Source organism: Aegilops tauschii, chromosome 7, assembly GCF_002575655.3.
Source record: "Aegilops tauschii subsp. strangulata cultivar AL8/78 chromosome 7, Aet v6.0, whole genome shotgun sequence".
Classification (NCBI taxonomy): Eukaryota; Viridiplantae; Streptophyta; class Magnoliopsida; order Poales; family Poaceae; genus Aegilops; species Aegilops tauschii.
The window spans coordinates 31268034-31340122 of record NC_053041.3 but is presented as its reverse complement, the minus strand read 5'-3'; the positions used below and the strand labels follow the sequence as shown (position 1 = coordinate 31340122).

General features: G+C 44.7%; 1 pseudogene; it reads left to right on the top strand.

Moving 5' to 3' along the window:
• The first annotated feature begins 31268 nt into the window (after positions 1-31268).
• Positions 31269-62552, top strand: LOC120968179 (large ribosomal subunit protein mL101 (rPPR4)-like; annotated as a pseudogene).
• The last annotated feature ends 9537 nt before the right edge of the window (positions 62553-72089 follow it).

The following is a 72089-nucleotide window of genomic DNA, read 5'->3' as shown; positions in this document are numbered from 1 at the left end:
AACCCTAGCCTGTAAAGTAGTAGTTTTATGCTATTTACTCAGAATGACCATACTGCAATAAGAGCATGAAGGAATTCGTCATACGCTATTGATGAAGGCAGTAGGCTCGAATCGACCGCAATCCAGATTTCTAAGTCAAAGTATGCAATTAAACTCCCTAAATCAGCAGGGTTACCTATTAGACAATCTATGTTTTTCGCGTTGGCCAGATATGCACAGGTTTCTGTTGACCACAACAGAGAATAATGCCGGTCAAATGTATACATTGTGGATGAACAATGGCTTCCCTCCAAGTTAGGTCGATTAATTTCTCATGCGTTCCATACAGTGATTACAGTACAAACTTCTATTTGTACGAAGAATGTCCCATCTTGATGAATTTCTTCATGGGTAGGGCCTCAAGTGACAGTGTAGACATTGATGAATTTCTTTGAGGTTGATTGGTTTCTACCAGACCGCCATGTCAGCTGCCGCCACACCTTGGTCTAGCTTCCTACTATTGCGCCATAGATCATCAGCAGAGCCCAGGTCAACGGCGACCTCCTCTATAGCCCCTGAAACGTCTCTCACGGTTTACCAGCGGCAGGACGCAGTGTCCACAACTGGGGTACTGAAGCATCTCGCCCTCCTCCTGAATGTAGACTCTAGTTTAGAGATGGACATAAAGGTTACAAAATATAATTTTTAGAAAGAATGGGTGTTTGTCTTCCTAGATGTTGACAAACTGATAATATAAACATCGTACGGATAAAGGATTTGGATCCCAAGTACACTTTTTTTCTCGCGTGGCACCGATATTCACGGTTACAGCGGTAACCGCGAAATACCAGAAAAAATTCGGACGAAATTCAAATTTGAATTTTGAATTCAAAATTTTACGTATTCTATAGAAGAGTGATGGACTCAGACTCTTTAGCAACTGTGTTCTGGCGCAGTGGTTGGGTCATACATACGCTTTTTCTTGCCTTGAGGTTTCATGATCGAATCACGCCTGCATCGTTTATTTTTACTGCTTCTTCTATTTTTTCCCCTAAAAAGGGTTAAAAAAAGAACAGATACGATACTCGAACTCGAGACCGCAAGAAGCAAAAATGGAAGCTCGCGTTAACCACTACACCACAGTTACAGACCTAATACATGCAAGTTACTATCGTATCTAACCTAGGTATTGGAGTTTAAATTCAAAAATTACGAAAAATTTCGAATTTTTTTGCTCGGTACATAGGTTTCTCGTGGGGTGGCCAAAACCATGGTACGGATGGATAACTTTGTTTCTAATTCTCTCTTGAAGGAGGACTAACTATCATATTGCCACGCTCTTTAATCACTTGGGAGCAAGCAAACGATGCATTAGATACTTCCCTCCACTCTACACACTTCAATTAATATACTCTCGACGGATATACAAAGTGTTTATCAGTCAGACACACTTTACACACTTTAACTCCGCACAAACTGAGCACTTCTCCGTGGCACAAAATCGGTCCATTTTGCCGGGCTTGCATTCATCTAAATGGGACAGAAAGTCTGTCAGAGAATCAGATCCATGGATGGTGGATCCTGTTAAATTTTCATGATTTCTCAGCGGGCAGACATCCACCAATGCCACTAGCGCCTCCATTGTCTACATTTTATATCAGTTTCTTCTAAAATCTCAACTCATTATCAGCTGAGAACACATAAAAAGTTCAGTAATGATTGTACACTCATAACCTGATGACCAACGAAGGAAACCTAGCATAAAAGCTGCATACGGTTTAGAGATATATAAAGAAACAGATCGAGTGGGCAACACGCAAAACTTCTGTTAGATTAGCAGCGTGATAAGTGTGATGCTCCTGAATGGTGTGTAGGTCACGAGGAGTAGCAATTTTCCATCGTTCACATGCCAATCACATGAATATGTTTGGGGTAAATACTCATTATGTTAGGGATAAACGTAAGTGTTGAACTAATTCGGTTAAGAGGAAGGAACATGTTACAAGAAGTTAGCAGTGAAAATCTAGCAAGAACAAAACAACAGCAATGTAAACTAACTGAAGAAACAATATGACTACTCCTGAAGAAGGGGATAATATTGAAGAAGTCGTCAAAGGACTATATCCCAAGTAGTTGGAGTCGTGAAGATGAACTGGTGATGGGGAACCAAGCATGAAGGCGGCGGAGCGATGGGAACCGTGCACGAGATCTAATCTGCGGCGGGGAGCAATATTAATTTTTTGGTTGGTTGAGGTAGAGAACGGTTTGGGTTGAGCATGTTGGCAATAAGCCATGCCCGAGCGATGGCGACTGGCGTCGGGTGCGCCAGGTGCGGTCTATGCAGGGCGTGGGCGTGTGTGTCCCGGCGTGAGTCCATGCTCACGCTAGTTGAGTGAAGGAGCTACATGCACAAGGGCCGTTGCAATCTGTTGGAGACAGCCGCGTCGTGCGCGCGGCCGGAGCAGTTGGTTGCAAGCTAGATGGATGGACTCGACTGTTGAGGGAGGTTGCGCACGTCATGAGTCTGACCATGCATGTAGCTAGCAGGTTGTTGGTGCATGGCATAGTTAGTTGGCTTAGTGGCCGGGCGATCCATGCGTGTGCGTGCGTGCGTGAGGCCAATGCCTAGTGTGTGTCCGGCTATATAATCCATGTATTGGTGTTGTGCAGAGTGGAGAGTGGCTAGGAGAGATGTAGTCTCCAGTAGTCCTTCGTGTGGGTGTGGCTGCGGTATGTGCCGAGCCAGAGTTCGTGCTCAATGAAAAATTAGGCTGTTCGTGCAGCCGAGGCGCCGTTCGTGCGGCGGGGCGTATGTGCGTCGGAAATATCTGTGTCCCTCTTCTTCCACCTACGTCCGAGTGAGTGTGAGAGCGAGGTAGTTCGGGGATTGTCCCAACAGAGCAGCGGTCCCAATTCTAGAGCTTTTTGATGGACGACCTGACTTCCCTAGACGCAAGTTCAGATGGCTACATGACCATAATTTGTGCTATATTTGATCTTAGATCTTAGATCGTTGATTACTGTGGTAATATGAGGTGTCCATGTAAGAAATGGTCAGACGTTTTGCTTTTTTTGAGATAAGAATAGATAGATGGCAATGGTGGGTAATTTTGTTCTATTAGTCTTTTACCCGTCAAATAGACACATGGATGTTTCTAATTTTTATGGGATTTTCTAGCACCTTCCTCTATTCTTGACCCATATTGTGCTTTTAATATGTAATATATAGATGATGTTCAAAAGAAATATAGAATATATAGATGCCCTTAATATATCTCCGATGTGAGCCGCAACGAATGAATCGGTCAATCACCGGCTTATTCATAAAATAAAGAATTTAGAAATACCAGGCGATTGCGTTCATGGATGGTGTCGAATTGATCTTATAAACATTCTACATATGGATGACTCTGTCATAATATTCTCATCACAATTTTGGAGAAGGGAAGTATTACTCACGCTCTTTAATCACTGAAAACAAGGGAAAAATGAATCAGATACCTACACTCTACACACATTGTATCTCGATGCACAGACTGAATGCTTCTTGATGGGACACATTCGAACAGATAAACTGCACTTCTCTGCAGGCACTTCAAGTCGGACAAATGAAGCACTTGTCCATGGAACAGAACCTAGATTTACAGCGGGACATTTTTCTTTTGAATTTCGTGCCTTCTTGGTGGACCCACCAACCATCGAGACGATCGTCCAAATTCTCTTTCAGTTCTTTCTAAAATCTCAACTCATCAGCAAGAACACAGATCAGAAGTTCAGTAATAGTATACACTCATAACCCGATGACAAGCGGAAGGAACCCAACTGAAAGGGTGCATATGGTTAGGAGATATATAAAGAGGCAGACTGGGCAATGTTAAAAACGTTGGTTACAGCAGCACAGTAAGCATGATGCCGCTGAAAGGCGTGCAGCTCATGAGGAGTAATAGTGTTTCTCTTGTTGGCTAGCTAAGCTATGCACAATCTTTAGTTGCTCATCTGCCGATCACAAGTATATGGTGGGGTAAATAAATATTTTTAGTTCAACCTAATATCTCTGCTCATTTCTGTGAGAGTCATAGTTGCATTTTTTTCTTCTTCCCGAACTCATGATAGATAGGAGGAAACTAGACATGTCTTTGTTCTCTTGCCATATTTACTTACACTCTTTTGCTAAGCAATTTTTTGAAGTCCTTCTTTAGAAGTACTCAGCTAATTCTGACAATATCTTTGTTTGGAGACGGTGAAAGAGGAAACCTACAGGTAGGTTCCAGCTCCCAAATAAACTGTGGTTTGCTTTATAAGTGCAAGACCGATGAATCCAAAAACATATTTGTTCTGGGGTGATAGTTTTGTTAGCGAGGTACTCCTCAACGACCGTGGACTTGCCTGGGGCGGCACGGCCATAGGCGGGCGCGGGCATGGTGTGGGCTACGACCATCAAGACTTGGTGGTGCGGCTCCTCGCGTGGGGGCTAGCTGACGGTTGTGTATGGGGTTCACGGCAGGCCTCGGTGGTTCCCATGGGCATGGACCTTCCCTCGTCGGTGTTGGCCCTTGTGGCTGCTCTTTTTTGGTGCACTGCAGCAAAGACCTCGGTGATGATTCATCTTCGGGTGGGGCAAGGTTCAATCAAAAGTTCGGTAGTGTGTGTACACTCATAACTTGGAAATCAATGGAAGGAACACCGGTAGAAAAGACGTATATGGTTTAGAGCTATATAAAGAGGAGGAGTGGGCAATGCTTAAAACGTCCATTAAAACAGCAGCGCCATAAGGGTGATGCTGTGTGCTGAATGGTGTGTAGCTCACGGGCAATAACAATTAATGTTCCTCACACTGACCGGCTGCGCATGGTTTTCAAACGTTCACATGCTAAGGTAAATAGTCATTTTCAATTCGCTCAAAATTCGCAGCTCATTGCGTTGGGGTTTGTTAGATTAATATATATGCATGCCCTGACATTTGAAATACTACCATGACTGCACAACATTTGACTGTACTACTTTTGCTTGATATATGAGTTTTATAGTGCTCTGTTTCAAATTAGTTGAAGGTTTAGGTCTGTCCTAAGTAATCAAGTCTATTAAAAAGTATACCAATACCTACAATACCAAATTAGTTGCATTGTATAATTAGTGTTATAGATCTTAAAATATTTTTCGTACTATGTATATTTGATGTTATATATCTTAGCATATTTTCGTATAATGGTACACGCTTGATGCTGGATTCTCTAAGATGGCAGAAGTTGCCTGAAGGAGATAGGTAAGTAACACAACTTCCACTCGCAGGCTCATGCCGCCGCTGCCACTGCTGCCTCCGCATGCCAGAATACCGCCACACTGCCGCATGCCACCAAAAGAGGGTTCGCTGCCGCTGTACGGTCGACATGTTATGGCGGCGGCTAGGGTTTTCCGTCCTGACCTGCCAAAGGGAAAGCGACGCGGCGTCTATTTTGTTTTTCAAACTAATGATGGTGGGGAATATCTGTACTTCCTCCAACAAGATACATACAACTATCGCTCTTCGGTTGATGGAACAATGCATACATGCCACTGAGTATCGTACAGTGAGAGTGAGACAAAAGGCAACACTTTTAGCATGCAGGAACTGCATGACCATAATGCAAGCATTGTTCGCTGGCCCTCGTATCACCCCCCGACAGCGGTCACAGACACATGCGAGCTGGTTCAGTATCTACGAGGCATACACGAAGCAGAGGAAAAACAGAGTACTAGTTCAGTTTGGACAGATAACACAAGTGCATTCACATTGCAGTAACAATTGTTTGACTGTAATCAGGTTTAAGCTAACAAGCATTGCATGAAGCATTAAGCCAGCAGCAGCGCTGGTGTCTAGATCAGCCAGTCAGAAATGCAATTGAGTTCCTTAATCAACCAAGATAGTACATGTAGACTGTAGTATATTGAATGTTGCAAATGTTCGTTGTGGGAAATTATTCAGTATACACTATACAGAATAACGTTAAAAAAGTCCTCAGTTCCTTTAAAATTTTCAGCTGATGCAATAGAATAGGTTTGTATTTCAAGAGTAGATACAGTGGTTGTTGTGCAGACAATATACAGATTGATCTCATGTCATGTTCTAACTGAATAGGGGAAAGACGTTATGAAAAGCCAGAGATAAACCCACTGTAAATTTGCATTCGCACAGTTCATGTGCATACTGGAGAATCATCAGCCATCCCCTGCGATCCAGTAGCACTTGACCGCCCCTAGAATCGGTCAACATTATCCGCACTACTGCAAAATTTCCACATCCAGAAACCATGTTGACACTCTAATGACAACCTTGGTACGTTCTGAGATCACCAGGCCACTGCCGACAGACTTGTTCCGGTCTATCGTGCTGCGGAAATGACCCAACAACGGTGGTGGTTCTGAATCTGATGTATACAGTCAACCTTCTCCGAATGCATGCTTTGCTGGCTGGCCTACTGGACATTTGCCATGTATCCATCCAGTTTTTCTCAGAACATCAATGATATTTGTAACGCACTTGTCCTTCTCTAGCAACAGCACACAGCATTCTCTTGCTGAACTCTTCCTTACTAGTATGACAAGGAAACATAATGCAGGCATCCATTTTTTACTGCATCATTTTTTTTGTTTTGAAAAGGAAGTCATCCCCCGGCATCTGCATCGGAGAGATGCATACAACCACTTTATTAAAACAAGTTCAACAAAAACAAATAGTCTGGTCTGCAAAGTACGGCTCACAAAAGGAGCTAAAACGAAAAACAAGATAAACTCAAAGCCACAACCGGCTGGACAAAAAGCTACTAGGGACATATCCTATTATGTGACCGCCATCCAAACCGGTTGGATATATCCCGCGCTACCATCTCCCACCGGTTGCACCCAGTAGCCAGCTGCTCCCTGGAGCCCATAGGAGTGAGTAACGACCACGTACGGATCCATGCCGTAGCCCTGAAGATAACCTGCAAGAAATTAACAATAGGTACTCTGTTAAAAATCAAATCATTCCTGCAGTTCCATATAGCCCAAATAAGTGCGCATATTCCAATCCGAATACTTGACGCAACATGAGGAGGCACTCCATTTAGCCACGTCCCAAACAACGCGTCTATGCTTACCAGAGGCGTAATATTAAATGCTATATGGACAGACCGCGAAAGTAACTTCGCGAGAGGGCAATCAAGAAATAAGTGTTGAACTGTTTCATCATGAACACAAAAGCAACATCGTGAACTCCCTACCCATCGCCGCTTTATCAGGTTATCTTCGGTGAGGATCACTTGCTTGTGAACAAACCACATAAAGATTTTAATACGCAAGGGAACCTTAACTTTCCAGATGTGTAACAATCTTGGGATTGGGCCAGAGTTAATGAGATCTGAGTACATCGATTTAACCGTGAACACTCCATTACTCGTTAATTTCTAGTTAAATGTATCTCCCTGATCAGAGAGTTGAACATCCATCAACCTCCTCACTAGGTGTAACCAGGAAGCCCATCTTTCCCCTACCAGGGACCTCCTGAACTGGATATTCAAGTGTACCGTCTGCAAAATTGTTGCTACGTAATCTTCTTTACGTTGAGCAATATGATACAGGGAAGGGTATTGGAGAGCTAGTGGTGTGTCCCCTAACTAAGTGTCCTCCCAAAACCTTGTTGTTGTTTCGTCCCCAACAATTAATTTCACCCTATGGAAGAAGGTTTCTTTCACTCTCATGAGACCCTTCCAAAATGGTGAATCATTGGGTCTTACCATCACTTGAGCAAGAGTTTTAGAGTGCAAGTATTTATGTCTTAGGATTTGAGCCCACATACCCTCGGGTTCAAGTGCTAACCTATACAACCATTTGCTCAGTAGACATTTGTTTTTAATCTCGAGGTTCTCGATCCCAAGACCCCCCCTGATCTTTTGGTCGACAAATAATATCCCATCTTGCCATACGGTATTTTGTCTTAACCCCGTCGGACTGCCAGAAAAAACGGGATCGATAGTAGTCTAGTCTCTTACGTACCCCTTTAGGCACCTCAAAGAAAGACATAAGGAACATTGGCATACTCGTGAGCACCGAGTTGATCAATACCAGCCTTCCTCCATTTGACATCTAAGCTTACCCTTCCAGCGGCTTAGTTTCTTCTCGAAACGATCCTCGATACATTTCCACTCCTTATTAGTTAGTTTCCTATGATGAATTGGAATGCCCAGATAACTGAACGGTAATGCTCCTAGTTCACAACCGAACAGTTGCTTGTAACTGTCTTGGTCATCTTTGGCTCTACCAAAGCAGAACAACTCACTCTTGTGAAAATTGATCTTAAGACCCGACAGCTGTTCAAATAAACATAAGACCAATTTCATATTCCTCGCCTTTGCAAGGTCATGCTCCATGAAGATGATAGTGTCGTCCGCATATTGTAAGATAGACACGCCCCCATCCACCAGATGGGGAACAAGACCACCTACGAAGCCTCTCTCCTTGGCCCGACCTATGAGAACAACCAACATGTCTGCCACAATGTTGAACATAATCAGAGATATGGGATCTCCTTGTCTCAGGCCTTTGTACGTTTGGAAATAATGACCAATGTCATCATTCACCTTTATGCCCACACTACCTTTCTAGACAAAGGAATCCACCTGATTCCTCCATGCCCCATTAAAAACTTTCATGCGCATGGCCTGTTGCAAAAATGGCCATTTGACCTTGTCATATGCCTTCTCAAAATCTACTTTGAAAATCACCCCATCGAGTTTCTTCGAATGGATTTCGTGTAGAGTTTCGTGTAAGAAAACAACCCCTTCTAGGATATGTCTTCCAGGCATAAAGGCAGTCTGACTTGGTTGCACTAGCGTATGAGCAATCCGTGTCAGCCTATTAGTGGCTACTTTCGTAAATATCTTGAAACTAACATTCAAGAGAAAAATAGGTCGGAATTGCTCGATGCGAATTGCTTCCTCTTTCTTTGGCAGCAACGTTATTGTACCAAAATTCAAGTGGAACAATTGCAGATGCCCAGAAAAGAAGTCATGAAACATAGGCATAAGATCATCTTTCACAATATGCCAACATTTCTTATAGAATTCAGCTGGGAACCCATCCGGTCCCGGAGCTTTATTAGGTTTCATTTGAGCGATCGCCTCAAAAACCTCCTTCTCGGTAAAAGGTGCAGATAAAATGTCATTTTCATCTACCTTAGCTGGGGAATATCCTCGATTACCTGCTCGTCCAGGGTCACTGCGTTATCCACCGGGGGCCCAAAGAGTTTTTTGTAATAGTTGGATATATATAAGGAGATTCTCATGACCCACCACGGTTCCCTCGTCTTGCTCGAGTTGGATGATTTTCTTTCTACTATGTTTGCCATTCGCAATCATATGAAAGAATTGAGTGTTATCATCCCCTTTGACGACTTTAAGTACTTTAGCGCGTAATGCCCATTTCATCTCCTCTTCCCTAAGCAAGACCTGCAGTTTCAACTCAGCTTCGGATTTGACAGCTTGCTCTATCGCATCCAGTACAGTTGTTTCCGCCTTCAAATCCAGCGTCAATATCAACTGGGTAAGTCTATCCTTCTCTTGTTTATAAATCCCACTCTTGTTTCTGGCCCAACCCCTAAAAAATTGTCTGAGATGCCGTATCTTGTTCTGCCTGCGCTCCATACTGGTTCTACCCGCGACGGGCTGCGCCCATTCCCTCGCAATCATTTCTAGAAAATCTGCTCTTTCGAACCAACTTAGTTCGAAAGAGAAGTTATTCTTATTGCCAATATGTGTTGCTTCACCTGAGTTAACTAATAGGGGTGTGTGATCGGATATTCCCCTCTGCAGCGCATGTACCGATACCAGAGCATATTCCTGTTCCCATTCCACACTTGGGAGCACCCTATCAAGCTTCTCATATGTAGGAATCGGAAGAGAATTTGCCCACGTAAACTGTCTACCCATGAGCTCTATCTCCCTGAGATTGAGACTCTCAATGATCATATTGAACATAAAGGACCACCACCCATCAAAGTGATCATTATTCTTTTCTTCTTTCCTCCTTATGATGTTAAAGTCACCTCCCACTAGTATTGGTAACTCCTCATCCCCGCAAATCCTAACCAAATCTGCAAGAAAATCAGGTTTAAACTCGGGTTGGGCAGCTCCATATACCGCCACTAAGGCCCCTCGGAATCCATCCAATTTAGACCTTACCCGAAATTTAACCGTATAATATCCTCTTACGACATTGATAACCTCGAGTGTTTCACACTTCACCCCTAATAGAATCCCACCCGACCGTCCTCTGGGTGGTAGGCAGTGCCAGTCAAAATCAATGCCACCCGTGATCGAACCAAGAAATTGTGAAGTGAAGTTATCTCTACCAGTTTGAAGAAGTGCGATGAAATCTAGTTTATCTTCTATGGCTGATTCAGCCAAGAATCATTTCTTAGCCAAGTCTGCTAGACCTCTGCTATTCCAAAAGATTCCTTTCATACTTCATCGTGAATTTTTTTCTTCTGCTTGACTCGCGCACTTCGGCGGACCGCCGACACTGGCTGGTGATGAGGGGTCCGAGGGACTTGTTGGCCTTTCGCCTCTAGTAGCAGTATTTTTTTACTGCATCATAAATTGAGGAAAAATTATTTCAGCAAGAAAAGGACTTTAGTCTGAAAGCATGATCCATAATAACGTTATAACCTGGGTCTCCCTCTACCAGTTCCACGAAGAGATTCTTCAAGATTTTGTCTGCTACTTCACCTTTTGTTTTGCAGTCTGCAGATGCTCTGTCTTGATCATCTCTGTTGAACTGAAAACTATATATACTTTTTCTCTCAATCATGCATCAGATCGATCACTGCAACTTTATTTTCCGGAGTTCATCGAACCAGAAGAAGAATATTTCTTTTTCTTTTGAAGCCAGGATGAAGAAAAGTTGCACTCTGAGGTGAATATCTTCAGATATATACCAGCCACAGATGCCATCACTGCTGGCCATGCAGCTGTTATTGCAGCACGTTTGTCAAGCTCAGGCTCTCAGAAATGACGTTGGCGGACACCAGCTCGGAGCTTGGGCCATCTCCACCCGTCCTAAAATGTCCGCCCAGTTTATCTCTGACACGTTGCCGTAGATGAGGAACGGGTGCATACCAACATAACAACATACTTTTTTAAAATAATTACTCGGAACAAGCAGAAACTACCTCTACTATAAACACTTCGATCCATTTTATCTTGATGCACACACTGATTGCATGAAGCTAGGCCCCGGGCAACGAAGGCCAGGGCCCAAGGTGCCTGAACATTTCAGTAGTAAACTATGTGAAATTTGGATCCGACCCGGGTTCAGCCAGCAACCGTGCAGGCCCGGGCAACCGTTCAGAATTGCACATTTCCAGTTTCTCCCCCAACCCAACCGCCCGCGTAGCTACATTCTTTTTTCTTTCTTTCTCTTATGTTTTCTTTGGATGTGCTTGTGCTGATGCCCACTATTTTTTCTCGGTGATTTGGTACTTCTTGTATGGACATGGTGGTTGCTCTATCTATAAAGCGGGATGAAAGACTATTTTGAGAGAGCCATACGCCGGCGGCGCTGCCTGCTGCTCCTGCTCAAGTGCCACTCAGCACCAGCACGCCTGGAGTTTGCTTACTCCCTCTTCGCCCCAACCCGTGGACAGCGCAAGCGCTGTTCCTACAGCCCCAGGTGAGTGAGTACTTCTCAACAGGACACACTCTACGCACTTCAAATTGGACAAACTAGGACTTCTTGGTAGACGGAAACCAGATTTGCAGCAGAACATTTTCACGCTGAATTTTCTTGATCTCTCGATGGGCAAGCCTGCAACACTGCACCGAGCATTAATAGTGTAGGTTCAACCGACGTTAGGAGCCCAGCAGAACAAGTGCATATGGTTTAGAGGTACATAAGGGAGTGAGCAATGTTCAAAATATCTGTTACATTAGCAGCGTGATAGGTGTGATGCGGCCGAATGGTGTGTAGTTCATGTGTAGCATCAATGTTTCTCACACTGGCCAGCTGCGCGTCGTTGTTCACATGCTGATCACATTCATATGCTGGGTAAATATTTATTCTCAGCTCATTTTCACTGCTGGTACATACATACTTGGCAGCTTGAAACAAGTTCCCAGCGTAAGCGACTCTGTCTAAACTCCAAAGTCGAAAACGGGGAAGTTAGCAAGGAACTACCAAGTTGGTCGGTTCCGTCTGTGTTGATTGATTAATAGATTAGCATCCACCCCTCATTGGTTCACCTCCATAACATACAACAAGGCACTCCCACTTTATGTTTTTGCTGTTTTCTTCTGCAAAACATGTAGCGCCACAGTCAACCAGTGACATCTTAACCTAACATATAATTATGTTCGTTGGCTGCTTCGACACACCGCAGGACTCCTTGGGCTGTCGGAAATGTCCTGCTTTTTCAGTTCTGCTGTGGCCTTGTCCACAGTCAACCAGTTAATTATACATGCCCCGATTGTTGGAATCAAATGATGAATTCACGTACATTGAGTGCATTTGTCCTTACCTATGTGATATGAGCTGCAATGGATGAATCTGTTGCTACTCTGAGTTACATGGTAGATGGTACTTACGTCACAGGTAGTCTAGAATAAGTTGCACCTTGTATAAAATTGTGAAAATAATTATTTCTTAATTAATACCCTAGGCAGAAATAAAAATTAATTACCTTGTCACGAAGATTACCAATAAGTGTTGGAACCGTGGCTAGCCCTAGCTCTACCTCTCTCTCTCTGCACCTCTCTCTCTCTCTGTGAACTAGGAACTCACCGGGCACGTACCCAGTCCCAGCCACGCCCAGCGGCCGATCTGGCCCGCGCCATCCACGCCCCCGCGACATGCACGTACATGCCCAAATGTCCTGGTCGTGCGCGCCCGCCCATGGCCGACTCCAACGTCCCCCGCATCCCGCTAACAGAAAACGCACACACTACACACCAGCGTGCCACACACGCACGCATCAGCCTGACTCACGCACGCACACACACATGGGCATGGCTTGCTGCTAACATTCACGCCCCAAGCCATGACCTTGCACATGCCAGGCTTGTCGTCGACGTCGCGCCATGGCCGCTCCTACGGCCTCCTCGACGCTTGACGCTGCCTTCATGTTCTTCCTCGACGATCGCACGCCGAGCTTCTTCTCCACCGGCCATGTCGAGCTCCTCGGCGACGCACACCGAGCTCCTCCATGACGCCACGCCCTGCACGCCCCGGCTCGCGCACACGATCACGCACTGACGTGATCGACACGGCCGCCGTGTGCTTCGCTGGACGTGTTCTCCTCCGGTGATCCGCACGCCCGCACGCGCGCCCGCGGTCCCGATGCACCGGACGCGTCCAGTGCGCGCCCATAACACGCACCGGTCGCGCCCGGCTCGCTGCCGCGGCTTATTGCCCTGCACTGCTGCGGCTTCAACTGCAGCGCAGCACCTCCACGGTCGTCGCGCCGAGCCGCCGCGGCCTCTGCGCCACCACGCAGGTACTCCGCGACCTCCTCGTCTCCGCGACCGCCGCTGCTCGTCGCCTGCACGGCATCACACTGCATCGCCGCGCACCGCAGCCGATGCCTTCATGTCCGCCGCGCGCGCCGCGGACGACGCCGCACGCCACGGCCGCCACTCGAACCTTGTGGCTCTGAATACCAATTGTTGGAACCGTGGCTAGCCCTAGCTCTACCTCTCTCTCTCTCTGAACTAGATCACCAGAGGAAGAAGAAGGAAGGAGAAGGAAGAACAGAGACACTGCAAGTTTCTTCCCAGCGCACGAACGCCGCCGCCGCACGTACGGCCTATATTCCCTCGAGCAACAAACTTGCAACCAACCTGTTACAACGCATGGGGTATTTATACCTGGAACTCACCGGGCACGTACCCAGTCCCAGCCCACGCCGAGCAGCCGATCCGGCCCGCGCCATCCATGCCCCCGCAACATGCACGTACATGCCCTGGTGGTGCGCGCCCGCCCATGCACTAGTGCAGAACAGGCCTTTATCACCGGTTCGTAAGGGCCTTTAGTGCCGGTTCTGCAACCGACACTATGGAGTGGAGACTAAAGGCCCCCCCCTTTTGTACCGGTTTGGCACGAACCGGCGCTAACGTGCCACCACGTGGCATGAGCCAGGCCCGGGTGCGTGTAGGACATTAGTACCGGTTGGTAACACCAACCGGTACTAAATGTTTGGGTGTGTTTTGGTTTTAATTTTTATTTTTCCTTTAGTTTTGTGTTTTCAATTTAATTTAGTGATTGTTTTACATTATAATGTGTTGTTAAATCATTAGGTGAAAGTACCGCAGATTAGTTTCGACTGGATGCATGTGGATCCTAGCCAAGTGATCAAGTATATGCCATATCCATATTACTTGAAACTAATATGCGGTTTCTGTCATAAATGATATAATAACTCATCATCATCATCATCATCATCATCATCATATTAATATAAAAACTCTTGCATCATATCATCACCAACAACAGTATATATTAGCTAGCAAAGATATCATCGAGTTCAACATGGTCATGATATTATAAGCGTTCATAACACCACAAAAGCAAATCACTCTTTGAGATTAAGTTCAGGACGAAGAATACGGACACGCATGAGAGGACAACAAGTACTAAGAGCATGATAACTAGCTAAATCACTCCTGCTGCTCTCTCTCAGGTAAAATAACATAGAACATGTATAGCTCTCCTGATTCATCATATTGGAGCATGCAGATGAACCTGTCTCCTAATCGTGGGCTGCGCTTTTGATTGCTGCCCCCTAGTACTTCTCTGCGATCGTTAACAATTTTGCTCCAATATTTCACTATTAAGCATTCATCGCTTTCAGAAATCCTGAATGCACTCTTGTGCATTGTAGGATATCTTGGCCGTAAGCTAACAATTGACATGCGACCTTTAGTCTCGATCCACTGAGGCACAACTGTCATCGGGAGTCCCTGTTGAAGAACATCGTATAGTAATTAATATACTTAGCAATGAAAGTTTAGCTTGAAAAATAATGTATGCAAAAGATGCACTGAGGACTAATAGTAAAAATCTTACCATCTTTCCTAAATACATGTGACCGTAGTTCAATACGATCACTATTGGTCGCACGTTTTGAGTACTAAGATTTTCAAATTCAGGAAAATGATTTCTCTTAACAGCATCAAGATCCTCAAGCCATGAAACATAATGACTTATCTCCTCGCAGTTTAGTTCAGCTCCGGGACAGTAGTAGGTCCTGTCTACCAAGCGCCGGACATGTTTGCTTGAATGGAAATAAGTTGTCAATAGAAATTAGTTGTCAACTATTTTTGAATAAACAATATCAAAGACATAAATATGGTTGATAAACTCACATAATGGTAGAACTGGAGGCGTCTGCACATCGACCCAGATGTCCCTATTACCTTCAATATCATCTTCCGGACGAATATCAAAGGTGATAACCATATCAGGCTCAAATGCAAAAGCCTTGCATAGTGCTTGCCAAGTTTTGCATTCAAAATAGGTGTACGTGTCTGCATTGTATAATTTGACGTTGAAAGTATAATCAGCATGCTTGGTCTTCAGGTAAACTCTCTTTACCTCCATAGTTTGCATAGCACTGAAACCTATCTTATCCAAGACAAAAATTCTTGCATGGCAGGGGATGCGCTAGTAGAATAGTGAAAATTTAAAATTATAAGTTGAAGCAAATGAAGCATATATAAGTCATGCTTAATTACGAAAAAAGACTTGTCGTTGTGACTTACTGTATCCACTTCGAAGGTCTCATCCAGCTTGATGCTGAAGCACCTATCATCAACAAGGAAATTTCTGTCGCACAGGCCGCGCTGGTCTTCACAGAATTCGCACTTAATGAAATCTTTTTCGTCGTCAGACGAGATTTCCTATGTTCATATAGATGAAACATTAAACACTTACTAGTTCTATTAATTCAACTAATTCAACTACTTCTATTAATTCAACTAATTTAACTAAGCATTTAATAAAAATAAACGTGTTCTATTAATTTTCTTACTAAAATAAAGTAGCTAGTTCCATATAGTAATATTTTAATTAGATCATCAAATCTCAGATATCTAAATTTTCTTTCTAAAAATAAACTAGTTCTATTAATTCAACTAATTCAACTAAGAATTTACTAAAAATAAACTAGTTCTATTAATTTTCTTACTAAAATATATAAAGTAGCTATATATATAGTAATATTTTAATTAGATCATCAAATCTCATATCTCTAAATTTTCTTACTAAAAATAAACTAGTTTTACTAATTCAACTAGTTCAACTAAGCGTTTACTAAAAATAAACTAGTTATATTAATTCAACTAGTTTAAATAATCTCATATACCTAAATTTTCTTACTAAAAATAAACTTGTTCTATTAATTTTCATACTAAAAATAAACTAGTTATATTAATTCAACTAGTTCAAATCTCATATATATACGTAATTAATATCTAGCTAATTCATCTAAAATTGACATTAATATTTAACATCTTTTCCATATAAATCATCTAACATTAACAATATAACATTCTTATCTACGTAATTTATCTAACATTAATCTAAACAACAGAAAACAGAAAATAAGTAAAAATAATATGTGTGTGTGTGTGTGTACGTATGTGTGTGTGTGTATGTGTGTGTGTGTACGAGCGGGGCGGCGGCATACGGGCGGCGGCGCGAGACGGCGATGCGACGGGGACGGCGCGACGACGAGCGGCAGGCCGGGGGCGACGGCGCGATCGAGACGGCGACATGGTATGGGGCGGCGGCGACGGGCGGTGAGGGAGACGGCGGTGACGGCGACGACGGGCGGTGAGGGCGACGGCGGTGACGGCGACGACGGGCGGCGGGGGCGGCGAGGGCGGCGGCGATGTCGCGCGAAGTAGTTGGAGAAGAAGTGGTGGTCGATGAAACTGAATTTTTCGTAAGTGCCATATATACAGGAGGGGACTTTAGTACCGGTTGGAGCCACCAACCGGTACTAAAGGCCAATTTTGGCCAGGTCAAGCGGCGGGAAACTGCCCCTTTAGTACCGGTTTGAGGCTCCAACCGGTACTAAAGGCCCCCCTTTAGTACCGGTTGGAGCCACGACCCGGTACTAAAGGTGTGCGCTGGCGCAGGAGCGGTGCGGGCAAGTTTAGTCCCACCTCGCTATCCGAGGGGCGCCCGCACCAGTTTAAAAGCCCCGGCGCGGCTGCTGTCTCGAACTCCTCTCTATAGCAGGCTTCTGGGCCTAACTTTGGGCACTGCCCGTTGAGCCTCCTAACCCTTCTGGGCCTGTATTTGCAAACCCTAGGGTTGGCAGGCCCAGCGGGCAGCGCCCCAACAATTTTTTAAATAATTTTCTTCTATTTATTTCCGAGTAATTTTTTTGCTGTATTTAGTTTCTTTGTGAATAAAAAAAAATTATATAATATTTTTTGCTGTATTTAGTTTCTTTGCGAAATGATGATACCATGCCAAGTTCCAACATTTTCAGAGTTCATTTTGTAGTGGTTTTCAATTTCACCGTCATTTAGCTCTCTAAACAAATCGGTAAATGACTGAAAAACAGCAAATGATGTCAAAACGTGTTGGAAATTGATGACGTCGCTTTGAATGATGCATACTGAACGCAAAAATAGGCTGGAGTTCAAATAAGTTTAGAAAACATTGAAGTGCCCGTGTAACAGATGAGTTCTCGTCCGAAACCCTGATACTCCGAAAGAGATTGTCTAGTTTGTACACGAGGTGCGTCCAGTTTTCGCCGTGACCCTCTCTACTCTTTTGCACATGCTATGCGGGCGAAATGATGATACCATGCCAAGTTCCAACATTTTCAGAGTTAATTTTGTAGTGATTTTCAATTTCACCGTCATTTAGCTCTCTAAACAAATCGGTAAATGACTGAAAAACAGCAAATGATGTCAGAACGTGTTGAAAATTGATGACGTCGCTTTGAATGATGCATACTGAACGCAAAAATAGGCTGGAGTTCAAATAAATTTAAAAAACATTAAAGTGCCCGTGTAACAGATGAGTTCTCGTCCGAAACCCTGATACTCCGAAAGAGATTGTCCAGTTTGTACACGAGGTCCGTCCAGTTTTCGCCATGACCCTCTCTACTCTTTTGCACATGCTATGCGGGCGAAATGATGATACCATGCCAAGTTCCAACATTTTCAGAGTTAATTTTGTAGTGATTTTCAATTTCACCGTCATTTAGCTCCCTAAACAAATCGGTAAATGACTGAAAAACAGCAAATGATGTCAGAACGTGTTGGAAATTGATGACGTTGCTTTGAATGATGCATATTGAACGCAAAAATAGGCTGGAGTTCAAATAAGTTTAAAAAACATTGAAGTGCCCGTGTAACAGATGAGTTCTCGTCCGAAACCCTGATACTCCGAAAGAGATTGTCCAGTTTGTACACGAGGTGCGTCCAGTTTTCGCCGTGACCCTCTCTACTCTTTTGCACATGCTATGCGGGCGAAATGATGATATCATGCCAAGTTCCAACATTTTCAGAGTTCATTTTGTAGTGATTTTCAATTTCACCGTCATTTAGCTCTCTAAACAAATCGGTAAATGACTGAAAAACAACATATGATGTGAGAACGTGTTGGGAATTTTATGACGTCGCTTTGAATGATGCATACTGAATGCAGAAATAGGCTGGAGTTCAAATGACTGAAAAACAGCAAATGATGTCAGAACGTGTTGGAAATTGATGACGTCGCTTTGAATGGTGTGTACGGAACGCAAAAAAGTCTGGAGTTGTGATAAGTTTAAAAAAATGAAGTGCCCATGTAACAGATGAGTTCTCGTCAGAAACCCTGATACTTCGAAAGAGATTGTCCAGTTTGTACACGAAGTGCGTCCAGTTTTTGCCGTAACACAAGAAGTCCGGAGTTGTAATAAGTTATTAAAGATAAAAAAGAGGCACAATGCTCGTTAATTAGCTTCAAGCCTTTCGGAATAGTGCAAACTGCACTGCACATAGCTCCGTGCAGTCTACACTATTCCTCAAGGCTTAAAGCTAAGCAACGTGCAGATGAGCATTGCGCCTCTCCTTCATCGTCTCTGCACTCAGGGCTTATAAACCGCTCCTAGTGCCTCTCTCTTCGCGAGGTGGGACTAAAAAACAACTTACTAAGAAACTATAGTACCGGTTCATGGCACGAACCGGTACTAAAGGTGCCCGTGGGGCCACAGCCTGACCACAGCCTGACGCAACATCATTAGTACCGGTTCGTGACACGAACCGGTACAAAAGGTTGCTCACGAACCGGTACTAATGATCTCCGCCCGCCTAGCCGTTGGAACCAGCACTAATGGACACATTAGTGCCGGCTCAAAATCAAACCGGCACTAATGTGCTTCACATTTGACCCTTTTTCTACTAATGATGGCCGACTCCAACGTCCCCACGATCCCGCTAACAGAAAACGCACATACTACACACCACCGTGCCACACACGCATGCATCAGCCTGACTCACACAAGCATCAGCCATGACTGATCGGCGGCGCCTTCGGTCAGATCTGATTTGGCCAGTGCCGCTGGCAGTGGTGGCCATCTCCTCCGCCGGGGGTAGTCAGCCTGAGGCTGGATGGTCAGATCTCAAGATCCGCCATCTAGTTCCGGCTGCGAGTCAGGAAGACATAGTTGCCGGTGAAAACCGAGCGGATGGCAGGCTATGGCGGCGTTCTGCGTCATTACCTTGATGAAGGCATCGTCGTGTAACTACTGTCGACCCACTCGTGCTGCTCCTGGGGAAACCCTAGGATCTGGTCTTCCAGATCGGACGATGGCGGTACTGCGGTGTCGTTTTCTCTCTTCGCAGCATCGTTTGTGGAGCAGAGGTGGAAGACAGAGGCAGGAGTTGGAGCGGCTTCGTCTTGCACAGAGCTTTCGGTGGAGATGTCAAAGTCATGCCTGGCTGACAGGTACTACGCTGTGTCATGCCTAATCGGCAGGTGCTACGCACGACACATCTTCCAAAATCGTCATGTCTGGACGGACGAGCGTGGGGCAGTGGCGGCGTTGGGCGCCATGGTGGCGTCGACGGATGGATGGACTGGCAAGGATGATGCGGATCTCTCTCTCTCCTGAAGATGGGTCAGCAGTTCGATGATGATGGCGGCGTCTAAAACGTGCGCATGTGGTGTAGACTTTAGGTCCGCTGCACCGACTATGGGTTCCGATACGTTATGTGGATGGATCGGCGGCGGTATCAGTTTTAGATACGGTGAGTGAGAGCACTTCACATTATCGAGTTTTGTAGGTGTGAGTGGTGGCTTCGGGTGGCTTGATGTATGTTCTTGTTAGACCTATGTTGAATAATAAATAAAGATGGCCATATGTATCGATTGATGCAGAGGGCGGGGGTCATAACCTCCTTTTCCAAAAAAAATGACCATATCTTTTCATAGAAGAGCATAATAGCTAGAAAAAAAATCAAGCATACTATCTGTCCATTTAGTCATTCAAGACATATAAAGTACTCAAAAGGTGTACGTTCAACTTAATCATTAGAGTGAAAACCCACTATCTAGCCTTTAGTGGCTGGATTGTCTTTTTATGTTTCAATAACTTGATTATGTGCATCTCGATCTCGTGGCTGACCATGGACATTATGATGTTGTACTTTCATCTAGACTGCAAGTCAATCATTGGCGGCCTTGTAGCTGAAATGGTGATCGGTTTCTACCACATCTAGCCTTGAAGCAGGAATGGCTCTGGTGATGGCATCGTCGCCCGCCAGGTCAGAGGCTAGATCCTCTGTCGACTCTCTAAGTTGTGGAAATACGTCTCGCAGTTTACCCGGGACACAGTAGCCGTGCCGGGGAACTGGTGCACGTCACCCATGAAATTTATGGAACCTCTACTCCATGGGACAGAATCATTTCCATTTTTATCGGACTTCTTCTTTATGGGACATATGTTGGATTGCCAACGGAGCATTTTCTTGTTGATTTTTACTGGTTTCTTCGTTGCATACCTAGACGCACCTCCAGACCTCCAATTGCCCACATTCTCTTTCACTTTATTCTAAAATCACAAACCATCAGGATGAAAACACATCAAAAGTTCAAGAATTAGTGTACATTCATAATCTGATGGCCAACAGAAGTAACCTGATGGACAATGTTCACAACACAGTTACGTTAGCAGCATGATAACTGTGATACTGCTGAAGGTGTGCAGCTCATGAGGAGTTACAGTTTTTCTCATGTTGGCTAGCTATGCCTAATCTTTAGTTGTTCACAGGCCAATCTCATGCGGGTGGTTTCAATTTTGTCACTGTTTTCTCTGCAATACCTGCAAAGCCTGAATGTAATACTGAAACTTGGCCAAGTATTTGTATATGTCCACCGGCTGCTTCTGTACACCATCGCAGTCCTTGGGCTGTTTGAAATGCTCCACTTTTCAGTTGTACTGCAATGCCCTTTATATTTCTAATCTGAGCCACGGTGAATGAATCCGTCAACCACCGGCCCAAAGCTAAAAAATAAACAATTTAGAAATACCGGCTGACTGCATTCATTTATTGTGTCAAATTGATATTATAAACATTGTACAGATGGATAACTTTGGTTTTATATTCGGATCAAAACTTTCGGAAACGAGAAAGTAACACCCATGCTCTTTAATGACTTCGAACAAGGGGATTGTGAATCAGGTACCCATGCTCCGCTTTTCAGTTGTACATTCTATCTGAGTGCTTCCTACCGGGACATACACTAACGGATAAATTGCACTTTTCTGTAGGCATTTCGACAAACTGAGCACTTCTTTATGGGACAGAACCTGGATTTGTTGCAGCAGAACATTTTCCTATTGAATTTTCCTGCTTTCCTGGTGGGCCCATGGCAACTACGAGACTTGTCCAGATTCTCTTTCAGTTCTTTCTAAAATCTCAACCCATCAACAAGAAAACACATCCGAATTTCAGTAATAGTGTACACTCATAACCCTGTGACAACCGGAAGGAACCCAACTGAATAGGTGCATATGGTTAGTAGATATATAAAGTGGCAGAGTGGGCAATGTTCAGAACGATGGTTACAGCAGCATGGTAAGCGTGATGCACCTGAAAGGTGTGCAGCTCACGAGGAGTAATAGCGTTTCACATGTTGGCGAGATAAGTTATGCATGATTTTTAGTTCACATGCCGATCATAAGTATACGGTGGGGCAAATAAACATTTTAGGTAATACTAATATATCCGCTCAAATTTTGTGGGAGTCAAAGTTGCATCTTTTTTTCTTCCCAAACTGCTGATAGAGGACACTAGACATGGCTTTGGTGCTCTTTCCATACACGGTTACTCAAATATCTTTTAAGTACTTAGCTAATTCTGACAATATTCTTTAAAAATTTGGCTTGCTTATTTTAATCATAATTTTCCCCCGGAGATGGTGAAAGAGGAAACCTACAGGGAGGTTGCAGCTCTCAAATTAACTGTGGTTTGCTTTATAACGGCAAGCCTGACGAATTCGAGAACATATTTGTTCTAGGGTGATAGTTTGGTTAGGGAGGTATATTTGAGCTTGCAATCCCCTTTTGTGTAAAAAACTTATTATGTGGTGAGAATTGGTGATACGGCAACACAACCTATCGAACAAATAGTAGAAAAAGAAACCACCAGATGTCAAGAAAGTGAATGGAAACTTAAACCAAGTCATCCATAATCCTCACCCTAGGTAGATGGAACCATTAAAAGTGAAGAATTTAGGAACCATAATTTGGAACACTAATGCCTGGTTAACTACCTGAATTACCATTTCATAGTTTGTAAAAAGAAAATTGTAGGAAACACTAACTTTATTCTGTGTAATAAATGTGAGCTTTACTCGATCAAAACGTGCATTCAAATCACTACAATTATGGCTTGGTTCGTCACAATTTAACCAGCAAGCAGTTTTCCTTCGATATGATTTGAACCATATTAGGTCAATGTCATACTTGATGCCTGCTCAAATCTGTAGCAGTGCATTTTCGGGATGAGATGTTCTAGAGTGTGCAGTACGCCCAAATAATCCAAACAGCCATTCACATACTCCCCCGTCCTAAAAAGCTTGTCGATCAACTGGATGTATATAGCACTAACTTAGTGCTAGATACATTCATTTTGAGCGACAAGCCTTTTGGGACGGAGGGAGTATATTTTTGGTTTCTTCTAACATCTCACCTCATTAGCAAGACACACAATCAAATAGCTATTTCAACATCTCAGAACCCAATGACTAACTATGGAGCACAGACATTAATGGTGTAAATGGTCCAGAATTATATATATATATCGAGAGATAGGAAAATATTTGAAACTTCAGTCAACCTAGCAGCTCAGATATTTGAAATAACAAATATTACACATTTAAATTAATATAAACCATGGAAAAAAATAACGGACATGGCTCCACTTTTATTTATTTCGGTTTGGTGGATACACTGAGCACTTCGCACTTTCTCAGTCAGACACACTACAAAGCTTGATGGAACAAACTGCTGTGTTCCATACTCTGTAACTGTGACAATACTCTGTTCCAGCGTCTTTTCCACCGACAAGTGGTCAGTTTGTTCCATCGTTTTTCCTTTTTGCGCATACCATCGGCTATGTTGCTCTTGCCATATTCAGTATTCAGGGTCTTTTACTATGAAATTCTGACCATACTCTGTAAAAGTTGAGCTTGTTCAATCTAATCATAATCCTTGTCCAGGGATTTTCAAAGAAGAAACCTACAGGTAGGTACCGGCTCTCAAATTAACCGTGGTTTGCTCTTCTTTTTTGTATTGCTATTAATTATTTTATAATCAATTGTGGATGACATTCAGAAAGTTCACGGGTTCTATGAGATTGTTTTGTGTGCCTCTTTCTTGGTGGGCCAACGACAACCAGCGCCAGGATTCTTGGTGGGCCAACGACAACCAGCGACATTCACAAAGTTCTTGGGTTCTATAATCAGAGTCGAACCCGCGACCCATCGATATATACCCGCGTTGCTCGCCAGTACAATATCGACTAAATATATGTTAAATTACAGTGCTCAAAGCTAGGTATTATCTACAGTGACAGATCCGTCTTTTAATCATTCCTTCAAGAATTGTATAACATTTTCTCGAACAAATTTTAAAACGTGATTTTTACAACAAAAAACGTGAATATTTTTTGACCACGAACAACATTTTAAAATCCAAATATTGGTTGAATTTTTATAAGTTTCGAATATACATTGATTTTTTTGTGAAACTACACCGAACAATTTTTAACTACACAATGTACATTTTTGTGATATATGGTGCACACATTTTAAATATACACTGGACATTTTGGTAATATACGTTGAACTATTTTTAACTACACATTGAACAATTTTGTTATATACACTAAACAAATATGAAAATACATATTGAACATTTTGTGATATACGCTGAACAATTTTGAAATTGTCAACAATTTTTTTGAAGAGGTGAACAAAAATTTGAATCCATGAACAATTTTTTAAATCATGATTTTTTTGGGATTTCAAACCATTTCTTGCAAACAAATTGTAAAAGTAAACCAAAAAGGATAAAATTAAAGAAAAGAAACAGAAAAAAGAAACAGGAGGTACAAAAAAAGGAAAAAAAAAAACGGAAAAGCTTGCGAAAGAAAAAAAACGGTTCAGGGAACCTACTAGAAAGTTCCCAAAACCAGATCTCGCTCGATGTGGGCCGGACGGTGCGCCTTGGTCGCTCGCTTTGCTTCAGCGAAGCAGCGATGAACGGACGCACACATGTGTCATATAGGATCTGCCTGGATCTGGGTGCTGCCACATGACATGACCAAGACCTTGATGGGCTACCTTGAGAAGAAGAAAGACATGGACGGCCCTAAGAATTTCGTCGAGGTGCTAAAGAAGGTGCAGAAAGATGTGGGGACTGTGGTGTTCAAACCGCTGGTACGGACGTACACGGCAGCTGGGAGGAAGTTTCCCGGGATGCAACACGGTCTGAAGATCGAAAACATGGAACTCAGCAAGGAAACCGACAAGCTGGTCTATTCCGTCTGTGTTGATTGATTGTGTTCTTAGAATCCCACTTTGTTCCATCTCAATAACAGACAGCAAGATGCTCTCAATTTTTTCTGCTGTTTTCTTCTGCAAAACCTGTAACCCCAGGACGTATACTATAATGTTAGCCTGACATTTAGTTCTATGAGATAGGATTTTCAGCACCCGCGTGCCCCTACACCCTCTATGAACAGTAAAATCAAAAAAAATCTGAAACTTTGGGACATCGAACATCATGAAACTTTTGATGATCTTGCAAAGTTTTAGCTAAAAATAACATTCGAAGAGCACTGCTTTTGCATCTGGTAGAAATCATCTAGGTTGATTGCAACACTCACGTGGTGTTCAACATCTACACACAAATAAAAAGAAGATAGATAAAACATTGTCATGAAGATTACGAGCGGATCAACGTGAAAGATGCATATTATGGTACTGATTTTGTGGAACCGTTCTCACAGTCAACGTGTTGTCAAGGTTCATCGTTGATGCCAACATTTATTGTTGCATACTAACTATGCCTTAAAATATAAGCCCTATTTTAGGCTAACTAGCCTACAGAAACATCCCATATTTTGAGACGGAGGTAGTTTTATTGATCGCATTGGCATGACATTTTGGTGTCATGTCTTTTGTCTTTTTCCTTTCCTTTATCTTTTAACAATTAACAATTTAGTTATCTGCATGCTTGCATTAGTGCAGAACCGGACTATAGCACCGGTTTGTAAGGCCCTTTAGTGCCCCCCCCCCCCCCAGTACCGGTTCTGCATGAACCGCCGCTAAAGGGCCACCACATGGCACGAGCCAGCGCCAGGGGAGAATTTTTTTTGAAATAAAGAAAAAACAGCCCACCTATTGGGCCGGCACGGCCTGCATACGACTAGAAACCCAACCTCTAGTTGGGCCAGGATGCAGGCCCGTACGGCCCAGTAGGCCCCACAGGGCAGAAGACTTGCAATAGGCGCACAAATGCCTGCTTAGAGAGGAGCTCGACACGGTAGCCACGGCGGGGCTTATAAACCGGTGCGAGCTCCTCTCAACTAGCGAGGTGGGACTAAACATTGTGCACTGCGGGTGGCAGCGCACCAGTTTAGTACCGGTTGGTGGCAACGAACCCGTACTAAGGGGGGGGGTCTTTAGTACCGGTTGGAGCCACAAACCTGTACTAAAGGCCACCACCTGTTTAGTACCGGTTCGTGGCACGAACGAGTACTAAAGATTCGTCACAAACCGGTACTAATGAGCGCCGCCCGCCTAGCCGTTGCAACCGGCACTAATGGTCACATTAGTGCCGGCTCAAATACAAACCGAGACTAATGAGTTGAACATTAGACCCTTTTTCTACTAGTGTTGGTATCTTCACTAGATCTTGATATTATGTTGTTCAAAGGTCAACTTGAAATAAATATATTAATCTTTATTAGAAATTTTGCAAGTGCCATAATCATACCAGCCAGCCAACGTCATGGCATCTGCTAGGATAGCAAAAATCATGAAAGTCCATCACTGATAATCTTGCACCAAAATAGTTGATAAGTTTCTATCTGACCGGCAGGCTATTGGCAATGGCGCCGTCGGCCACCAGCTCGGAGGTCAGGTTCTCCGGCGACCCCCTCCAGGCCATGAAACGTCCCTTGTACACCGTGGCCACTATCGGAGCATGTCGCCTTTCGTAGTGACACAGCTCAGGGATGGACAGAAACATAATGAAATAAATAGTTTAGAAACACCGACGATTGCTTTCAAGGATGGTGAAAATTTCATAATATGCACACTGCACAGAGTGATAACCCCATTTTTATATTCCCAACAAAACCTTGGAAAGACAAGAACACGCTAAAAATAGATCACATACTTGGCTCCAATCCAAAACACTTTCATGGTTTCTCACTGGACAAAAGCACGAGACCGTGTGCTCTATTGTCCACATATTATTTCAGTTCCTTCCAAAATCACAGTCATCAACAAGAAAAAGCATCAAAAGTTCAGTAATGAGTGCACACCCATAACCTGATGACAAACAGAAGGAATACAAGCAGAAAAGGTGCATATGGCTTACACATTTATAAACAGACAGAGTGAGCAATGTTCAAAACGTCGATTGCATTAGCAGCACAATGAGTGTGACGTTGCATCTGAATGGTGTGTAGCTCATGAGGAGTAACATTGTTTCTCGTGTCAGTATGTCAATATATATGGTGTGTAGCAGATGAACTTCGGGTGTTCGCATGCCAATCACATGTATACACTGGGGAGAAACAATCATTTTCTGTTTTATCTAAAATCTCAGCTCATTTTCCCTGGGAGGAAAAGGTGCATCTCAGTTTTTTCCGCACTGCTGATACAGTGGAGAAAACTAGACATGGCTTTGTCACGTTTGCCACAGTTGTTTTACTATGCATTCTTTGCAAATCCTTCCTTTCAGAGTATCCAGCTAGTTCTCAAAATTTTGTAAAAGTCGAGCTTGGTTATTTTAATCATATTCTTTGTTCAGGGATGACGAAAATCTGTCTGAAATTGCACTTTACTTCTCTATAATGATCGTGGTCACTCACTATATTGAAGTTTACAACTCAAGAAACTTAATTTTTATCTTGAAAATTGGTGATACATCAATATAACCCATGAAAGAAAAAGAGTGAAAAAGGAACAGCACCATACGGCAATTGGCAAGAAAGTGAAACAAGGAAACTGAAATCAAGTCATCCATATATGGCGCAGTAGGACTCATCAGGGATCGCCTGCTATCCAGGCATGCAGCTGACGGCCACACGGACGTTCACAATCTTGCCAGCATGGCCTCGGTCACCCAGACAGCGGCACCACTTCTCGTGTTGCTAATAACAGCTGGGAAGAAGTTCCCTGGGATGCGACACTGTCTCAAGATCGAAAACGTAGAACTCAGCGAGGAAACTGACAAGCTGGTCGATTCCATCTGTGTTTATTGATTAGTTGATTAGCACCCCACTTCGTTTCATCTCAATAACAGCCAGCAGGGTGGTTTCAGATTTTCAGCTGTTTTGTTCCGCAAAACCTGTAGCGCCAGGACGTATACTGAAATGTTAGCGTCGCAGTCCTTGGGCTGTTGCAAGTGCTCTGCTTTTCAGTTGGGCTGTTTGACATACTCTGCTTTTCAGTTCTGTTGTGGCCGTGTCTTCGGTACCGAATGAACTATACATGCTTCACTTGTTTGAAACAAAAATTGAATTTGTGTACTGTGAGTCTCTGACTGCAATGCCCTTAAATATGTGATGGGAGCTGCCATGATGCTTTGCTACCCTGAATCATATATGGTTATGTAACAGGTACTCGAGAGTGCATCTGTGTGAGTGCGTCTGAATTGTAAAAAGAAAAAGTGAAGATCTGTCAAATTTTTGAAAGCATTGGCACGTCTGTTAGCAATAATCTTGTCTTAATGTAAATGTAGGATAGTTTAAGTTAGCTTGGACGTGATGTTAGTTAGCTTGGTTTAACCACCGATCAATATGGCCGTGTGATTAGGTAAGATATATGACGTGTGAGTCCTTGTATTAGTCAAGGTAATACTAGTACTAGTCTTAGTCGGTTTAGGTATCAATCATGAAGAGTTATTTGGCAGCTTGCCGTATAGGTTTAGGAGTTGGTCTTGGAGTCGGCTTGCTAGCCATGGCTCGGGCTTGCTGTATATATATATATATATATACGTAGCAGGTCATAGCTTTATGTATCGTGTAGAGAAAACAGAAAAAGGAATACAAAGAAGGGGCACGGCACGCAGTGGCGGACGCAGGAATGCTTAAAATATGATGTTGAGGGGGGACATGCATTGTAGCAGCAAAATCGTGATGTTGGGGAGGGCCCGTGCCCGTGCCCCCCCCCCCCCCCCCCCCCCCCTTGCCTCCGCCACTGACGACACGTGCCCTTGGCCAAATTTTTCGTGTGCGCCTGGAAATCATTGTGCATCGTGAAAATAAATGTTTCTCTCTGGTTTGATCCTTTGCTAGCTATTGTGCGATTATCTGGGAGAGGGCCGCTCATTGAAGAGGTGAAGGGGATGCTTAAAAGTCGTCAGACATTTAGGGTTGAGTGGGTGCGGCATTTGGTTAATGGGCCGCACATATTTTAGCTAAGGAAGGTTGCGGGAATGGTTCCATATCCCTTCGAGTTGTATTTGGAACATTGTAGCTTCAGAGCTGCCTGAACATTCTGAATAAATAGCAACACGTCCAACGTATTTTTATTTCTTTTGCTAACTATTGAGCGAATATTGCTGCAACATGTCATTCTCATTGATTGATTCGGTATGACATTAGTTTTTCCTTCTATTTGTTTTAATAATTTGGTTATGTGGATCCATGTATTCACTGGCTCTTGACATTATATTGTTGCAACACCTGGATGTACTTATTGTCAAACATGATATTGATAGATTGCTCTTTAATGAAGAAACCGCAGGTGTGAAAGTGATACCAGCCAGCCTCAGGGCCTCAGGTATGAATGTATGATCACAGCAATCTAGCTGACATGGTTGATCATTTCTACCAAACTACTGTGCCGGTGTCGCCGCACCCTTGGTTTAGCATTGGCTCCTGAAAATGACTTTGCAAGCCACTGGCTCGGGGACCTCCTCCGGCCCCTAAATGTCTCTCGCAGTTTACCAAGGATAGGACACGGTAGCTGTTGCCCTGGAGTATGTAGCCTTCTCCTGATCAAGGTTCACAGATAGGCAAAAACCTAATGCAATAAGCAATTTAGAAATACTGGGCGAATATGTTCAAGGCTGGTGTCAAACTGATAATATAAACATCGAGCAGATGAATAACTCTTTGTTATATTGTCGTCATAATTTTGGGGAAGGAAAAACATATCACTCATGCTCTTTAATTACACAGAACAAGCGAAAAAGGAATATGGCACCTCTACTACACACTTCGATCCATTTTATCTCGAAGCACACTGAGTGCTTCTCAACAGGACACTGTACACACTTCAAACAAGACAACCTGTGCACTTATGCATCTGATAGAACATTTTCAACATTTGCAGCACAATAAGCTTTTTCAGCATGTGTAGCACAACCTTTTTCTGTTGCCTGGTTTCTCAGTGGGCAAATGATGTGGCTAACCACGACGATTATGCACATTCTCTTTCAGTTTGTTCTAAAATCTAAACTCATTCGCAAGAAAGTACATCAAAATTTCAATAACAATGTACATTCATAACCTGACGTTCAACAAAAGGGAACCCATAAGAAAATCTGCATATGCTTCGAGATATATAAAGAGAAAGATTAAGCAATGTTCAAAAGGTCGATTACATTGGCAGCACAATAAGCATGATGAATGGTGTGTATCTGATGAGGAGTAAGTGTTTCTCGTGTTGGCCAGCAGCATATATTGTTCGCATTGAAACTAAAATATATTCTAATGTAGGCAGGACTGCTTACATGAAACTACTGATAGAATGTTGTCATGCAACTACTGATAGAATGTTCTCATGCAACTTCTACTGAGAGAATGGAGGTAATTTGTTGCTCTGGCTGGTCTCATCACTCTTTTACTATGTAATTTTTGTAAGCCCTTTCTTCTGAAGTAGTCAACTAATCATTAAAAATTTATGTAGAAGTTTACATTGCTTATTTCAATCATAATATATGGCTGTGGATGGCTAAGGAGGAAAATTACAAGTATGTTTCAAATCTCAAATTAACTATGGTTTGATCAAGCATCCCACTTTGTTTCATCTCAATAACAGACAGAGACAGCAATGTGCTATCCATATTTTCTTCTCTTTCCATCCACAAAACCTGTAATTTCAGGATGTATACTGAAATGTTAGCCGGCCATTTGTTTTTTGTTCGCCGGCTGCTTCTGCACGCCATCACAGTCCTTGGGTTGTTGCAAGTGCTCTGGTTTTCAGTTGGGCTGTTTGAAATACTCTGCTTTTCAGTTGTGTTGTGGCCTTGTCTTAGGTAAAGAATGAACTATATATGCTTCGCTTGTTTGAAACAAAAATTGGATTTGTATGTGAGTCTCTGACTGCAATGCCCTTAGATATGTGATATGAGCTGCGATGAATGAATACTTTGCTACCCTAAATTATATATGGTTATGTGGCAGGTATTCCAATGTGCACCTGTGTGAGTACAATGGCTTAATGACGCTATACACGAAGGTCAACTAACCTGAGGAGGTCCCCAGCATCATCCAGGACATGAAGGCTGATGATGTTCTACCAGATGTCTATACTTATAATATCTGGGTGAGGTCACTTGCGAAACAACGAGTAGGAAAAGACCAGCCAAGGCTGCTGGGCAGGCTATTGTATATGGCATTACCACAAGCGCATTTGGGAATTCGTAATTAAACAGAATCATTTATTCATAATATGTGAAAACAAAATTGAGCAACCATAGGACACAACAAGTTCATCTAGACAATCAAACAGGAGTCTTCTTCATTTTTCTCTCCCTTTTCCACCATGGTCATCTGCTTCCTCCTTTTCCCCTCCCTATCCTCTCTGTCTCTCCTCTTTTTACTTTTCCTCATGGAGCAGCCTGCTCATCGGCAGCCTACCGTCCAAACGTTGGTCTGTGGGGCAGCTGGTTAAAGCACCAATTTGCCATGTTCGAACAACTCACATATCCTTTTCAGTTCTTCTAAATTCTCACCTCACTAGCAAAAAGGCACATCAAAAGTCACACAACCGAAAGAACACAAATAAAAAAGGTGTAAAATGGTCTCAAGTATATATAGAGGCAGAGTGATAGTAGAAACTTTTGTTAACGTAGCAGCTCAGAAAGTGTGATGCTGCTGAATGGTGTCTATTTCATGAAGAGTTAACTAGCATGACCATAATGCAATAAGAGCATGAAGGAATTCATCATACGGTATTGATGCAGGCATTAAGCTCAAATCGACTGTAATCCAGATTTCCATGTAAAGCATGCAATTAAACTCCCTAAATCAGCAGATGTACCTTGCAGCCGACATGGTTGATTTGTTTCTACCTTTCTAGCGATGGTCTATGTGAACCTTCCTCGCATTGGCTAGATAGATGTGCATGATTTTCGATTGATCACAACAAAGAACAATGACGGTCAAATGTGTATAATAACCAATGACGGAGACAGGGGGCTTCCAAATGCTCTGATGAAAGCATATGTTACAGAGGGTATGCTTGACAAGGCCGTTGCTCTCAAGAAGCGTGCCAAGATGCGCGGAGGAAGGCTTAACGCGAAGACGTGGGAGATTTTAATTGAGCACTATCTCAAGGTAGGGGATCTCAAGAGTGCCCATTGGTGCGCCGACCCTGCAATCAAGAAGGGACACAGCAACAGCAGGATCTTGGTGCCACCACATGACGTGACCTGTGCAGAAATATCTGGGGACTGTGGTGTTCCGCGGTGACTGGAAAGAAGTTCCCCGGTATGCAACACTGTCTAAAGATCAAATACGTGGAACTCAGCGACGAAATTGGCAAGTTGGCCGATTCCATCTTGTTTATTGATTAGTTAATTACCATCCCACTTTGTTTCTTCTCAATAACAGCCAGCAGGGTGGTTTCATATTTTTCAGTTGTTTTCCTCCGCAAAATCTCTTTTTATAAAGGGTGGATTTTTTGACTCACATGGAGCATCGAGAGGATACAATAGGAGCACACACCCGGCCTCTTCATAACTAGAATGCACACAGCCAACCCAACGCACACACGCGAAAGCACACCAACAACTAGCAAAGTCATAAGACCAAAAGCTATATGAAGGCGTGGGAAAAAGAACAAGAAAAAAAGCCCCAAAGCGATCATATCAGAACAACAACGAGAATCTTCAACAGCAAGCAAGGCCTTCAGGAAGGAAGCGACACTCAAGCGCCGCCGTCACTGGATCCAACCACAAAGGCCAGAATCAAAGTTTTCACCCCGAAGAAACAGTATGAACGTATCCGAGCAATGCCGCCAACAAGGTAACGACATAAAAAACACCGCGATTACCAGGTATGACCACTCGGGTCTGACCTAGGCTTTCGCCCCAGAGCTCGAGACCAGGTGCTCGCAGCACCACCATCAAAGCCACACGTGTGTTGTCGCCACCACATTTCCGCAATACCAGCAACTACAATTTGACCACCGCCACTCCAAAAACATCCCAGTGCGTCAAGTCGTTGCCCATAATTTGTAACACACCACAGAAAGTCAGGATGTATACTGAAATGTTAGCCTGCCATTTGTTTCTGTTGATTGGCTGCTTCTGCATGCCATCGCAGTCCTTGGGATGTTGCAAGTGCTCTGCTTTTCAGTTGGGCTATTTGAAATACTCTGCTTTTCAGTTGTGTTGTGGTCGTGTCTTCGGTACCGAATGAACTATACATGCTTCACTTGTTTGAAACAAAAATTGAATTTGTGTACTATGAGTCTGTGACTGCAATGCCCTTAAATATGTGATAGGAGCTGCCATGGAAGAATACTTTGCTACCCTGAATTATATATGGTTATGTGGCAGGTACTCGAAAGTGCACTTGTGTGACTGCGTCTGAATTGTAAAAAATTGTGACGATCTGTCACAACTTTGAATGCAAAATTGGCACTTCAAGGAAATTATTGTGCACAACGTGGAAATCATTGTTTTCTTGCCCCGTCACATCCTTTTGCTAGCTATTGAGCGATTATCTGTGATAGGGCCGCTCTTTGAAGAAGTGAAGGTGATGGTTAAAAGTCATCAAAATTTTAGGGTTGAGTGGGTGAGGCGCGGTTAATGGCGCCGCACATATTTTAACTAAGGAAGCAGGTTGTGGGAATGGTTCCACGTCCCTCCAGATTGTATTAGGAACATTGCAGCTTCGGAACTGCCCGAACATTCTGAATAGATAGCAACACTCCCAACATAAAAATAAATCCTTTTGCTAGACATTGAAGGAGCTAAACTTTGCTTTCACTGCCATGTCCTACAACAACTTACTGACACTATACTTACAATTTTCTAGATGATGAAGGTCCCCAGCACCATCCGGGACATGAAGGCCGATGTCCGATGATGTTCTAGATGTCTATACTTATAATGTCTGGATGAGGTCACTTGCGAAACAACAAGTAGGAAAAAACCTGCCAAGGCTGCCGGGCAGGCTTTGGTATATGGGATTATCACAAGAGCATTTGGGAATTCCTAATTAAACGGGATCATTTATTCATAACATATGAATGAAAAATTGAGCAACCATAGGACACAACCCATCTATCTAGACAATCAAACAGTAAGCCTCTTCCTTTTCTCTCCCTTTTCCACCGTGGTCATCTGCTTCCTCCTTCCCCCCTGCGTTTCCTCTCTGTCTCTCCTCTTTTTACTTTTCCTCATGGAGCAGCCCGCTCCTCCACAGCCTCCGTTCGATCTTCGGTCTGTGGGGCAGCTGGTTAAAGCACCAATTTGCCATGTTCGAACTACTCACATCTCCTTTTCAGTTTCTACTAAAATCTCACCTCACTATCAAAAAGACACATCAAAAGTCACACAACCGAAGGAACACAAACGCAAAAGGTGTAAAGTGGTCTCAAGTATATATAGAGGCAGAGTGATAGTAGAAACTTTAGTTAACTTAGCAGCTCAGAAAGTGTGATGCTGTTGAATTGTGTCTATTTCATGAAGAGTTAACTAGCATGACCATAATGCAATAAGAGCATGAAGGAATTCATCACACGCTATTGATGCAGCATTAAGCTCAAATCGATTGGAATCTAGATTTCCAAGACAATGCATGCAATTGAACTCCCTAAATCACGAGATGTACCTTGCAGCCGACATGGTTGATTGGTTTCTACCTTTCTAGCCATGGTCTATGTGAACCTTCCTCGTGTTTGCTAGATATAGATGTGCATGATTTTCGACTGATCACAACAGAGAACAATGACGGTCAAATGTGTATACATTGTGGATAATAACCACTTCCCTCTAAATTATATCAGATCATTTCTCATATGTACCATACTGTGATTACTATACAAACTTCTATCTGTACAAAGGATGCCATCTCTTGATCATCTCTGTCTGTATGCCTCTCTGGAATCGCAGCTTACGTCCAAACTGCAAACTATGATTATCCGTCGACCGTGCGTCAGATTTTTAGAGTTTGTCAAACTGGAAGAGAAGTTGTCCTTTACTCGCTCGTAACAACACCCCATTCTGAACATGACATGAATAAATGCATGATCACTTGTCTATTTCTTTGTAAGTATTAAATCTAAATGCAAGCCGGTTGAAATAAAACACCTGTAGAATCTTAAACTGTGTTTTTATAGGTTAAGACCATCTTTGTTTGGGTCATAGATACAAATTCTCATATTATAGATCATTTTGTGTAAATTAAGAATGTGTGATATTTTTTTCTCCCGTTGCAACGCACAAGCCTTTTTACTAGTATATGTTAATGACGCAGGGTCAAGAATTAGGTCGATCCGCCGAGCCAGCCAGACGTTGGGTCCAAACAAGCCACTGCTGGTGAGGCTGAAAAAAAGGGGTAAAAGAACACGGTCTCCTCTCTGTAAAATTACCTCCTGCCAAGCTAATTTTACGTTTGGCGGTTGACTCAAGCCCAGCCCATCTCCACGTCATTTTCTAATCGATTGCGAAAGGTGCTGAGAGTATTGAGGGTGAGCTGGCTCGAAGGCAAGTCGTCGGTAGGCTAGCTGTGGGTGCCGGTGTGGTTAGTGCCTAGCAATATAAAAACTAGATACCTTTTCACAAATATTACAATTTTATAAGCTAGATGCCTGGCCTCGTCTGCAATCGGAAAAACCATTCAAGTAAATCACCATGGGCCTTGTAGCTGACATGGTTGATCGGTTTCTCCCGCATCGCCATGTCAGCTGTTGCCGCACCATGGTACAGGAGTGGCTCTTGTGATGGTACCGGGGAACTAGAGTATGTCACCCATAAACAGAAGCATTTCCATTTTTTCCTGGGCTTCATGTCAATGGGACATATACTAGATTTTCAACGGGTCATTTTCCTGTAATTTTTTCCTGGATTGTCCGTGGGCACACCTAGACACACCTCGAGACACACCGCCATTTGCCCACATTGTCTTTCAGCTTATTATAAAATCTCAAATCATCAACAAGAAAACACATCAAAAGTTCAGTAATGAGTGTACACTCATAACCTGATGACCAAGAAAAGTAACCCCAGCAGATGTTATGGTCTAGATATATATAGAAACAGAGTGGACAATGTTCAGAACACGTTTACAAGCAGCACGATAAGTGTGATGCTGCTGAATGATGTGCAGCTCATGAGGAGTAACCATTGTTTCTCATTTTAGCTAGCCATGCATAATCTTCAGTTGTTCACATGCCAATCTCATGACGGTGCTTTCAAATTCTTTCGATGTTTTCTTTGCAAAATCTGCAACGCCAGGATGTAATACTGACATTTAGCCTGACATTTGTTTCTGTACTCCATCACACTCCTTGGGTTGTTTCAAATGCTCTGCTTTTCAGTTGTACCGCCGTCCACTGAATGAACTCTAATGTTTCGCTTGTTCGAATTACGTATTTTGGCTGCATTCATGGATGATGCCAAATTGATACTATAAACATTGTAGATATGGATAACTCTGTCATAATATTCTGATCATAATTTTGGGCAAGGAAAAAGTATCACTCACGCTCTATAATCACGCCGAACAAGGAGAAAATGAATTAGGTATGTCCGCTCCACACATATTGTATCTCAATGCACACACTGAGTGCTTCTTAATGGACATACTTTAACAGGTAAACTGCACTCTTCTGTAGGCACGCGCCATGGACAAGCCGAACACTTCTCCATGGGACAGAACCTGGACTTGCAGTGGAACATCTCATATTGAATTTTCCTACTTTCTTGGTGGGTCCACGACCACCCGACCATCATCAGGACCATTGTCAAAATTCTCTTTCAGTTCTTTCTAAAGTCTCAACTCATCATCAAGAAAACACATCAGAAGATCAGTAATAGTGTATACTCATAACCCGATGACAACCCGAAGGAACCCAACTGAAAAGATGCATATGGTTAGGAGATATATAAATAGGCAGAATGGGAATGATCATAAGGCTGGTTACAGAAGCATGGTAAGGGAGATGCTGATGCCGCTGAAAGGTGTGCAGCTCATGAGGAGAATAGTGTTTCTCATGTTGGCCAGCTAAGCCATGCATAATCTTTAGTTGTTCACATACCTCAGCTCATTTTTTTGTGGAAGTCAAAGTTGCATCTTCTTTTGCTCTTGCCATGCTCGGTTACTCAAACTCTTTTTCTACCAAATTTTTTGAAGTCTTATCTTTTAAGTACTTAGCTGATTCTGGCCATATTCTGTAAAATTAGGCTTGCTTATTTTAACCATAACTTCTCCCCAGAGATGGTGAAAGAGAAAACCTACAGGGAGGTTGTAGCTCTCAAATTAACTGTGGATTGCTTTATAAGCACAAACCTGACGAATGCAAAAATATATTTGTTCTGGGGGTGATAGTTTGGTTAAGGAGGTATATATGAGCTTGCAATCCCCTTTCATGTAGAAAACTTATTATGTTGTGAGAATTGCTGATATGGCAACACAACTTATCGAACAAATAGTAGAAAAGGAAACCACCAGATGTCAAGAAAGTGAATGGGAACTTAAACCAGGTCATCCGTAGATCCTCACCCTAGGTAGATGGGACCATTACAGGTAAAGAGTTTAGGAATCGTAATTTGGAACATTAATTCCTGGTTAACTAACTGAATTATCATTTCATAGTTTGTAAAATGAAAAATCAAAATAGCGGCGATCTCAAAATATGCTATTAGCGTGCTATATCGCGCTATAGTGTGCTATTAGCGAGACGTTGCACACCGATATATTTAGCGAGACAATTCTCAATACGCTATAGCGCGCTATTTTTTTCAGTGGGCTTCGCCAACAGAGCAAACCACGGTTAATTTGAGAGCTGGTACCTACCTGTAGGTTTCTTCTTTCAACCGTTAGATTATAAAATTTACGACAAGGATAAAAAGACAACTTGCGTAACGCAGATGATCCAATCCTATGAAAAACGCACCTGACACGTCCAACTTATAGTCAAATGAAACTAACAAACTCCACCCGCAAAAAAAAGCCTCACGTAAAAAGGAAATAAACAAGGAAATCCTCACATAAAAGAAAAAAAGCCACCCGTTCCCACATACTCTCTTCGTTCCTTTATATAAGGTGTATTTATTTTTTGATAAACTTCCAGAATGTAAGGTGCATTTCTTCTAATTCCCCACAATTCCCTTGTTAGCCCTCCTGAAAAAAGGAAAGTATATCTCTCTTGATTGTCTGTATCTCTCCTTGTAGCAAAAGAAGGAAACTATCTCTTTATCAATTGCATGTATCTCTTACTTTTCTGGAGGAATTGATTTACTTGCCACTAACCAATAAATTTGCCAAGGGTAATTTCGTCCTAACATGTCTATAATTATATGCCTTGATCACCGTGCCGGAAATAATACACCTTACATAAAGGAGCAGAGTGAGTATTAAGAAGTAAAGTTGCCGTAAAAAATGAGGTAAATACACCCACGGTCTTAGAACTTGCACTGGATGGTCACTTTGGTGCACAAAGTTGCAAAATACGCGTTTGTGGTCATGGAACTTGCAAAACGGTGCAAATACAGTCACTCCCTTCGTACGCAGCCGTATGTGGAGACGCCAGCGTGGCATGGGCCCGCTGTCAGCGACCATGGCCTTCCAGTGAGGCGTGCGCGTGGTCACTTTGCAGAAAACCCTGTGGGTTTATTATATTTTGCGCAAAAAAGCCCCTGGAGACGCGGGAACAGAGCGCTTTGCAAATAAGCGTATAGGTACCCTAAAATCGCTGGCAGCCCATTGTAACTCCCCACCGCTTCGTCTCCCTTCTCTGTCGATCGTTCCAAGGCGCTGGCGGAGACGGAACTGCGGCACGGCGGCCGTCGGAGGAGGAGATGGAAGAACCGCGCCGCCGACGGCCGGGGGAAGCAGCACCCACATACGGTGAGTGATCCCATGCGTCTACCTCCTCTTTTATTTGCCGATTTTGTCAGCCCGCCGTGGGTAGGATTTGTGTGGTAGGATCGGTGGGTTGTACCAGTTGATTGAGATGTTCAGGCTTTGATTCGAGCGCGTATTTTGCCTATGGATTAGTTGCGGCCGGTCGGAACTCCTGCTTCTCCAATCTGACCTAGGGTTTAATTGGGGGTTTTCAAGGAGGCGTCTTTTTTGCTTCAGAAAAGTTGATGAAAGTAATCCAGAATTCATGTTAGGCACGCTATGTTGACATATTTCGTCGTTGATGCAATGTGTTAACTAAACATATGTGAAACTGAACGTGTGCTTTCTGTATAATCAGCATGTCTGCAAATACTGAATATTTGCTGCAATTTTGTATGTGACTAATGTTGCTTTGTTCATAGAGATGTTAGTGCATGGATGTATACTGTTGTGCATTGCAAATTGGTACGCTGATCTTACTGCATTGTTTTTTTATTAAATTTGAGAGTTATTTAACTGAATATGGCTGCACTGTTCATAACTGAATGTGAATGTTCTGTTTTTACTGAATGTGAGTGCTCTGTTCTATACTAAATGTGAGTGCTCTGTTTTGTATTGAATGTGAGTGCTCTGTTCTGTAATGAATTTGATCATTCCAGTACGTAATTGAAGTTTATTTGACAATGCAGGACAATTTGATGGCTTGTTCACTGTTGAGATCCATCACAATGGTTTTTTTTTGTGGAATTGGAAGCAACATGACATACATGGATTATATGGTTGACTGGTTTGACAACTGTCAGAGTGACACTTGGTCAATGCTGTGGATAAATGATTTTCTTGTGCAACTAGGATATGACAATGAAGTGTCCAAGACTAATGTGTATTCGTCCCAACCAGGAAAATCATTTGGTGAGGGCATGAAGCTTATGACATGTGATGCAGACATTGTTCTTATGATAGTTGCAACAATTGAGCACAATAACCCGATACTGGTTGTAGACCATGGTGACACACTTCAGTCACTAACCACAGATGATGTGCTGATACATGGAGTGCCTGATTTGCCAAAGGTTATAACTCCAACAAAACTAAGGCATGGTAAACAAAATGTCAGCTATTCACAGAAACAACCCAGTACAACAGAGAAGTTTCAAGCCCAGTAAAGAGGTTTATGCCATTTGGAGAAGGATCTAGTTCTGGTATTGCAGCCGAGGAAGAGGACGAAGATTTTGACATTAGTGACAATGGTGAAAGCAGTAGTTCAGAGGGAAATGGAGAGGATGTAGAGGCTGAGACAGATGAGGATTTCTATGAGAGTGATTATGAAATAGCAACAGGTGACGATGATCTCTTTGATGCCTATGTGGACAAAGATGTTGATGATCACAGAGAGAAAGAAAATGTGCAGGACTTTGAAGGAGAACTTCCAGAAGATGCATTAGAGGATAGTCATTTGAACTTGTCAATAGAAGAGAAAGAGAAGCTGAAACACAAATTTAACACTTTCAACCCGAGCACTGATCTCAATGCACCTGTTTTCAAGCTTGGGATGGTCTTTGGAGGTATGAAAGAGTTGAGGCATGCTCTCGTTGCATATAGTGTCAGAAATAGAGTGAAGGTGAACAAGCGTAGGAATACTTCAAAGTTGTTAGAGGCTGTATGCAAGCCAGGTTGCACTTGGTACTTGAAGGCAGGACATGATAATAGGTCAGGTAGCATTCAAATAAAAAAGTACACCGACAAGCATACATGCACCAAAGCTTGGGAGCTGAGAGTTCTTACTGCACCTTTTCTTACTCACAAGTTCAAGAATGAATTCAGAGACAATGAGAAGATGCCTCTTGTGCACAAAGGAGGTTTTTGACAACAAGGCAAAGAGGACAAAGGACCACTTCTCGACATTATATTGGTCTTATGATGCATCTAAGAGGGGGTTTCTTAAGGCTTGTAGGCCAATCATTTTCCTTGATGGGTGCCACATTAAAACAAGATACAAGGGGAATTTGCTGATAGCAGTAGGAATTGACCCAAATGACTGCATATTTCCTATTGCATTTGGCCTATGTGAAGTGGAGTCAACACACAGCTGGGAGTGGTTCTTAACTTCATTGAAGGATGATCTCAACATAAGCAACAGTACATCATATACACTTATGAGTGACAAGCAGAAGGTGGGCACACTTCCTTCCATTTTATGCTATTCTTTGCTATTAGTTTATGCTCTTATTATTATTATTATTATTATTATTATTATTGATGATATTGCTATTATGTAGGGTTTAATAAATGCAGTTCAGAAGGTTTTTCCTTATTCAGAACACAGAAATTGTGTTAGGTATATTTACCAAAACTTTCACAAAGTTCACAAGGGTGAGCAGCTGAAAAATGACTTGTCAACCCACTTGGCATGATATTGATGATATAGCTTTGTATGCTCACATGTTATTGATGATATAGCTATATCCCCAAATGAGATGGCCTACACGAGAAGCATGAATCAGATCAAAGAGCACAGCCTTGATGCTTACAAGTGGGTTGAGAAGTTAGCTCCAAAAACATGGATCAAAGCTTTCTTCAACCCATTTTGCAAGTGTGACATATTATTAAACAACATGTCTGAAGTCTTCAACAGGTTTGCATTGCCCTCCCACCTTTCCTTCATATCATGTTAAACAATGTCATTGGGTACTAACACAACATGAACATATGAAAATATCTGCAGTTATATATCGGATGGAAGAGAGCTACCAATTAAGTCAATGCTGGATTATATTTTCACGAAGCTCACAAATAGGATAGTTGGTAAGCAAAGGGAGTCAAAAAAGTGGACAGGAAGACTGTGCCCCAAGATTCAGAAGAAACTCGACAAATACATTGAGTGGGCAAAGAATTGCAGGGTGCAAGAGTATGGTAGAGGTGTGTTCAAAGTTTTCTCTCTACAAAACTCATACATAGTGGACTTAAATATGCTAAGCTGTGACTGCAAAAGGTGGGTACTATCTGGCATCCCTTGCCATCATGCAATAGCAACTTTCAGGCATGAGAGGATTGAACCAGAGAGCATGGTTCACCCCTGCTATACAGTGGAGGAGTACAGAAAGTGTTACGGATATAACATGATGCCAATGAGGGATACAAAGCTATGGGAGAAAATGAATGGGATTGATGTGTATCCACCATTATACACAAAAGTTATGGGCAGGCCAAAGAAAAACAGGAAGAAAGATCCAGAAGAGAAGAGTGACATAAATGGAGTAAAGAAGGTGACCAAGCATGGTGTGACCATGCACTGTTCAATATGTGGAGCAGCTGATCATAACAAAAAAGGACACCATAATCATGCTGATAAGACTCCAAATGAAGAAGCTGCTAGGGAATCTGAAGAAGAGTATGATGATCCATCAATACTTGCCGTAATACACTTGTACTCTTATGCTTACTCCCATATACTTTTTCAGATTTAGGATATACTAAGTTCATACATTGCTTGTCTTGTGCAGAACATAATGCCACACAGGGTATACCCTCAGCTGGATCCAACACAAACACCTGATTGTATGGTGTACAAGATGCAGGAACAGGCAATGATCATTTCACTAATTAACTTGTACCCACTCTATCTCAATAAATCATTAGTATGTGTGCTCACACTTCCTCTATCTTAATTTTTGCAGGAGAGGTTCACATACCCAGCCCCTAGGGAATTTGGCCCCTTGCCTGAGTCTACATTTATTGCAACTGCTAGAGAAGCAATGCCAGTAGGCAGAGTGACAACAACAATGGCTAGGGGGAGGGTGAGGAGTCAGCAAGCACCACCTACAAATGGAGAGGAAGCAACTCAGTCAAGTCAGCAAGCAGCAGCTGCAACAAGACCCAAGAAAAAACAAGCAAGAGGGGGAGGCAGTGCAGGGAGAGGAGCAACAAATGCTGCAAGAGGAGGAAGAACTGCTGGGAGGGGAGAAAGAGATGGTGCAAGAGGAGGAAGAAGTGCTGGTGGAGGAAGAAATGGTGCAAGAGGAGGAAGAACTGCCTCTGATACATTTGGAGGAAGAGGTGCTGCTCCTGGAGATGTCAGAGGAGCAAGAGCTGCTGCTCCTGGCTTTTACAATCTCCTGTTTGGAGATGATGGAGCTGCTGATAGAGCACAGTTCGTGCAGGCTGAAGAGGAGGTTCTATTTAGCCAAAATGCACCGCAGTCTGCTCTGTCTCAAGATATCTGGCCTGCTGATGTGCATGATTTTCTATCTCTTTAGTTTACATCAGAACAAGTTAGAGTTCATGAATGAACTTTTGGTTACGTTCAGTTCATGAATGAACTGCTCCTGCAGTTGGGGTAAAGATTTAGTAGGAAAGGCCTTTTCCAACTTTATTTTGCTTTGGTTTTCTCAATGTTCAGACTGTATGAAACTGTGCTCTATATTAAGTAAATTTCTATGACAGTGCTAGTAGTTCAAGAGGCCTCCCAGATCAATATTAAGTAAATTTCTATGATTTCTTTATGATGGTTTCAATTGGTTCATTCTTGAGTTTGTTTTGATAGTGCTTAATCTATACAACTGCAGCTGCAAAATATACTTAATCTGTTTTGCCTGATGCAAAATAATAGAAAGAGCAAAAAAAAAGTAGTCGACGAGGCGCGTAGCGCGGCACAACAGCAGCTGGTGAATGCCGTGTTTGCGGCGTCCCTGTCGACCCAGCAGGCAGACCACATCGTGCTCCAGGCCGCTCTCGTAGAGTGCCGTGCACGCGACGAGCGGAGGGCGGCGGCCGCGGCTGCCATCTTCAGTTATGTTCAGTACACTGAGATTAGTGTTTTCAACTATGTTTACTTGTTTAGTTTAGACTGAATGTAATGTTCTATCTATGAATGCAATCCAATTGTTCTCTTCTATATTGATGCAAATTTTCCATTCAGTCATATCCAGAAAGTGTCACATTGCAATGAAGCATAAAAATCAAATTCTTTCTCATTACAGATTACAGCTTTCATGTTCCTACTGCCAACATATTGGCTCACATCATCCTAATTCTTCCTGCTCCCTGTGAATCCTTGCTAGCATCTTCTTTTCCACCTTGTGCTTCGCCCTCATGGACTGCTTCTCTGCTTCCCTCTCCTCAACTTGATTCTCCAACTCCTTGTTCTTCCGAGCCAGATCAAAACTTACAGTCTTTTCCCTTCCCTTCCATTCTGGATCAATCCACTGCACATGTGAGCAAGCCCTGAAATCATGTGCATATGTAATAATCAGACAAATTTACTAAAAAAGTAGATGTCTTGCAACACCTAGATTCATCCTTTACCTCGCATGGACATCCCAAAAATCTTCTACTATTCCCTTCTCTTGCCACACGACGATCTGGACTTATTACATGGCCGCACTTCTCAGCATTCTCCTCCACCCCATTAAACTGGGCATCAAACTTCTATTTCAGCAGCCCAAAATCACATTCCGGGAGCTCATCTACCTAAAACCAAATCTTTATGACTAGCGGAGGAAGCAATCGTGCAAGATTCAGAGTGGAGAAAGATGCATTACCTCAGCGCTTTTCTTTGATCCAAAATGCATTACCGCCGGCGCCTTCCATGTTGCTGAAGATCACAGTGAAAAGAACCAGATCCCGCCGGCGGACAACTATTCAACCCGACGACGCCGACGAGGACTCACCTAACTGCTACCGCAGCCGTCTGCCTCCGCCGTCGCCTGTCTACGGTTCCTAATTTGGGAATCGCAGCGATTTGGGAAACGGGGGAGATTTGTGAACGACGGGAGACTTGTGAACGGGGGAGACTTGTCCACTGTTATGAACGGCCCACTGTCAGCAGGTTTTTTTTTGCACAAAAAATAATAAATCCAAGGGTTTTTTTGCAAAGTGACCGCGCACACGCCTCGCGGGAAGGCCATGGTCGCTGACAGCGGGCCCATGCCATGCTGGCGCCGCCGGATACGGTTGCATACGAAGAGAGTGACTGTATTTGCACCGTTTTGCAAGTTCAGTGACCACAAATGCGTATTTTGCAACTTTGTGCACCAAAGTAACCATGCAGTGCAAGTTCTAAGACCGCGGGTGTATTTACCTCTGAAAAAATCCACGATCCGGCCGATTGCCATTGAAATAAAAAAAACAGACAAACAAGAAAATCCTCACGTAAGGAAAACAAGGAAAGCGATCATCTGTTCCCACAAATAAAGAAGGAAAGCGTCCACTAAAAATTCTAATGATAATAAAATACCAAAACAAATCCAACGATAAAAAGGAAAAGACTCCACGGTCCGGTTGATTGCCCGTGAAATACAAATAAGCCTCCATTAATCTACATAAACAAAATCAATTAACCGTTAGATTCTAAAATTTGTGATTCAGGACTAATGGAAAAATTGCATAACGTTGATCATCCCGTCCTATAAGAAAAAAAACACATGCGACACATCCAACGTTTCTCAAACAAAAAAAGGAAAGCCTCACGTCTAAAAAGAAAAAACAAGGAAAGCCTCAAGTAATTCTCGCAAAAAAAAGGCCTCACGTCAATTAAAAAAAACGAAAGCCTCACGTCCATTAGTAAAACACGGAAAGCCTTCTCCCGTTCACAAGGAATTCCTCTGTTGCAAAGCTCCAACGATATAATGGAGAAAAATTCAATATCCAGCTGATTGCCCGTGAAATAATAATAAGCATCCATGGCTCCGTCAATCAAGTATTCCCTCGATCAAAATCTGCGTGGAATCCTCTGTATGGCCGCAGTCTCCTCCTCTGTTTCGATCCTACTCTCCTCCCTATGGCCGGCGGTGGCGATTTTTCTTACTGAGTCCGCTCTCCCACCTGCATGGCCATCGACGAACCACAAAGGAGTCCGAAAGCCAGGTGCTGGAAGAGATGAGGAGCTCCCTTCACAAAGCGTACCACCGGCTGGGTTTTGCCCTTATCATACATACAATTTATTTTTCTAGATGCTTGCTTAAAATACCTCCCATGTTTTGTGGATCAGTGTCCTATTTTTTTCAAGGGATGTGGAGCTGGTCGAGACTGACGGCTAGATGACACCGGCTGCGCGCGGCAAGGAAAGACTTGCATCGCGCCAAACTCAAGACTAACTGATATAATCTAGGAGATGAAAACCTAGGAAATTAGATTAGAACTAACTTATATGTTATTTTCATTATTTTATTTTGAGGAAGAGAATTATTTTTGTGGAATCACACTATGAGACTATAGATTTGATTTCTTGGGTTGGCCATATTGGGCCACATAAATTATGAATTACTTTTCATTGACGGAGTTCTGTTTGTCCAGATAGCATAGGGGCAGCCGATCAATATAACCACTAACGGGTATTCCCATCACATCATGTTTTCGATATATACTGTGTAGTACTATTGTATCAATTTTGCCCATTTTATTGAAAAGAAAAGGATGTCCATGTGATAAATAAAATTAGATCTATCTTGCACCTCCGTAAGTATTTTTTCAAATTTAACTCAAGTCCAAATTTGTACTTCTTTGCTTCCTACTCCTAACAAACCACCCGAATAAGGGAGCATGCAGTTTTGCAGGGGAAGGCCAATCACCCTTGCTAATTAATTGTCAGCATTGGAAGTCGATGAGCACTTCTTGCGTGACAAAGATAAATTACATTGGATGGAGAGGCTATGAGCTCCCCATGTACACTCTTAGGCGGTGGTTGCATCCGATGTCGCTGGATGCACTGTAGTGGTGTCGTGCAAGTTTAATCTATATGCTAAATCTGCTCGGTGATGACTATTATTATAAACGCACAGAATACTATTCTCTCAAGAAATAAACTACTTTGACTGACATGCATGCATACCTGCGATTGATGAATTACATGTGGATTCACATCTTTCTTCACATGTGCAGATTGCTAATGCTTATTATTTCCGCATATAGTACGTCTATGCATGTTTCCATTTTGGCCTGATAAGAAAAAATATATACCTATTAAAGTATCTTTAATACACATAAATTTCTACAGTAATCTTCATGTACCATGCAACACAACGATCTCATATAAACAAATGATTATGTATGTCATATACATATGTGTAGTAGGGATAGAAACTGCTGGAAATGTTCAAGCACATCGATCATAAAACAAATTCTTCGAAGATTTTTTTGGGTACAAAGAAGATCTTGAAATCTGAATTATCTATCACACACAGTTCCCAGCCAATCATACAACATTTTCTTTAAGAATTTATTGGTTAATATAAGAAAATAAAATACAAATAACAAATGTTCCTTTAAATATTTTAAAAATGCAGAAAACAATTTATTTTTTTGCTACAGTACCATGTTCTACTACAAGGAATTGTACTACTACTCCAAATGATCGTATTTAGACCGTATATATTTCTCTGAATACAAAGATCGTATCTTTGACCATATTTATATGAAAGATATCAACATCTACAATACTAAAGTTATACAACCTGAAAATTAAATTCGTTGCGCATCTAATGATATTGATTTTGCATTAAGAATCTTGAATTTTTTTCAATAAAGTTGGTCAAAACTTTATGAAGTTTTACTTCTAACAAATCTTATATGCGGAGTAAAAGGGACCAGAGAAGAATTTAATATTGGAAGTGCTAGCCCGTGCAGATGCATGGGTTGATGACTAGTATATACTAGTAAGCGTGCACGTGCAACGCACGTATCCTAATAAACTACAATAAAAACATTAACTATGTCTTGTGTTTTTACCTGAACATTTAAATGCGTGTCGCGCCCAATGATTTCAATATAGTAATTTATTTTAGATCAAGTCATAGGTCTTGCTTGACTGGTGAAAGACTTCCATTGTTGAAATGTTGTGATCCCAAAATTCCAAAATCAAAATACGTAAAAACTCGTGCATGTAACACACGACCAATACACATGTCTTCACATAAAATTAATGATCACATAAATATATTGTAATTGTTAATTATTACAAAATACATAAAAGTAACAACTAAGCAACATTATCAAGCAAAGTTCATCTATTAAGTCGTCGTTTGTTGGAGTGACAAACGGCGAAAGGATAAATGATTGCGACATGATCGTGAGCTCAACTTGTGACCAGGAGTTGGATGCTTTGGGTTTGTTAGGAGATCTTTCGACAATCATACAATCGGTGGGATCCGTGTTGGTTTCATCATCATCCAAGTCTTGGTTTCTTATATCGTCATCATTGAATTCCGAGTCAACTAAAATCACAGCTAATTTTGTTCCTAATCTGCCATATGAACCTAAAGTGAAGTGGTAATAATAAGACTTAGTTTTCAAATAATGATACAACAAAAAATAATTAGTATCATGATACGATGCAAAATATACCTGTTCGGGAGTGTCAGACAAACGATCTCCAGTGAAGTACTCCATGTAATTTAACATCCAGAGACCACAAGATGACCTCGATGATAAAGAATCTTTTAAATGCTTAATAACAAGAATATTAAAAAAATATTAGTATTATAACATGATGATGACTGAACCACAGAGTCATACCGGAGACGCTCGATTAAAAAAGAATTGAATAACGTTTGCTGCTAATATAAATCCAATGAACAGAAGGGCTATGGATAAAATAATTGAATTTGTGAGCGCTTATTATTTTATATAAATCAAATGAACAAAAGGGCTATCAATAAAAAATGAATTTGTGAACGCATAATTTATTTGAGAGGAACCCATATAATTATTACTTCACCAAATGGGTACATATAAAATTTTATTTAGATTTCACTCGTGCGTTGTACTTGAACGCATAATTCTTTTGAGAGGAACCCATATGAAAAATAAAACAAAATAGACACGCCCAATAATCCATTTGGTCGATGATATGTTTAATGTGGGTGACGTAATTAGGCCACACAAAAGCAACCAGAGGTCGAATTGCAAAAGAAAAAATAGGCAACCAGAGGAACACTAATAAGGAGCAGCGGGTGAAAAGTAAAATAAAAGAACGGGCAGCGGTTGATTCCCATCAGTCCCTTTCTCACAACAGGATGTATCCCCATTTTTTTTTCTTTTGCAAAATGGATGTATCCCGATCTAAAACACCTAGCACTTGCTTTCTCCAGTGATGTGTGTGCGGTGAGACCGTAAGAGACACAGGCACCCACCACTTTGCTTTCTCCGCCAGCCGCCGCCTGCTTTGTAGCACGCCGCCGCCTCTCCCGCCACGACGTCGCCCGGCGCCACCCCTTCCCCCTCCCCCCAACCCACACCACCACCACGGCCTCGCCCCTTCTCGTCCTATCCCCACGACGGCCTCGCCCCGCCGTCCCTTATCCCCACGATGGCCTCGCCCCGCCGGCTCCTGTCACCACCGCGGCCTTGCCTCGCCGCCAACCCCGCCAATCTTCCCTAGATCGACTCTGCTGCCGCCATCCTACTGCCCCAGAGCAGATCGAGATGCGAGCTGCTGGACACGATGCGGGAGGAGGCATCTCGAATTGGACGGAGATCCAGTGCGTTGACGTGCCCGCTGTAATCATCGCCCCCCGTGCTTGGCTCGCACAGTTGCTCCGGGAAGGACTTGGCAGCTCGCGTACATGCTCGGTTGCTGAAGGCATGCTGTTCATTTAGATGTTGTTAATGCACCTATGGTTATCAGTGGGGATTTAGTCAGGTGACATTTTTGAGGCAACCATGCTGTGACAAAGCTGATTGATTTGTGGATTTGAATTCTGGGTGGCTTAATTTGTCACTATTAGCTACCTATAATTGATGTTGAGTTGTTGCTTTTTGTGGCTGATGCTTGATTAGTGTGGTATTCTCATGTTGTAATGTCGCATTATTACTGGCACTAAGTAACAGAGAGTTCCATGGTCACAACCAAGTTGGTATCTACACTATTTGTATCATAAATACATGTGACACCATCATTTGACATCTAAACTTTGCTGATGCTTATGCCATTGTATGCACAACAGGCGCCTTCGCCACATTGTCATTCATTTGTGGGATGTTTCTCTTTCTCTATGTTGGCATGGATGATATATAGAGTAGTGGAAGATTGTTAGTGAAACACATTCAGGTATGCTATCTATCTGATTCTTTCCATGTGTGTAGTAACATATTCGTTGTTCAAATCCAGAAATTGTAACACATTTTCTATACTACTTTATGCAGCCCAATGAAATGTATCGCCTTGATCTCCATTATAGGCCAGATCTCATGAGAGATGCTGTGTCAATTGCATTGGCATCCAATAAGGTAAAAGCTCTGAGTTATATTAGGAGGCGTACCCATCCGTCTGAAGACTGCTCTTAATATATTCTTTTCTTTATCATGTTGTAACATTTATATCAGTCCACTTATCAGATTTAATTCCATGTGCTCGGATGCATATTTGAATAAATCATCCAGTCCTTCTAGTTGTTGTACCAACAAACGGAAAAAGTATAAGCATCACAAGCGAGAAATAAGAAAAAAAAGCTACTTATGAAAAGATGGGGCAGTAGGACTAACTACTAACCGATTAGTGAGGTCCTTGCGGTTCATTGATGGGCCTAGCGAGTCGAGCACTTAGCACAATAGTTTTTTGGCATTTATAACACATAGGCACCAGTGAACGTCGTCCATGTTTATTGGAATGAATATCTGAAGAAAATGATTATTTTAGTTGTACTCCTATGTGGACGAATCGGTCGTTCTCGCTGTAATTCATAGAAATATGTACAATGTCAGTTGTTGACACACGAACTAAGGTATTATGTTTGACAAGAGAACACATGACCTTCCGCAGCTGGGGTGTGTCGTTGCTGGGTGACAGCAGACTGCGCACTTGGCCTGTACACAGTGGCAAAACCTGTCCAAAAGAACACTTAATTAACACGACTTTACTTGTGATTCATGAAATGTATGATAAAGAACATAGAAAATGGAGTGACCAAGCGACATGGCCATGGGTGGCTTAGATGGAGTGTTGGTTCCATTTAGAATAGCAGACGTAGCTTTCTTAGATCCCTTGCCTCCTGTATTATTTTTTTAGTATTTCATCCATGTTTACCTCTCCCTTTCCCTCTGTCTCTTTAGTTCTTTTGGATCTGTTTTTTGAATAGCAAGGCAATGACATATTCTGGATTTACAAGATTGAAGTAGGTAAGAGTACGTGATATATGTATTTACCTGAATTCCCGTTGTTCGTCAGGTCCTGAAAGGGAGTAAGTGCCCCACTATGCTCAGAGGATGCCATATTGTCAACTCAGTTTGTCATGCAGATCATGAGGTACTGTAAGTATCAAATTTCACAGTACAAATTACAGATTGTCAGATTAAAAGAGCAATTTCCTTTTATCTTTTGCTTGATCATCTATATTTGCTAATTCAAATGATCTAACCTGTGCGCTGGCAGGTCAGAAAGTAGTCATATGTCCTCAGATGCTGCGGGCCACACGGGGTGATGACACCGGAGGTAGGGCAGCACGCCGGGTCGAGGAGGTCCACCGGGTGGAGGACGTTGCGGCCACCAGGGGCGACGGTGGTGTGGCGACGACGGCGGGGCGAGGAGAGGTAGGGCAGCAAGGCGGGTCGACGAAGGACGTGCACCAGGGTGGTGGACATCGCGGCCACCAGGGGCTAGGGCGGCATGGCGACGGCGGCGGGGCGAGGAGAGGTAGGCACCAAGGCGGGTTGAGGATGTCCACCGGGTCGAGGACGTCGCAGACACCAGCGCTGATCGCGGCGGTTCGTGGCGTGGTGGCGGCGTAGATCGTGGACGTGCTGTTTAATTCCCAGGAGGTGTCATCGTGGGGCTGTGTAGCATCCTGAACGGGGGAGTCTGCCGGCAGAACATTTTTGTGAACCGTCGATCTGATTGTAGTATGGTTGATCTAACGTGGACAGTTGGATGGTACCAAGTGGGTCTGATCGGACGTGTGGGGTTATCCCGTGTGCACTTTCTGGTGTGGACGTAGGGAAAGTCATGTTTGGTTTTTTAATAGTAGTATAGATATAGATATAATTCTGGACCATTTACACCATTAGTGTTTGTTCTCCTTAGTTGGTCATTGGGTTATGAGATGCTGAAATAGACGATTTGATTGTGTGTCTTCCTAATGAGGTGAGATGCTAGAAGAAACCAAAAATATATGTGAATAGTGATTCGGATTACTTGCGCGTACTGCACACTCTACAACATCTCAACAGAAAAATGCACTGCTACAGATTTGAGCAGGCATCAAGCATGACGTTTAGAAATCTTGATGGTTAAAGTGTGCAGAACCAAGCCATAATTGTAGTGATTTGAATGCACGTTTTGATCGAATAAAGCTCGCACTTCCTATTACACAGAGTGATACTGTTTCCTTGATTTTTCATTTTACAAACTATGAAATGATAATTCAGTTAGTTAACCAGGAATTAATGTTCCAAATTACGATTCCTAAATTCTTTACTTGTAATGGTCCCATCTACCTAGGGAGAGGATCTACGGATGACCTGGTTTAAGTTTCCATTCACTTTCTTGACATCTGGTGGTTTCCTTTTCTACTATTTGTTCGATAAGTTGTGTTGCCATATCAGCAATTCTCACCACATAATAAGTTTTCTACATGAAAGGGGATTGCAAGTTCATATATACCTCCTTAGCCAAACTATCACCCCCAGAACAAATATATTTTCGAATTCGTCAGGCTTGCGCTTATAAAGCAACCCACAGTTAATTTGAGAGCTGCAACTTCCCTGTAGGTTTCCTCTTTCACCATCTCCTGGGAGAAGTTATGGTTAAAATAAGCAAGCCTAATTTTTACAGAATATGGTCAGAATCAGCTAAGTACTTAAAAGATAAGACTTCAAAAAATTTGCTAGAAAAATAGTTTGAGTAAGCGAGCATGGCAAGAGCAAAAGAAGATGCAACTTTGACTTCCACAAAAAAATGAGCTGAGGTATGTGAACAACTAAAGATTATGCATGGCTCAGCTAGCCAACATGAGAAACACTATTCTCCTCATGACCTGCACACCTTTCAGCGGCATCAGCATCACCCTTACCATGCTGCTGTAACCAGCCTTATGATCATTCCCATTCTGCCTATTTATATATCTCCTAACCATATGCATCTTTTCAGTTGGGTTCCTTCGGGTTGTCATCGGGTTATGAGTATACACTATTACTGATCTTCTGATGTGTTTTCTTGATGATGAGTTGAGACTTTAGCAAGAACTGAAAGCGAATTTTGACAATGGTCTTTGTAAAATAGGGTCTAGCATATTGTACATGTACACGTGTAATTGTATTATGATCATCTATATAAAAAGACGTGAGGCTGGATGTTAGCCACCCACGCAAAACCCTAAACCTACCTTTTCAATTTGGTATCAGCCAGGTCGGGCCGCGGCCGCACGTCCCTCGCGCCGCCGCCCGATCCCATCTTCCGCGTCGCCGTCGCCGCTTGCTAGCTAGCTTCCGCGTAGCCGCCGCCGCTTGCTAGCTAGCTAGGCACATACGCACAGGATCCATCAAGCTTGCTAGCTAGCCACGCACATACGCAGGATCCATCAAGCTGCTTGCTAGCTAGCCACACGGCCGCCGCGCGAACACTACGCGTCGCCCGATCCATCCGCCGCCGCCGCCGCGCGCCGCCCTTCCGCGCCGCCGCCGCCGCGAGTTTCTTCTCCGCCGCCGCGCGCTGTCCTCCTCCGCGCCGCCGTGATGTCGTCCGCCGCCCTTTCGCTCTCCAACAGCGTCGGCACCATCACCTCGCCAGCGGCTGCCACAGTTCCCGCCGCCCTCGCCGTTCGCCTTGGCCGCCACAACTTCATGTTGTGGGGTGGCATCGCCGGCACCGTCTTAGCCGGCGCCAACCTCCATGGCTACCTGGACGGCACCACGGCGGCACCCGACAAGACCATCGCCGTCGGGACTGGCGACGCCGCGACGACCGCCGCTAATCCGGCGTATCATCATTGGTGGACTCAGGATCAGAAGGTCAAGGGCCTCCTTCTTACCTCCATGGAGGAGGACGTCGCCTGTCAGCTCATCAGCTGCGAGACGGGGCAGGCGGTATGGACGGCCGTCGGTGCCATGTACGGCGCGCAGAGTCGTGCCAACGTCCGTCACATCCGGCGTCAACTCCAGACGTTGCGGAAGGAGGAGATGTCTGCGGCTGAGTACATGCACAAGATGAAGGCCCTCGCCAACACCATGGCTGCCGCCGACTCTCCGATTCGTGATGACGAACTCATTGATCACATCCTCACCGGACTCGGCTCCGCCTACAACTCCATCGCCGCCTCCCTGGGTGCGAGTAATGCACCAATGCCCTACTCCAGCTTCTACTCGCTCGTCTTGTCGTTCGAAGCGTTGCAGGCTCAGCAGAGTGCGTCGGAGGGGTGGACTCCCTCCGCCAACGCCGTGACTCGCTCGGGCCCCTACGGCCAGGGCGGGCGTGCTCCCTAATCGGAGCCCTACCCCTCCCAGGGTGGGGGTCGCTCGGCCGACGGCAACGGCCAGCCCGGGCACGGCCGCCAAGGCGGCAACGGCGGCCCCAACGGTGGCCGCGACCGCAACCCCTCCTATGCTGGCAATGGTCGGCAAAGTGGTGGGGGTAACGGCGGCAACAACGGAGGTGGTGGCCGTCGCAACAATCGGTGGCGCCCCCGGTGTCAAATTTGCAAAAACTGGGGGCATAAGGCCGATGAGTGTCACAAGCGCTATGACCAGGACCACAACACTCGCTCCGCCAACTCGGCCTCCACCAACACCGTCGACTATCCTTGGGTACTGGATACCGGGGCTACGGATCACCTGACGAGTGATCTGGAACGCCTCCAGGTTCACGAGCACTATGGTGGCAAGGACCAGGTTCAGGTGGCCAATGGTGCAGGTTTGTCTATTTCACACATTGGTCATTCCCGTTTACCCGGTTCATCTCTTAAACTGCGCAACATCATTCATGTTCCACACATCAAAGATCATCTCCTTTCTGTCTACTGTCTTGTTTGTGATAATGACGTGTTTGTTGAGTTTCACCGTCGTCTTTTCTTTGTTAAGGACAAAGCAACTAGGCGCGTCCTTCATCAAGGTAGCAGTCGGGGGGGGGGGGGGGGGGGGGCTACCCGATTCCTTTTCCTCGTGCGTCGTGCTCGTCATCTTGCCATGCTTCATCCAGTGTTCGCGTTTGTCGTCGCAATGGCATCAACGTCTAGGTCATCCTACCAATAATGTGGTCACCTCCATTGTTCGGAGCCATGACCTTCCTTGTTCTCGTTCAAATAATTCACCATTACTGTGTGATGCATGTCAGCGTGCTAAGAGTCATCAACTACCGTATTCTATGTCTTATCATGTCACTACTGTACCTCTTGAATTAATTCATTCAGATGTTTGGGGTTCCGCTATTGCGTCTTCGGGGGTACAAGTATTATGTTAGTTTTGTTGATGACTACACGCGCTTCACTTGGATTTATTTGCTTAAACATAAGTCTAATGTTGAGCAAGTCTTTTATAACTTTCATGCTCATGTCGAATGCCTTTTGGATTGCAAAATCAAGGCCGTTCAGTCCGACTGGGGTGATGAATACCACAAGCTTCATCGCTACTTTCAACGCACAGGCATCTCCCACCGTGTGTCGTGTCCACATACGTCTCAGGAGAACGGTATTGCCGAGCGCAAACACCGTCACTTGGTCGAGACCGGCCTCGCCTTAATGGCGCATTCGTCCCTCCCACTCCGATTTTGGGATGAGGCCTTTCTTACGGCATGTTATCTCGTCAACCGTATGCCCACTCCGGTTCTCAACAAGGACACGCCCCTGTTCCGTCTATTTCATGTTCAGCCCAACTATTCCTCCCTTAGGATTTTTGGGTGTGCTTGCTGGCCTAGTCTCCGCAAGTATAATGCTCACAAGTTGGAGTTCCGCTCCAAGATGTGTGTTTTCCTTGGTTATAGTCCTCTGCATAAGGGCTATAAGTGTCTTGATCGCACCTCGGGTAGGATCTACATTTCTCGTGATGTTGTTTTCGACGAGTCAGTTTTCCCTTACTCCAGCCCGGGTGTCTCGGTTGATATTGCTTCTATTGAGCACGCCCTCACTTTTCCATCCAATGAACCGGTTTCGGATGTCCATGTGCAGAAATACGACCTGTCATATTTTTCACCTGACCTGTTTTCTGCAGATGCTGCTCTAATTTCTTCCCAGGAAACCGTCGCCGCACCTGCATCCGCCGGCGTGATCGACGTGCATGGCCCGACTGGGTCGCCCGCTGCGTCTCCCGAGGCTGCCTCGTCGGCCTCGCCCGCTGGCGCAGCTGTGGACCCGTCGGCCTCGCCCGTTGACACGACCGCGGGCCCGACTAGGTCGCCCGTTGCGTCTCCCGTCTCGCCGGGGTCGGCCCAGCACTCCTCGCCTGCATCGGGCGTCGCCGGGTCGCCAGCCGCATCCTCTGGGCTGCGGTCCCCGCCTGGCTTCCCCTCGTCGTCTGGTTCGGCCCAGCCTGACGCGTCTCCCCGGCCCGTGTCGCCTGCTGCTGAAAATGGTTCAGCCGCGACACCACTGGTCGGGTCCCCGTCGTCGCTGCCACCATCTACCGACGATGCAGCTCCCGGGCACACTATGGTCACTCGTCACTGTGATCATACGCGTAAGGCCAAGACATACACGGATGGCACGGTGCGGTACGACACTCGTCGGCATGCATTCTTTGCCGCACCCACTTCTCATCGTGATGCTCTTGGTGAACCGGCTTGGCGTGCCGCCATGTCTGCGGAATTATCTGCCCTTTGTCACACAAACACATGGGTGTTGGTGCCTCGGCCTCCTGGTGTTAATGTTGTGAGCTGCAAATGGATCTTTAAGACCAAGCATCGTCGGGATGGCTCTGTTGACAAGCACAAAGCTCGCCTTGTTGCTCGTGGTTTTACTCAACAGCAAGGGATCGACTATGGAGATACTTTCAGCCCCGTGGTGAAGCCCGCCACGGTTCGTCTGGTCCTCTCTCTCGCTATATCCCGCGGATGGAGTCTTGGACAGATTGATGTGAGTAATGCCTTTCTCCATGGTTTTCTGGCCGAAGATGTCTACATGCAGCAGCCCCCCTGGTTTTGAGGATGCTCGTTATCCCTCACATGTCTGCAAACTCCAGAGGTCCATCTACGGGCTCAAGCAGTCGCCGCATGCCTGGTATGCTCGGTTGAGTCAGCGGCTCTCACAGCTTGGTTTTGTTCCCTCCAAGGCAAATGCATCTCTGTTCATCTTTTCACATGGTGCTATTCAGATATACATGCTGGTGTATGTTGATGATATTGTGATTGCTGGTTCTACACCTACTGCGGTGGATCGCCTTGTGCAGTCCTTGTCTGCGAGTTTTCCAATCAAGGACTTGGGCCGGTTGGAGTACTTCCTTGGTTTGGAAGCGTCCTTTCATTCAGGGGGCATGACATTGACGCAGAAGAAGTATGCACTTGATCTCCTTCATCGCGTCAACATGGAGAACTGCAAGTCCACTTCCACTCCACTTGCTACATCCGAGAGCCTTTCGCGTCACAGTGGTGCATTGCTGAGTACTGACGACTCTTTCAGGTATCGCAGTGTAGTTGGAGCACTTCAGTATCTGACACTCACTCGTCCAGATATCTCCTTTGCCGTGAACAAAGTGTGCCAGTTCCTGTCTCAGCCTACGGAGGTTCATTGGGAAGCAGTTAAGCGTACTCTGAGGTATGTCAAAGATAAGCTAGACACGGGACTACGGATTCGTAAGTCCAGATTTACTGGAGTCAGTATATTCACCGATGCAGACTGGGCAGGCTGTGTTGATGACATGCGTTCTACTGGTGGCTTTGCTATATTTGTTGGACCCAATCTTATATCTTGGAGTTCCAAGAAGCAGCCTACGGTCTCGAGGTCTAGCACCGAGGCAGAGTACAAGGCATTGGCCAATGGCGCGGCTGAAGCCATTTGGATAGACACAGTTCTCACAGAACTTGGAGTCACACGGCAGCGCACACCCATATTGTGGTGTGATAATTTAGGGGCAACTTACCTGACTGCGAATCCAGTGTTTCATGCTCGGACCAAACACATTGAGATTGATTTCCATTTCGTGAGGGAACAAGTAGCTGTTGGTAAACTAGAAGTCAGGTTTATCTCAACTGATGATCAGCTAGCGGATGTATTTACTAAACCCGCTACTCGATAGATGCTAGACTGCTTTAGAACCAATCTGAATCTTGTATGTAGTTCAGTTTGAGGGGGCATGTAAAATAGGGTCTAGCATATTGTACATGTACACGTATTTGTATACGTATGTAATTGTATTATGATCATCTATATAAAGAGACGTGAGGCTGGATGTTAGCCACCCACGCAAAACCCTAAACCTACCTTCTCAACTGTCCTGATGATGGTCGGGTGGTCGTGGACCCACCACCAAGTAGGAAAATTCAATATGAAATGTTCCACTGAAAATCCAGGTTCTGTCCCATGGAGAAGTGTTCGGCTTGTCCATGGCGCGTGCCTACAGAGAAGTGCAGTTTACCTGTTAAAGTATGTCCATTAAGAAGCACTCAGTGTGTGCTTTGAGATACAATATGTGTGGAGCGGACATACCTAATTCATTTTCTCCTTGTTCGGAGTGATTATAGAGCGTGAGTGATACTTTTTCCTTGCCCAAAATTATGATCAGAATATTATGACAGAGTTATCCATATCTACAATGTTTATAGTATCAATTTGACATCATCCATGAATGCAGTCAAAATACATAATTCGAACAAGCGAAATATTAGAGTTCATTCAGTGGACGGTAGTACAACTGCAGAGCATTTCAAACAACCCAAGGAGTGTGATGGAGTACAGAAACAAATGTCAGGGGGTGGTGAGAGCCAGGGGGTGGGAGAGGGGAAACGCCCAACGGTGGCCGGTTCAGTCTTCAGTTCTTCAATGCCCATCTACTCCAGTGAGACGCACTCAAATACTCGATCGGGCTACGCAGATGACTTGTTTATTGGGCCTTGTGACACGCTTGGGTCTCCTGGGCTGGCCTTGGGCTTCACTTGTTGGACTGAGCAAGTAGTTCCCATGACACCGTTCCCCTCGCCGCCAGCCTTCCCTGACCTCGTGCATGTCTTGCGGCGGTGGTCTCCGGCGGATGTTGTCCTGTGAGCTTGGTGGAGGGAACCCAGCATTCGCTCAGACTGCTTGTAGCCGGAGACCCATGGATCTGACCACGGGGCCGGCCTTTGGCCGTGTGCGGGCTCCTATGAGCCGGATCTGATCCGTGGGCGCTCCGTTGGCCCGCGCGAATTTGAGCAGCGCCTGGTTCGCCGTGGAATGGCTGGTCGCTGGCGGGTGGCTGCGATGTAGTCGCTGGAGGTGCACAGATGTGGCAGCGGGGGAGGCCTGCTGCACATTCGTGGCTCGCCTTCGGTCGGAAGGTGGGTAAGCATGGCCCTTTCCCCTTTGGTTCCTGGAGGAGTGGCTCCAAAGGATGATGACAGCGCTCTGCTCCGGGTGCTTCGGTGCACCTCCAACGACTACATTGTGGAGCCGGGGGTTGGAGTCTGCGTCGTTCTGGAGCCCTGTCGGGCTGACTTCTTTTCAGAGTAATCCAGCTGCTGGTCACTTTTTCTTGCCCTCCTCAACAGTTTTGGTCATAGTGGTGCCTTGGCTCGCTAGTGTCGGATGGTGGTTGGAGGATGTGTTGGGAGCTTGGGTCTGGGGGAAATACTTGGCTGTTGACGGTGGCCACGACGATAGCGGTGCTGCGGGCGCCACTTCCCTTGATGAAGGCATTGTCGAGGTCCCATTCCCCACCCTACCTCCTCCCGATTGGGTGAAAATCATGTTTCTATTTTGGGCGACGGCGACGCTTCAGCGCCGTTCCCCTTTCGGGAGGCACTTCCCGTGAACCAAATGTGGTGGAGCCGGTGGGCTATGGAACTTGATGTCTTCAATCTATTGCTACCCTTTACGCCGTAGGGTCATCATCTTCCGAGCCTAGGCGAGAGTGGAAAGGGCTCCCCTCTTTGGCTATTGTGGTGCAAGTCTGCTTCTTTCCACGGTGTACTTGTCGTTCTTCCTTCGTTGTGACTGTTCTGTTTATTGGACTTCTCTAGGCGGTTTGCTTCTACTTCATGACGGTACCATTGGCCGAGTGCTTGATCTAGTGCGGATATTGATTTGTGCTTTGGGCGGTCCAATTGGCCTCTCCCAGGATCTTGCTCGCTCATCGGGGTTCTAGGGTGAACTTCAGTCTGCCGACGGTGCGGCGTCCTTCGAGCCAGGACGAGAGGCAGGGGTCCTATTCGATGACGGAAACGGATGATTGTAGCAAAGTTGTGCCTAATTGGAATGGCCAGGTTCCTCTTCCAAGTATTGTTCAGCTTCGGCCTAGTCTAGCTAGGTTTCATTGGCGATGTTGCGTTGGTGGAGGATGGCCATGACGATGCAAGTAGTGTTCCACTGACTGCGAACCACCTCATCTTCGGCTGCCCTTTTGCGGTTTAGTTCTGGCAATGCCTCGGCGTGTCGACGGAAGGAAGAACGGTGGAGTCCATCCACCGCCTGGACGCGTCCCCTGCGGTGGGGATGGCGTCGCCTGCTGCCTTCATCCTCCTCTGTTGCTGGAGGCTTTGGAAGCAACGGAATGCTATTGTCTTCCGCAATGACCTGCAGTCCCTTGCGGCCACCTTCAAAGCCTGCCGAGACGACGCCGTGCTCTGGTGCGCGAGGCTGGCCCCTGGCGACCGTGCTCATATTGATGTCTGGCTATCTGTTCTTAGGGTTTGAGTAGTTCAGCCCCCCCCCCCCTCTCTCTCTTTGTATATCTGATCACTCTGGGCTTTGGTCCATTTTTTGGGTAATATATGCAGGTGGTGGAGGGGCCTTCCCTCCCCCCCGTTGAAAATTCAAAAAAAAAAGTAGTGTTCCACTTCTGTCTTTGGAGTTCTTGTCTTGTCATGGCCTGTGAGCTGTCTGTAAGCATTGTGTATCCGTGGTTTTTATTTTCTTGCTTGTCGTAAGTTATTGTTCAATGTAATGTAATACTTGGCCTGTTGATGGCTTTGTTAATTCGAAGTCGGGCTCTTCTTAAGCCTCCGTTCAAAAAGAAAAAAAAACAAGGAGGTGGATCTCAAGAATTGTGCCAAGATGTGCGGAGGAAGGCCTAATGCGAAGACTGGGAGATTTTCATGGAGCACTATTTCAAGATAGGGGATCTCAAGAATGCCCATTGGTGCGCCGACCGTGCAATCCAGAAGGGACACAACAGCGGCAGAATTTGGGTGCCACCACATGATGTGACGAAGACCCTGATGGGTTACGTTGAGAAGAAGAAAGACGTTGACGGCGCCAAGAAATTCATCGATGTGCTGAAGAAGCTGCAGAAAGATCTGAGGACGGTGGTGTTCGAACCGCTGGTACGGACGTACGCGGAGGCTGGGAAGAAGTTCCCTGGGATGCACACCGTCTGAAGATTGAAAACGTGGAACTCAGCAAGGAAACAGACAAGCTGGTCGATTCCATATGTGTTGATTGATTAGTTGATTTGCATCCCGCTGTTTCATCTCAATAAGGGGCGTCTTCAGATTATTTTCGTTGGTTTCTTCTGCAAAACCTATGACACCAGGATGTATACTGAAATGTTAGCCTGACATTCAATTCTGTTCGAGGGCTGCTTCTGCATGCCGTTGGAGTTCTTGGGCTGTTTGAAATGCTCTGCTTTTTTCAGTTGCACTGTGGTCAACTGAATGAACTATACATGTTTCGCTTGTTGGAATCCACATTTAATTCATCTACTCTGACTGTAATGTCCTTATATACTATGAGCTGTGACGAATGAATCCTTTGCTACTCTGAACTTTTTCCTCTTTGTGCAGAATAGCCAGAGAAAAGGTCAAGTAGGCTACGTCTAAATTTAATCATTCATGGCATATAGAGTAGTCAAAACATGATCTAGCCAGTAATGGCTGATTTTCCTTTCATTTTCTTTTAATTAGTATGTTTTGTGCATCCTTATTGTATTGTATGACTCTTGACATTATGTTCTCACGGAACCTTTATTTGTTTAGTACTCCCTCCGTTCCATAATGTAACGCATATATATTTTTTACAAAGTCAAACTTTATAAACTTTCACCAAGTTTATAGAGAAAACTATTTATATCTACAATACCAAATGTATATAATGAAAGTATGTCTTGTGATATATCTAAGCACATGTATTTGATATTCTAGATGTATATAATTTTCTCGACAAACTTGGTCAAAGTTTATGAAGTTTGACTTTTAGAAAAATCTATATGCGCTACATTGTGGAACGGAGGGAGTATGACCTTCATATTAATAGACCATCTCTAATTAAATGCAAGACAATTTTGCAATTCATTTTGAATTGCAAAAAACGCCTTATATTTAGTTATGGAGGTAGTATTATTCTCTATATTTAGTCATAACAGCTAGCCAGCCTTATGGCTTTGGCTACAACCACAGAAACATTACTGCAGGTCTTTTAGTTGTAGCTGGCACGGTTATAGATCAGTTTCTTGGTTTCTACCATACCACAATTTCGGCTGTCACCGCAACTTGGTCACAGAGTGGTTTTGGCGATGACACCGTCGGCCGTGAGCTCAGAGGCCATGTCCTGCCTTTGTCAATCTCGCTGAAATGCCTCTCGCGGTTTACCAAGGATGTGGTGGCCGTCGATGCAGAACTGGAGTGCCTCTAATGGGACCTATATATGCTACATTTGCAACAGAGCATTTTCCTATTGAAATTTCCTGATTTCTCAGTCGGCATACATACACTCACTATGAGAAAAACACTTGTCCACATTCTCTTTCAGTTTCATCTAAAATCTTAAACCATCAGCAAGAAAACAGGTCAAAACATCAGAGTGTACACTCAAAACCTGATGACCAATGGAAGGAATCACAGCAGGAAAGATGCACATGATCTAGAGATATATAAAAACATGGTGGGCAATGTTCAAAACATTGGTTACATTGGCAGCATGATAAGCATGATGTTGATGAACATGTGTAGCTCATGAGGAGAAACTTTTTTTTTCTCGTGTTGGCTAGCTATGCATAATCTTCAGTTGTTCACACGCCGATCACATGTACATCATATTTGTTTTAACTCATCATAGAGTGAATGAAGCTACACATGGTTTTGTTACTCACACACTTTTATGAAGCAATTATTTTAAAAATACCCTCTTTTGAAGTACTGAGCTCATTATTACCATATTTTTCCGTAAAAGTTAGGTTTTCTTATTGTAATCATAATCTTTGTCCGGACATGGCAAAAGAGGAAACCTACAGGGAGGTTCCAGCTCCCAAATTAATCGTGATTTCCTTTGCAAGCAGAGCCTGGCAAATTCAAAAACATATTCATTATGGGGTGATAATTTGGTTAGTGATGTATATAATCTTGGAAGCCTTTTTCTGGAAGAGTTTCCCATTGGTGTAAATTAGTGAAAATGGAAAATCTTGGAAGATGACAACGCTCATGGACAAAGATGTTGAATAGTTTCCTTTGTAATGTATGCATTCCTTGTGTCGGTTCTTCATTTCTGTATTATTCTTTTATAATCATCAATTGGCCTATGTTGTTCTTGAAGTTGATGGGTCCTGTGAAAGTAAGATGTGTTGTTTTTACAAAGGGAATACATTAATATCGCGGAGATACCAATTATGCCCATCCTCTGGAACAACGAGATGTCCTAAAGACATTACGGATGCACACAACCCAAAAAACAAAAAGAAGAAGAAGAAAAATGACTTGATTTCTTCAGATCTTGGTTCTTCTGGCAGTTAGATGAGGCCAAGAGGAAATACCGTCTCGCGCGATGGGATATCCTTTACCGACCAAAAGACAAGGGTGATCTCGGTATTGAGAACTTAGAAATCAAGAATAAATGCCTTATGAGTAAATGGCTCTATAGGTTAGAGATAGAGCCGGAGGCATGTGGGCACAGATTTTGCGCAATAAGTATTTACAGTCCAAAACGCTCGCCCAGGTTACCATGAGACCAACTGACTCGCCATTCTGGAAGGGACTTATGAGAATGAATGACTTGTTCTTTCGTAGGGTCAAATTCTTGGTTGGCAATGGGATGTCAATAAGATTTTGGGAGGATACGTGGTTAGGAGAGATGCCACTGGCCATACAATATCCCACCCTTTATAACATTATGCAACGTAAGGAGAATTACATAGGCACCGTTTTCCAAACGATTCCCTTGAATATTCAGTTCAGACATGCGTTAGTTGGTGAGCGATGGACTGCCTGGATGCACTTGGTTCGGAGATTGATAGATGTTCAACTATCCGACCAGCCAGATTCGACGCACTGGAAATTAGCTAGAAATTGGGTATTTACGGTAAAATCCTTCTATATGAATTTGATTAATTCTAGCCCAATCTCAAGATCATTACATATTTCGAAGGTTAAGATCCCCTTGCATATTAAAGTTATTATGTGGTTCGTCCACAAGCAAGTAATACTCACCAAGGACAACTTAATGAAGAGGTGATGGGTAGGTAGTTCACGTTGTTGTTTTTGTGATCATGATCAAACAATACAACATCTATTTCTTGAATCCCAACTCGCCAAATTGCTTTGAAGAATGATTCATATAGCCTTTAACATTAATCCTCCAGTTGATATTGAGTCGTTGTTTGGAACGTGGTTAGCTGGGGTTGAGCATACTACTGCGGCTCGTATTCGGATTGGAATATGTACGCTTCTGTGGGCTATATGGAACTGTAGGAATGATATGATTTTTGATAGACAACACACTTTAACTTTCTCGCAGATCATATTCAGAGCTACCGCATGGATCCGTAGGTGGTCCTTACTCACTCCTATGGACTTCAGGGAGCCTTTGGTTACTGGGTGCAACCAGTGGGAGATGGTAGCACGGGCTATATTCAACCGGTTCGGATGGCGGCCGCATAACATGATAGGAGTCTAGGGAGCTTGTCCTTCATATTGCCTTACCGGTTGCGATTTTTAGCATGTACTTTTCTTTTTTTCTGTTTGTTTCGCTCCGCTTGCGAGCAAGCTATAATACTGTTATGACTTTGTGCTACTTCATAGACTTTTAATAAGATGGTTGCATGCATCATTATGATGCAGAGGCCGGGGGTACGCCTTCATTTTCAAAAAAAGAAGAAGAAAAACGAAAGATCCCGCTACAGCGATCAATTCCTTGTAACTACAGCAAGAACCACCACCAAGACAACACCCGATGTCCAAATTCTCCAAAATCGACGCCTCCAAGAAGGAAAGAGTCCAAAAGCGCCATCGTCGCCTGATCATAGATATTAAGTTTTCAAACTGAAAAAAAAAATCACGCTCTCAAAACAATGCCTTCAACAAGGCCACTGCCAGTCACAACCAATTAAGGCTAGACCTTGGGTTTACACTCTCAAAGCTAAGACTATACTCCTCCTGTGCTGCCGCCCCCACTTGCCGATGCTGCTACTACGAGTAACGAATCGTCAAGCAAAGTCCTCATCGCCTCGAAGACTCGACCCCGTCATTACTAGACCTCAGACGTCAGCCACCATGACATTCTCCACCACCTGGAAATCAAAATACCAACATGTCCCATGATGTCAACAGACAACAAAGCTTCGCATCACGCCCTCCTGAAGCCACACATGCTGAAATAGGGGCGCACGCGACTGAATCCCATCTGATCCAGTAATCTACTGGCATCAAGCACCCAATGGAGATCTCCGACGGAGCCTTCCGGAAGTCATCAACAGCCAGATCAATGAGGGCCGGCATCAAGCAGGACACCGTCCTGGCGCTAGAAGACCCCTAGGACAGTCATCGGTGGGAACAGATCTCAACAGAGAACCCCAGATCCACCGCCACAAGCCAGCATGGCCGGACCCCACGCTGCTCTTGCAACCGTGATGGCATAGCCGCCACCAGCCACCATGGCCGGACCCCACGCTGCCTAGCAACTGTGATGGCACAGCCGCCACGAGAACCCCTGATGGCACAGCCGCCACCAGAACCCCTGGGGCCCTCGACCTAGCGTTCCCATCTCTGCCTCCACGCCTTGCGCCCAGGGGCACCACCGCGCGTGGGCCAAAGGCCCCCACGCGACGGAAAGAGGAGAGCCCGCCGTCCGCCGGGCGAGCTTTGCTCGCTGGGCTCCTCCGGCGGCGGCGGGGAAGTAGGGGGGGGGGGGGGGTCGGGGGCGGCGACGACTTCTTTTGTTCCTTTGATGGCTTCATACTAAGTTGTTAGTTTAGTTTTTTTTTACTTTTTATGCACCTTACCATATTGTGATTGCCACGCAAATTTGTTGGTCAGATTAACAAAATCTTGTGATGATCATCTCTTGTCGCATATCTCTGTTTGGAGATTGCACTTTGCTTCAACTGAACACAATACATCTCTGCTGATCGTGTATCTGATCAATCATTACCTTGAGGTTTGCAAATGAAGAAACTTCTTTTATGTATAGTGATTATTTTTGATACAACAACATAACATGTGAAAGAAAGAGGGAAAATCGAACGGAAATAAGTCAACTACATCTAATCTAACTAGTAAAAGAGTCTGGGCAACCCGGCCATACGAGGGCTCTTCGACCACGCTTTGATTTTCGGTCGCACGATCGCCTTACTTCTCATGTTTTTACTGCAGTGTCGGCAGGTCAACCGTCCATCGTTTTTTACGCGATCTTTGCTGTTTTGTCTGTATGACCGCTGGGTCCGTGCGTTTGTGGGGCTGGTGTGTAGCGAGTGTTACGCCCGCGCGTCCGCGTTGCCAATTGGGGCTTGGTGCGTGGGTTGCTGAGTGGCCGATGCCTTCCTGCGATTCGATTGGCTGGTGCTCGTGCGTGGATTGAGGCAAATTTAACAAATTTGACCTATAGACGAAGTCAAATCACAGAATGAACTGTCCGTAAAACTATTTCACGCGGCTGACCTTTTTGTGTGACGCCCGACACGAAGGTGCCACACTAGACTGTGCAACGCCTCACAGATAGGCGCTACACGGCCAGCGTCGCACCCGTGTGGTCCGAAAATTACTAAGTCAGTGTGCAGCGCCTGAGAGCTAGGCGCCACTCTATACAGTGTAGCGCCTAGCTCCTAGGCGTTGCACTAGTGCCGCGCCTAGCTCCTAGGCGTTGCACTAGTGCAGCGCCTGAGAGCTAGGCGCCACGGGTCAGCCGCGTGAAATAGTTTCACGGAAAGTTCATTCTGTGATTTGATTTCGTCTATAGGTCAAATTTGTCAAATTTGCCGGGGATTGACCATTTGACAGGGGGCGCGCGTGCGGTCTGACCGCGCGAGGCGGCGTGGGGTGGACGGGGCTGTGCTACTGCTTTTTACCCGCCATTGGTTCTACTCAGCTGCATTGGTGGTCCCCTGTTTTGGGTTGGTCCCGCTTGGCTGTCTCTTATGAGCAAGCGGGCTGCAGCCAGAGAAAAGAAAAAGGAGAAGCGAGGGGGCAGCAGCGAGACCTAGCCGGCTTCTCCCCGCAGCCGCCACCTCCTCTCCTTTCTCAGAGCATCTCCAGCCGTTGAGGCTGGCATTTTTGTCGCCTCCTGGGGGGCTGCCGACGAGAATTTTGGTCTGGGGGCAGGAATTTTTCCACTGGTTGCGCCCCCAGGAGTCGGGAAGCGGGAGCCGACAAGGACGAGCGGGTGCTGGTGATCACGTCCCTATGGCGTGCGCTCAACCTCCGCCAAGACCACGTCGCGCGCTTCATGCCCTGGGGCACGCTTGCCGCCGCCTTCGCGCGCTGCTACGGGGCCGCCCGCTTCGCCTTCGCGGGGTTCCTCACGCTCTGCCTCGCCCGCGCGGCGGGCTCTGTGTCCGACCTTGCGCTCCCGCCGCTCCTCTCCACGCCGGCCGCCGAGCTCGACGCGTTGCCGCCGACTGCCCGAGGCTGCACCGGCTCGCGCTCCCGCCGCTGCTCTCCGCCGTGGACGAGGCGCGCCTGCCGGAGCTCATCCCGCAGTGGCGCCTCCTCCAGCGCCTGGAGCTCGAGTCCAAGCCCTCGCCCTTCCCGGCCGTCGCCGCGCAGCTCGCGCTGCAGGACGCCCCTGGCCATGCGCTGTGTGCGGTAGGTTTGAAAGGAAAGGGAGAGGAGAGAGGAGAGAGAAAAGAGAAAAGAGAAAGGAGAGGAGAGAGGGGGGCTGACAGTGGGCCTGTGCATGCAAAAGGCAACTGCCGGCGTCCCCAGCTGCCCCCCGCGATCCTGAGTTTGGGGTGGGATTGCCGGCCACACTTTTTCCCAAATCCGGCGATAATTAAGGTCGTGGGGGCGCGAGCGGGTACTTTTTTGGCCGCCGGCGACGAAAAAATGCTCTTGGAGGCCTTCCTAGGGGGGCTGCTGTAGGTATTTTCTTTCTCCCCACTTCTCCTCTCCATTTTGATCTGTCCTGATTTCTAGATCTTCTGGTCTTAGACGCGGCCACAGGCCGCCGCCGGGGATGCCTCTGCATCGTCGTCGACGTAATGAAGGGAGCAGCAACCACAACCGCAGCAGGTGGCGGTGCTGGCATATAGATTGGACACTGGTCGCTTCAGCTTTTGGAGAGATTCGATGATGGCGCAAGGCCCCCCACTTACTGCGGCGCTGCACAGCGGTGTCACCAGCCCTTCTGCCCGTATTGTAGCTCCTCTTCTCTTCTTTCATACTCATGCAAAAGGAGAGGTGCAAATCTAGAGATTAGCCAATGAGATATAGTTGTTAAATTTGTCTATTTTGATTTTCGCACAATTTTATAGGGATGGACACATGGGTTTAATGGTACTCTCCTGAAAGCAACACAAATGCATGAACTTCAGTGAGAGTGTATATCCCAACTCCTTTATCTTGTATGTTTCTCGGTCAATCTGATTTTCTATTTATTTGTGTTGAATTTCTGTACGGGCAACCCTATTATTTATGCACCTTCTTTAAAATAACAACAACATTTGGGGTGCTTTTGCTTCAGCTTCCTTCATGTTTCGCAGGGGCATCATGACTGCAATCCAACATGAGCAGTGCAGACACGAGCAGTGGGCGGGGGAGTTAGAAAATAGAGAGACACGAGGAGAGTATAACTGGTCATATTGTACAATGACCACACTACTTATGGTGGTTGAAGAGAAGATAACAGTGATAGTGGGCCTGCTTATGAGGGCATCAGCACAAAGAGACCAATTCACAAGTCTGTTGTTGATAGGCTGTACAACTTTACAAGGTAGCATTGTTTCCTTCTAGGTTTAAATATCTTTGTGAGCACAACTATTTGGAAATTCTGCCATTCTTGCTGGAAGCAAGCATTTTTTTCCTTCAGTCATTTTCATTGCGTGAAATGAGCTACTCTACAACTGTAATGTGAGTATGTGACTTGAGCATTTATCTGTAGTTGAAGTCTACAACTAATTTCTCAGGTATAACAGAACCGACTTACTGAAAATACTTAATTTCGTAGCTATTAAATGAGCTGAACTTAACATTGCTTAGATTTTCAGAGTTCAGAACTTTTATTGTTGGTAATCTGTTGGAGTTTATTTTCCCTGTATCGTCCGTTTATTTTGGAAGTTATTTGCATGTATACTGGTATGATGTTGTCTGTGTGCCCCCATACCGCTTCTTACTTCATTTAGAAGGGGTGAACATTATTTTCGTGAGTCGAATTTTATGTATTAAGCCTCTTGGTGGAAAGACTTTCTCCTATTGTATCCTGACATATGAATTGCATGATGAGGCTATATCAGCCTTGCACTTTGTTTTATTGTCCACTTCTTTATTTACCTTTGGAATTGACAAAGTGGAGTTTTCTTTTGTAGCTTGCTGGACTCTTAATTTGGGGAAGTTGTTTAATAAATGAAATTGTCAGCATTTTGTCTACATCGCTAAAGAAAGAAGAAAACCAAGGAAAATCTGGATTTGTTTTTCATAGTTTACCACGTATTACAAAACAATCGATGAGGATTTTTGTTCATTGTCATGTGTACCTTACACATAGCCCTGCATCTGCTATTTCTCATCATGTAATCAATCTGTATGGCATTCAACCGAAAACCGTGAGAACATCACTTCAAGTTAGGGTTCACACTTGATTTGCCTTTATAGTATAAGGAAATCTTATAGCTTTATTGTAGTCAACATATAGTTTACCTCCTTATATGCTTGGGTGCTTGCATTTTAATCGCACCGATAACTGCGTCTTTGTTTCAGACATTATGTACTAACACCACATGGATCTAAATAACTTTGGCACCTTCTTAGTTGAAATAATGGTCCATGTCTGTTGGTTTAGTATCTTCTATCCTCTCTTCACTATATGAGATAAGGATTATAGGGCTACCAACTGTGTTTTATAGCCCACCTATAATGGAAGACATCCTCAGTCATTATTGCATGCTAGAGAACAACTATCATCCATTGTAGTCCAGAATTTTATTCGCTTTTGTAAACCCTCATTATCCACTGGCGGAGGTTCTTGGAAATAAAAGATCTTGAGGTGTGAGGCTCACAATGGCAATTGGATACTAACTAGTGTGTCGGTGTACAAAAGTAGGGGCTCTCCCTTTGACCCCTTTACTTGTGCACGGGCAGTCAGAGCCGCGCGCCACGGCCACACTTAGCAGGCAGAGAAGGGAAGCCGGAGAAAAGCCGAAGCACCAGACCAACAAGGCAACACCAAGATCAGTGACACAAAGAGCAGAGGGTCGAAGCAGGTTTCCCCCGGCAATACCCTTGCCGGGGCAGCTCGCCCAACACCAGCGGAGCGCGCCACCCTTGAGCCCACGGCTTCCAACGTAGTCAACCACATTGGGACAAGGGCTCGCGAGGCACCTCCTTGGTGGCATGCAGATCTTTGTTAAGATAATAAACACACACGATCAGATGAGGACCAGAAGACGACAACCCTCGGCGGGATCCTAGCCGAGGGGATCCACAAGACCCCCGGCAAGCGCCTTGCCGGGGACGTCTGCAACGCCACGGCAAGACCCTTGCCGGGCCCCCAGCAAGACCCTTGCCGAGGGCATCAGCGGGGCCACTGCCAGGCCCGCACTAGCCTAGACTCCACCGCCGTCCCCAAGCAGCTGCTAGCTCAACCAGCTGGGCAGGCACCTGCGTGGCGACGGGCGGCCTCTACACCAACTGAGTAAGCACTTGCGTGGTGGCATGCAGATCTTCGTGAAGGCCCTGCCACCGCGCCACCTCAGCTGCCTGCCTGCCTACATGGCACCGCACGCATCGCTGGCCTGGGCGCGTGTCGAAGCGAGGCGGAGCGGCGACGGACGGGACGGGCCTCGTTCCGGTCCCCAATAAAGCTAATGGACACCTAAGTAGCGCATTGAATGCGCTTTGTCCTGTAACGCCGGGCGATAAGCTATAGCGCTGTACACCTTTCCACCTCCTGTGTGCCACTGTTGCAACCCCTTTTGCCTATAAAAGGAGGCCCGAGGTGACCAGGAGAGGGATTCGCCTCTTTGGAACTACGCAGCCATCGTAGCTAGTTCAAAAGCTCAAGAACACTGAATACATCCACCAAAGCAGGACTAGGGTATTACGCATCCTCGCGGCCCGAACCTGGGTAAACGATCTTTGTGCTGGCTCCTGGACCTGCTCTTCTCACAACCCTGCGCCCGCCGACCGTAGAAGGGATTCCAGTGATCCCATAGGTGTCGTTCCCACCGACATCTTTGGCGCGCAGGTAGGGGCCGCAGTTGAGAGAATCTGGTTTAGCGGTTCTTCGTCGCCATGTTTTCCAAGGAAGAAGACGACCGAGTGAGTGGCGCCGTCTGCAAGCGCGAAGGACACCAGCGCGGTGACAGAAAAGCTAAGTCATGACCGAACTTTAAATATTTCCTTTATATATAAGGTTATTCCCCTCGGAGATCTCGTTCTTTGTATGGAAAACCTGCACACAATGGGGCCATTCCGCTATTGGCAACGCCCTTGCTCTATTTCGAGTCCGCTCAACAGTTTAAGCGGCCGCGTCGAGAACGGCACGGTAGCCTTCCGCAATTAGCTACGCTCTCGATTCTGAAACGAGTCAAGCTCGACAGTTCGAGCGGCCGCGTTGAGGGCGGTAAGGTGGTTCGCCTGGCAGCAAGCATACCCGG